The 72,089-nt window shown below is 39.7% G+C and overlaps 1 protein-coding gene across 2 annotated transcripts; it reads right to left on the bottom strand.

Moving 5' to 3' along the window:
- Positions 1-9,813: 9,813 nt before the first annotated feature.
- On the bottom strand, positions 9,814-38,901 carry ANXA5 (annexin A5). 2 transcript variants are annotated; one of them, XM_003816418.5, is made up of 13 exons: positions 38,700-38,901; positions 38,418-38,461; positions 28,107-28,191; positions 26,498-26,592; positions 25,185-25,298; positions 23,491-23,581; positions 20,222-20,301; positions 19,700-19,756; positions 14,355-14,448; positions 13,369-13,464; positions 11,770-11,828; positions 11,420-11,542; positions 9,814-10,345 (listed from the first exon to the last, which is right to left on the bottom strand). In XM_003816418.5, exons 2-13 carry the CDS (start codon positions 38,424-38,426, stop codon positions 10,286-10,288), a joined length of 963 nt encoding a protein of 320 aa, XP_003816466.1. In that variant the 5' UTR covers positions 38,427-38,461; positions 38,700-38,901; the 3' UTR covers positions 9,814-10,285. The 2 variants fall into 2 exon arrangements, with proteins under 2 accessions (XP_003816466.1, XP_063459959.1); XM_063603889.1 differs by having other exon boundaries at positions 9,814-11,542; positions 38,700-38,893.
- Positions 38,902-72,089: the final 33,188 nt, after the last annotated feature.

Here is a 72,089-nt window from a genome sequence, read left to right on the forward strand (position 1 = left end):
TTGCATGCATTTGACAACATTCAAGGCACTGTACACCTAAAAAAAGATGAATTTTACTGAATGTAAACTCAGCTTCAATATACCTAACTCTAAAAAAATTAAAAAGCAAGTAAGTTGAAACTGGACTTAACTTGAAACTGGGCTGGCCATTTGCTAACTTCAAGATTATCCTGAATTGGTAATACCTGAGCTTTGCAGAATTGCGCAATCTCAAATCAAGCAGAGATTGAGCTGAGCAATAGCCATCATGTTCCCCCACACTCATGTGGTTTATAAGGAAAGTGTTTTAGAAACTTTCATTATGTTCCTCTTCATGTTTTTCCATTATGAATTATCAAAGATTTTATGTATTTATTTTAGGGTAATGTTTTAAAATACATATTCACCTGATTCAACAATCAAAAGATTTAAAAGGTATACAGTGAATTAAAAGGTATACAGTGAAATATCTCCCTCTTTTCCCTGTCCCTCATCTACCCAGTTTTCTTCCACACACACAATCATTATTACTAGTTTCTCATGTATCCTTCAAAAGTATTCTATTCTTGCACAGCAAATGCATACATGAATTCTTATTTTTCCTTTTTTTACACAAAGGGTAACCATATTGTGACCATTATTCTACATCTCAATATCTTCATTTAACAATATTCCTTAATTCTCAGTATTTTTCCACATCAGAACAGAGGAAGCTTTCTTACTCTTTGTGGCTGTGCTGTATCCATTGTACAAATGTACCATCATTACTTTACCCAGCCCCCTATTAACAGGCTTTTAAAATGTTTCCATATTTTGTTATTAGAAGAAATGCTACAATGCATAGCCTTATGCCCATGTTACTGCACATCAGTGGTATCATAAGACAACTTCTAGAAATACAACTGTTGAATCAAAGAGTATATATATATTTATAAATGTGATCTATAATGCCAGATGCCCTCCAAAGAGGATAGAACAATTCACAATGGCACCATCCAGTTATAAGAGCAGCTGATTGAGAAGGCCTTTATCAACAATTATTTTTGTCTTGGCTAATCTGCTCATTGAAACATTGTACCTCACCAGAGTTTTATCTTGCATTATTTTTATTATGAATGAGATTAAACATCTTTCCAATCGTTGACTGATAACTTGTATTGCCTGCTCCGTAAATGACCTTTTCATGTCATTGGCCTTCATTTCTCATGAGTTATTTATCCTTTCCTTTCAATATGAAGGACCTCAATATGTATTAGGGAAACTACACCTATGAGTTGCAAATATTTTTCTGTAGGTGATTGTTTTTCTTTTAAACTTGCCTATTGTGCCTTTGACCATTCATAAATCTTTAACTTTCAATTCTAAAAGTTTAAGGTTTATTAGTTGAATTTAATCAGTCTTTTTGTCATTTATGGCTACTAGGTTTTATAACATATTAACACTTCTTCCAAAGTCAGATAATAGAGTTTATTTTAATATTTGTATGATTTCTTCTTTTTATATTTAAATCATTGATCATCCTGAGCTGGGAGTTATGGATCCAGTTTCAGTTTTTTGAGATGTCTATCCAAAAGAGTGGGTCCTGGCACTATTTATTTAATAGTTATATTTTCTCTCTTGACTTAAAATGATGTTTTATACTATGTTTCTATCTGTATTGAGGCCTATTTCTGTCATTTTTATTCTATTTAATTGGTCTGTCTGCTTACTGTATGAGTACTACACTTCATTTTAGAGCCACTACCAAAAATAGAAAAATCAGGAAGACATATTTGTCTGTGGGAAATATAATGAATGTACTTTGAATCATTTGCGTATGAGAAGATAATGGTAGCAATAAGTGGATTTACGTTTTTAAAACATTTGGGGGGCCTCTAAAAAATGTTACAACAGTTGTAATTTTTGTTTTAGTATCTGGTCATTCTAGCCCCTTATCACAGTCCAATTCTTTTTTTTAAATTTTTTATTTAATTATACTTTAAGTTCTAGGGTACATGTGCACAACGTGCAGGTTTGTTACATGGGTATACATGTGCCATGTTGGTTTGCTGCATCCATCAACTCGTCATTTACATTAGGTATTTCTCCTAATGCTATCCCTCCCCGCTTCCCCACCCCACGACAGGCCCTGGTGTGTGGTGTTCTCTGCCCTGTGTCCATGTGTTCTCATCGTTCAACTCCCACCTATGAGTAAGAACATGTGGTGTTTGGTTTTCTGTCCTTGGGATAGTTTGCTGAGAATGATGGTTTCCAGCTTCATCCATGTCCCTGCAAAGGACATGAACTCGTCCTTTTCTATGGCTGCATAGTATTCCATGGTGTATGTGTGCCACGTTTTCTTAATCCAGTCTACCATTGGTGAATATTTGGGTTGGTTCTAAGACTTTGCTATTGTGAATAGTGCCACAATAAACATACGTGTGCATGTGTCTTTATAGTAGCATGATTTATAATCCTTTGGGTATATACCCAGTAATGGGATCGCTGGGTCAAATGGTATTTCTAGTTCTAGATCCTTGAGGAAATGCCACACTGTCTTCCACAATGGTTGAACTAATTTACACTCCCACCAACAGTGTAAAAGCATTCCTATTTCTCCACATCCTCTCCAGCATGTGTCGTTTCCTGCGTCAGATGGTATCTCATTGTGGTTTTGACTTGCATTTCTCTGATGGCCAGTGATGATGAGCTTTTTTTCATAGGTCTGTTGGCTGCATAAATGTCTTCTTTTGAGAAGTGTTTGTTCATATCCTTTGCTCGCTTTTTGATGGGGTTGTTTTTTTCTTCTATATTTGTTTAAGTTCTTTCTAGATTCTGGATATTAGCCTTTTGTCAGATGGGTAGATTGCAAAAATTTTCTCCCATTCCATAGGCTGCCTGTTCACTCTGATGATAGTTTCTTTTGCTGTGCAGAAGCTCTTTAGTTTAATTAGATCCCATTTGTCTATTTTGGCTTTTGTTGCCATTGCTTTTGCTGTTTTAGTCATGAAGTCTTTGCCCATGCCTATGTCCTGAATGGTATTGCCTAGGTTTTCTTCTAGGGTTTTTATGGTTTCAGGTCTTACATTTAATCCATCTTGAGTTAATTTTTGCATAAGGTGTAAGGAAGGGATACAGTTTCAGCTTTCTACATATGGCTAGCCAGTTTTCCCAGCACCATTTATTAAATATTAAATAAAGAATCCTTCCCCATTGCTTGTTCTTGTCAGGCTTGTCAAAGATCAGATGATTTTAGATGTGTGGTGTTATTTCTGAGGCCTCTGTTCTGTTCCATTGGTCTATTGGTCTATATCTCTGTTTTGGTACCAGTACCATGCTGTTTTGGTTACTGTAGCCTTGTAGTATTGATGGAACGTATCTCAAAATAATAAGAGCTATTTATGACAAACCCACAGCCAATATCATACTGATGGGCAAAAACTGGAAGCATTCCCTTTGAAAACTGGCACAAGACCAAGATGCCCTCTTTCACCACTCCTGTTCAACATAGTGTTGGAAGTTCTGGCCAGGGCAATCAGGCAAGAGAAAGAAATAAAGGGTATTCAATTAAGAAAAGAGGAAGTCAACTTGTCTCTGTTTGCAGGTGACATGATTGTATATTTAGACAACCCCATTGTATCAGCCCCAAATCTCCTTAAGCTGATAAGCAACTTAAGCAAAGTCTCAGGATAAAAAATCAATGTGCAAAAATCACAAGCTTTCTTATACACCAATAACAGACAAACAGAGAGCCAAATCATGAGTGAACTCCCATTCACAATTGCTACAAAGAGAATAAAATGCCTAGGAATCCAACTGATCCAACTTACAAGGGATGTGAAGGACCTCTTCAAGGAGAACTACAAACCACTACTCAAGGAAATAAAAGAAATCACAAACAAATGGAACAACATTCCATGCTCATGGATGGGAAGAATCAATATCGTGAAAATGGCCATACTGTCCAAGGTAATTTATGGACTCAGTGCTATCCCTATCAAGCTACCACTGACTTTCTTCACAAAATTGGAAAAAACTGCTTTAAAGTTCATATGGAACCAAAAAAGAGCCCGCATAGCCAAGACAATCCTAAGCAAAAAGAACAAAGCTGGAGGCATCATGCTACCTGATCACAGTCCAATTCTTTAGAAAGAATTCTCCTGGCACTCTTACTTGTCTGTTTTTTCACATAAACTTCCAAAAATTTGCTCTGGGTATTTTAATGAGATCACATTAAATGTATAGTTGAATTTAAGGAGAATTGACAATGTCACAATAATAAACTTACGTGCACAGCATTTCATAAATGCAGGTGATGGGTAGAAAAATGCACAGAGCACTATTGCTGGGTCAGAACGTAAATACATTTATAGATTGGGTAAATATTGCCAAACTGCCCTCCAGAGGGGTTATACCACTTTTTATTCCTACTGACCATCTGTGAGAATTCCTAGTTCACTGTAGCTTGCCGTCACAACAATGATGTTCTCCAACTTTTGGATTTTTGACAATCTGATAGGTGGAAAAAGGAATCTCAATGTAATCTGAATTTGCACTTCCCTTATTATGAGTTAAATCAAGCATCTTTTCATGCTTAAGGGCTATATGTCTTATTCTACGAACTGCCTATTCATCTCTTTTGCCCTTTTTTTTCCTTACTGTAGTACTGCTTTGGGTTTTTTTTCCCTTTAAAAAATGTACATACCTTAATTTAAAACTACTTTATTGCTAAAAAATGCTAACAAACATCTAAGCCTTCAGCGAGCCATAGTCTTTTTGCTAGTGGAGGATCTTGCCTCGATGTTAATGGCTGCTGCTTGGGATACTGCAGCAATTTCTTAAAATAAGACAATAATGAAGTTTGCCGCATTGATTGACTCTTTTTTTAACAAAAGATTTCCCTGAAACAGACTTTTTTTTCTAAGAGACAAGCTCTCGCTCTGTCACCCAGGCTGGAGGGCAGCAGCATGATCATAGCTTACTGCAGCCTCAAACTCTTAGGCCTCAGCCTCCCATGTAGCTGGAACTACAGGCATGCACCACCACACCAAGCTCATTATTTTTTCATTTCTTTTTTGAGAGACAGGATCTCCCCATGTTGCCTGGGCTGGTCTTGAACTCCTGGCCTCAAGCAGTCCTCCTGCCTCAGCCTCCTGAGTAGCTAAGCATAAGCCACAGTGTCTAGTAGTAGAGCTTCCTTCAAAATTGGAGTCAATCTTCTCAAACCCTATGGCTGCTTTATCAACTAAGTTTATGGAACATTCTAAATTCTTTGTTGTTGTTTCAACAATGTTCACAGCATCTTCACCAGGAATAGTTTCCATCTTAAGAAACTAATTTCTTTGCTCATCTATAAGAGCAACTCTTTGTCCGCTCAAGTTTTATCATGACATTGCAGCAATTCAGTCACATCTTCAGGCTTCACTTCTACTTCTACTTCTGTTGCCATTTCCACCATGTCTGCAATTACTTCGTCCACTGAAGTCCTAGGCCCCTGAAAGTCATCCATGAGGTTTAGAATGAATTTCTTCCAAACTCCTGGTAATGCTGATATTTTTACCTCTGCCCATGAATCATGAATATTCTTAATGGCTGTATTAATCTGTTCCCACACTGCTATAAAGAAATGCCTAAGACTGGGTAATTTATGAAGAAAAGAAATTGAACTGACTCCACAGTTCTACAGGCTGTACATGAAGCATGGCTGGGAGGCCTCAGGAAACTTACAATCATGGCAGAAGGCAAAGGAGAAGCAAGTACATCTTACCATGGTGAAGCAGGAGGAAGAGAGAGTGACAGGAGAGGTGCTACACACTTGCAAACAACCAGATCTTGTGAGAACTCTATTATGAGACAACACTAGGGGATGATACTAAACCATTAGAAACCACCCCCGTGATCCAGTTACTTCACACCACTCAGCACTCGGAATCATAATTCAACATGAGATTTGGGTGGGAACACAAAGCCAAACCATATCAATGGCATCTACAATGGTGAATCTTTTCCAGAATGTTTTCTATTTACTTTGCCCAGATTCATCAAAAGAATCACTATCTATGGCAGCTATGCCCTTATAAAGTACATTTTTTAATAACACTTAAAGGTTGAAATTACTCCTTGATCTATGGAGTGCAGAATATATGTTGTGTTAGCAGGCATGAAAACAACATTCAGCTCCTCCTAAATCTCCATCAGAGCTCTTAAGTGACAAGGTGTATTGTCAATGTACAGTAATATTTTGAAAAGGATTTTTTTTCTGAGCAGGTCTCAAAAGTGGGCTTAAAATAACAGCAAACCATGCTATAAACAGATGTGCTATCATCCATTGTTGTACCATTTATAGAATGCAGGCAGAGTAGATTTAGCATGATTTTTAAGGGCCCTAGGATCCAGGGAATGGTAAATGAGCATTGGCTTCAGCTTAACATCACCAGCTGCATTGGCCCCTAAAGAGTCAGCCTGTTCTTTGAAGCTTTAGCCAGGCATTGATGTATCCTCTCTAGCTATAAATTGCATCTTCTAATAGAAGGCTGTTTGTTTACACTAAAAATCTGTGGTTTAGTGTAGCCTCCTTTATCAATTATCTTAGCTAGGTCATCTGGAGAACTAGCTGCAGCTTCTGCATCAGCACTTGCTGTTTCAATTTGCACTTTTCTATTACAGAGACGGCTTCTTTCCTTAAACCACATGAACCAAAACTGCTCACTTACTTTTCTTCTGCAGCTTCCTCACCTCTCAGCCTTCATGGAATTGAAAATTAGGATCTTGCTCTGGATTGGGCTTTGACTTAAAGGAATGTTGTGGCTGGTTTGATCTTCTAACCAGACTACTCAAACTTTCTCTATATCAGCAATATGGCTATTTCACTGTCTTAATCATTCGTGTGTTCAATGGAGTAGCACTTTTAATTTTCTTCAAGAAAGAAAATTAAAATTTACATTTATTCTCAATTTGGCTGTTTGGCACCAGTAGCTGAAAGCTTTCAGCCTGCCTTGGCTTTTGACATGCCTTACTCACTAAGCTGAATCACTTTGAACTTTTCATTTAAAATAAGAGATGTGTGAGTCTCTTCCTTTCATTTGAACACTCAGAGGCCATTGCAGGGTTATTAATTGGCCTAATTTCAATATTGTTTAGTCTCAGGGAATAGAAAGGATCAGAGAGAGAGAGAGAAAGAGAGAGAGAGATGAGGGAACAGCCAGTCGGTGGAGCAGTCAGAACTCACATATTTATCAATTAAGCCCACTGTCTTAAATGGGCATGGTTCATAGCACCTTAATTATGATAGTAACATTGAAGATCACTGATCACAGATCACCATAAGATACATAATAATGAAGACTTAAAATATTGCAAGGATTACCAAAATGTGACAAACAGATAAAGAGTGAGCACATGCTATTGGAAAAATGGTGCTGATACACTGACTCAATGCAGGGTTGCCACAAACTTATGATTTGTTTTAAAAAATTTTTTTTTAATTGTTTGCAAAGTGCAATAAAACAAGGTGTGTCAGCATGTACAAAGGAGATTAGATCTTTGTTGTATGAACTGTAAATGTTTTCCCGTTTGTCATTTAAATTGTCTTGGTGGTGATTTTCCCTCCCTCCCTCCCTTCCTCCCTTCCTCCCTTCCTCCCTTCCTCCCTTCCTTTCCTCCTTCCCTCCTTCAGGCTCTCTGCAGCCTTGTGCTCCTGTGCTCAAACAATTCTCTCACCTCAGCCTCCCAAGTAGCTGAGACCAGAGACGTGTGCCACCACATCCAGCTAATTTTTTGTTTGGTTTTTTAAAAAATAAAAATGGGGTTTTGCCATGTTGTCCATGCTGGTCTCAAACTCCTGTGCTCAAGCAATCCACCCACCTTGGCCTCCCAAAGTGCTGGAATTACAGGCATGAGCCACTGTGCCTGGCCTGCCTTCCGTGTAGTTTTTGATTTTTAGGAAATCAAAAATAATTATCTTTTCTCTTATGGCTTCTGGATTTTGGGTGATAGAAAGGTCTCACACTTCAAGATCATTATGGCAGACATGGAACTGCACCACTTAGATCCCCTTTCAAGAAAATACTCAGTTCCAAGCTGTGAAAATGTGGGTTGCTGACAGCCTTCCAACTCTTAATCTCCTTCAGGTTTTGCCTCAGCTTTCCAGCCAAGCCAAGCTCTTCTCCAGAAGACACTTAGCCAATAATTGAGTAAGGAAGGTGGTGGCACAGGGCCCAGGCACTTCTGTCTCACAAAAGGCTCTTTGCAGGAACTCTTTGCCTCAGAGTTCCACATGATACTGGCAAAGATTTGGTCAGGTCTGCAGTGCAATCTGATGACACCCCTTGCCCAATCCTGCCTTCTGCCTGTTCCATTCAATAAACCTGTTGCATCCCTAACTCCATCTCAGCATCTGCTTCCCAGAGAATCTAGAAGGTGCAGGTATGATGAAATCCCTCCATGCTTCTTTCTCATATGTTTATGATTTTAAGTTTAAATGTTTCATTTTGAGAGTTACCTGATATATGAGGTATAGAATCAGCCTTATATTTTCCTAGATGGCTCCTCAACTGTCTTCACACCATTTGTTAGAAAAAAATGCTATCTTTACCCAGCAAATTAAGACCTACCTTTAACATATACTAAATTTCCAAATGATTTGTTTCCATATCTGAACTTGCTGTTTTGTCTGTCTATTCATGCCACAGTATTATACTGTTTCAGCTATTCAGGATATATAGTCTAATCTGTGTAAAGAATAGTGCTCCCTCACTACTCTCAAGTTTTATTAACAATCCTTTTTTGCATGATGTTTACAATCAGCTTATCTAGTTCCACAAAAATTTGTCTCCCGATAAACTCACAGAGAGCTGGGAAGAAGGTCACTACGTAAATAAATATAGCAAATGTTTTTTGTGGATTTTTATTTTTTTAATTCTTTTATTAATAAATTTTCAGATCCAGACCTACAGAAAATATAGCAAATGTTAAAGCTCACAGGTGGATTTCTCTTAAAGTGTGACTAATAAATAATCCAGGGCTTATACTTAAAGCCAGTGGCCTATTTTCAATAACAGAACAGAATTCTTTGAAACATATCATCTTCTATATGAAAAGTATAACCAACTGATTCTCAACTTGCCTCTGCATTAAAATTGCCTATGAGGCCTCTCCAAAAAACAAAAATCCAGTATCATGTGTACACATACAGTTTTTAAGATTTCCCTGGTTATTCTGATGAGCATCAACGGTGGTGAAAAGAATATTATCACTATTTTAAAGTTTTCAAAGGAAGATTAGTTCATTTTATTTAAAAAAGCTTATTAATGGCAATTACTTGGCTTTAAAAAAAAATGCAACCAGAAGGGCATAAGTACAAAAAGAAAAATGACACCAACTGAAATGGCAGTTTGAAAACAGAAAACTGAAAGGCAAATATTAGAAGAGATCGATAAACTGCTTCTTTCTAGAAAAAATTATTGTCTTTTTTATTTATCTCAAAGAAAGTGACAGATGGTAAATGGGAGGGAAGTTCACAATAGGAAAGAGGAAAGAGAAAGGTAGTACTCTGAATTTTTGCATTAAGTTTTATAATTAGCTTTTCTACTAAGCAAGTAGCACCACAAGCATTGCTTTAATAGATGCCTAAATAAACATGGTGCAAATAAACCAGAGACCCCTTCGATCTTTCCTATATTTAGGAAAAATCATATACTATGAAGGAAATTCAGTCTATGGTTTGCATTTCTTACTGCCCAAAAGACCAACTGTAAATTCAGTTCTCAACTAACACCACTGTCAATTATTAGCTTAAAAAGAGAGATCATTGTTAAAAAAATTTAATAATAAATCTAAACACACATGTACACATGATTCAGGGGGACAGAAATGTTTATTTTTCATTAATCTTTTGAATACAATCATCATAATTTTACAGGTTTAGTTTAGTTGCGAACTTGACTAATAACATTTCCAAGAGTTCACAATTTCAAGGCTAAGCTTCTGATTAAAGTATCATGGTTACAAATGTAATATAAATGGAGTTTTTAAAAAAAGGCTAAAAGCACTCTAGCCTCTTAAAATATATATATAAATGGAAAATGGCCAGGCATTAAACTTAGTAACATTAAGTACACTTTAGTACTACAGCAGTCAAAGAGATCTCCACTAGAGATCAGAAAGAAGCACCACTATTTTCTTCTATGACGTGTATGTGTTGGTCGTGAGCATGCTAGTATGAATAAGGCAATGTGTTAAGCACTGGCATACAAATGCAGCTAAAGGTGCTGAAGGAAGGCAGTGGGGCGGTGCAGGCACACAGCAGGGAGCTCTTCCCCGTGACACGTTAGTCATCTTCTCCACAGAGCAGCAGAAGAGCTTTCTTATAGTCCCCAGATGTATCTCCCTGAAACCAAATGTATTCCATTAACCTCCATGACTCACAGAAGCCATAGAAAATTTTAAAACTAAATAACTGGCAACAAATTTTATTCATAAGACTCTTCTCCCAAGTGGGTAATCTCTGTGACTTTCACATCAGGAATGTTAGGTAGGGAGTTTCCTACCAATGTAACCTCAGACACTCAGTATTCCCTCTGGTAACACAAAGAACCGGGCAACTTTAACAACTATAGTCAAATCAAGCCTTCTAGACAGAATAGTTTCTATCACTTGGTATATATCAGCTAACACGGGCAGTGCTGGGGCTGCAGGGCTGTCATGGCTCTCCCTCCGAGACAGAAGGGCAGGACATGCTTTGCATCTGCTTGTCTCACATGCAGACATGCATGATAAATTAATGTTTCAAGCTAAAAGTGCATGGGTAAACTCTCTAGTGTCCTTTGGGCCAGCCAAACCACAAACATGCTAAACTAAAAGCTTCTGCTCAATTGAAATCTTGCTTTGCACATGGTCCACATTAACCTTTATTGGAAAAAAAAAAAAAAAGTCAAAAGACTTTAAGCTAAATGTAATTATAGGCCACAGAGCACCTTGTTTTAAAAAGAACAAAAATGATACTAATACCTAGGGGCTCTTTACTCCCAATATGACCTGGTTGGCTCTTTCCTGAATTAGAAACCAGCATCAGAGATCAGGTGATAACAGACGATAAAGAAAGGAAAAGCTGATATGAGATAAAAGAAGGACTAATAAAGACAGCTGGAACTGATAAAAGACAGAAAGAACACATTATTATCATAGGCAAGGGGTTTGGTTTGTTGAGTCATCTGTTACCACTACTAAATAATGCTTCTGAGTTCACCAAGAGCCTCAGCCACATCAATACCCATGCTTTCACTTGGGAGCCATCATCTCTACTTCAGGAAACATTATGCTAAGCTTTTTAACTCATTGCTCTAATCGTGTCACTAAAATTTTAAACTTAACACAAGAATCAGGTTCTCTTATCCTTGTCTTTCACGCAACATACCAGTCTGCTTTGGATTCCCAAACATAATTTAAAGAAAGGTTCTACTACCTTAATCATGGAATAAAGAGAGGTGGCAAAATTCTTCCTAAACTCCTTCCTGATGTTAAACAGATCAATCTCACTCCTGGAAACCATGACTCTGATGAGGGTATGATCATCTGTCCCAGCTCCCTTTAAAAAAAAAAAAAGAGAGAGGCAAAATGCTTAAAAACTTCAAACATAGGATCAAATGCTCCCGGGTGCGGGTGAATCAATAAGGTATAACAATTTAGTAGAACTGGGTTGAATGTTATAAGGGAAAAATTCCCAAGGTCTATCATCTGAAACATAAACAAAAATGAAGAATAATAATTAGAAAGAGAAATGTATTAGATAGAAGGTTCATGGTCTCCACTTACCTTCATAGCATAATAGAGGGTCTCTGCAAGGTAGGCAGGTATACTTCGAATAGATTTCACTAAGAAAATAAACAATACAATGGTCAAATGCTATTTTGATATGTAAAGGATTAAGTAATTAAAAATCAAGTGCTGCTTCCTGCTTATAGCTCTACTTCTATAAAAACACAAAAGTACCAGAGGCTAAAGAGCTGTAAGCTAATCTGATTTCCTCACTCACCAAGTATTTTATTAGACACTGGCTTGGGTTTTCCTTGGAGTTCTGAGGTCTGCATAGAAAGGCATGGAGAATAAGGGCAGAGGTTCTTCTATGCCCCTTGGTTCTGTGAAGACTTTTTGGATACTGCAGTTTGGGCAGCCTGGATTGTTATCATAATATTACAACATTCTTCATCACCAATAAATTATACAAATCCCTTGGAAGTTTTCATTCCAAGACATTCAAGCAAATAATACAAGATTACTATACTATCTAATTTTTTTAAACTCTTGGGTGATCTTCCCATACTCTCTACATATTCTTTAATATCAATGATTCACACAGAGCAGCATGAGATTTATCCATTTCAGTACAAAAACAGATAAATCAATATCAGAAAGGATCTCTTCTCTGAACATGTACATGTTGAATGTAGGTTGGGGCTGCTCAGACCTCAGTCTGCTTAGCTTCAGAAAATCTATCGTGAAAATTCCTTAATATACAAAAATAATCCTTGCATGTGGAGATTTCTTAATTCTCCCTTTTCTAAGTCTTAAGAAAAACAGCCACCAGTAACTGAAAATGTCTTAATTTGTATGCGTATTCTAATTATGAAGGACCTGTCTAAAAGCTTTCTGGTAAAAGTACATTAACTGTGTACTCAAGTGAAAGGCTACTTTTAGAGTTGGTTCATGCACATCTTTAGCTTAGTCTCCTGAAGACAGAGAGCACAAAAGTGTGAGCTCAAGGCCAAATACTTGGAAGAAACAGCAGACAGAGGCTCACTGCAGACCCATATGAACAAAAGGACCACAGGAGACTCACAAACTAGATTCTCCCTAGCTTTGGAGTACATAATACTGCAATCAACTGCACAGATTCAGTTCTCCAATTTTTCCAGATTATTCTGAATATTTAATTAAAATAAAACTAAATTATTTAATTTGAAAACAACCATCATCACATCTTCTATTACATCAAAGATATTCTTCTTTTCTAAACCAGATGACAATTTCTTAGTCTGCCTCAAAGCTGAGAGAACAGTATTCAAAAAAATTCTAAAATTCCACAGGTATCAGAAATAATGTTTACAAGCCTCTGAGATAATGTCCACGACATTTCAGGTTTATCAATAAATAATATTTTTAATGCAGCTTCAAAATGATTTTTAAACAATTATCTTAGTATTTCCATAGGATTTAGATGAACTAACCGGACAATCCTGTATTTCCAACATTAAAATAAATTTCTGAATTGGAAATTTGGGAGTTTGCTTCCCCTAAATATCATATCAAGCTCTTCCTTTCACACCTAGGTGGTTATTTTCAGATGCAGCCTCAATTGAATAAAATGCTTTAGCTCTTACCACCAAAAATATCAATACATTGTAAATCACCTACCAACAGCAAGGAGTAGTTGCTCTAAATTGCCAGAAGTCTCGCGGTCAATGGTTTCCTCAATTTGAAATCCTGATATAGTCATGTACTTGTCAAACACTAGAAAAAATAAAAATGATTCCCTAATCATATAAGGATCACTCTTTCCAGAAAGATGGTATTTACTTTGATTAAGTAGTGTCTTACTGAACACAAATCTCCCCTTCTTCCTTGCTGACAGAACCTTGTGCTCAAAGCCTCAATGTGCCAAGCCCTAAGCAATGGATTGTAAATATACTTTGTTCACTGATTGCCAGCCCCCTTACTAGGTATAGCCAATGAGACCTAAAGGTAAATCTACTGGAGGGGATGCTGAGAAATCTCCTCACTTACAAAAAGTGATACACAGATAGGACTAGTTTACCCTTTTCTTTCCTTCCTGCTGTGAAATGGTTAAGTTTGGAGCTAGAGCAGACATCTTATGATAATGAAGAAAGAAAACCAAAACACTAGGGATAATGGAGCAAAAAGAAAAACCAGAAAGATCTCAGGTCCTGCCAAATCAACTATGGAATCCCACCTCTGGAAAAAAAGCCCAATTTTTAAAGCCACTATTAGGGTTCTCTGTCACTTGCACTAAATTCATTCCCAACTGATACCACAAGTGCTGATGACTATCCAGAGATAAGGTCCTGGGTACCAACCTCTAGGAGGAAATACGTGTAGTGAGCCACTATTCAGTGATGTGTGACTATGAGAGGAACAATCTAGAGATCTGACCTCCCTTGCCATCCTCCAATAGTGAAGAGTGGACTCAGGATCTCTAGTTTGTAAAAGCTACAACAGCAGCAAAAACAATGTTGAGATTTCTCCAGGTCACCAAAAGGAAGAAATACAAAAACTGATTCATTCTCTAAGTCCCTGCTATGTAGCAGGTATTCTGTCACACTGGCTCATGCACTTTCCAAATTTACCAATGTATCTGCCCCATACAGATTTTTTTCACTCACCCTTTCTCAAATGAGATACACTTCGTGTTCCAAAGATGGTGATAAACTTTTCTTCATCTGTCCCCCATTTAAGTTCTCCAGCCTGAAATAAAGCCTGCAAAAATTTCAAACTCAATTAATAAACTGTTCCTCCATCTCATTTCCAGGTTCTTAAACACGCTTGTTTTTTACTCCCTGAATTTTAACTCACTTGATTCATCATCTTATATTAATAGTTTTCATTTCTAATGTGTCCTACTCTGAAATTCAGCTCACTGAGTTTGGAGCAACTTTGGAGCTTGCCACTGAACTGTGCCACAGAAGATTCATGGGTCCAAGCAACAAAGCACGGCAATGGTGCAAGGTTACATGTTCCCAAAATGTCTGCCATAACCTCCAATCTTTCAGAAGCAACAGTATGGGTCAGGAGAAAGTTATGACTACCTCACTGTTGATACATCCATGTATAGACTGGGAAAGGATTTAACTGGAAGCTAAGTTGTCTGCCTTTTCTGTTTTGCTTGTTCTATAGCTGTTCAATAGCACATGAGTAAGAGTACACTTCATATTTTCTCTTTACAACTGAGATTTAACCAAGGCTAGCTATAAAATGTTTTCATATTTCCAAAGATCACAATAAATTTTTAAAAGGTTGTGGGTATAGTACAGTGCCTGGCATATAGAAGCACTCAATAAGTAGTGGTTGAATAGTTTGAGTGCCCATACTTCCTTTTTGACATGGGGAAAAAATATGCTTTCTTGTGCACATATAACTGCCTAAAAAAATAAGCTTATATACAAACATCAATATTAACTCTGAATCCACTTATTGATGTGAGAATAATTTATTAAAACCCAAAGAATCAACCTTTACAATGACTGTACTATCCTTTTATTCATTTCAAACTAAGTCTACATATTAAAGCAAGATGAATGCAATTTGCTGAGGCTGCTACTTGCAGTTGGCCTTATACCCACAAGCAGCAATCCAAATAAAGACAGGAAGTGATAATAACAGGCTTGAATATAGAAGTTTTGATCACAGTATATTTAAAAATGTAGATTATGGTGGTAAATATCTACTTTTTATTATATTTCTGGAGAATAAGAAAAAAATGAGACTCATGTATCTTTATGCTCAATTTTAAAATTAATTATTTTAATGATAAAAATGAATAATATCAATTCTGGCCATGTGAACATGCTCTTAAAACCTGAAAAGACAGTAACTCTGAAAGTCATGCATGTATCTAAACTTTAGAACTATATCATGATGACACAGACCTTTCTTAAAATAACTTTTAAAATCTAATTACAAAAACAACGCAAGTTCATTGAGAAATTTTATAAAACTAAGAAAGAACAAAAATAAGAAAATAGAAGTTGCAGGCTAGGCATAGTGGCTCATGCCTGTAATCCCAGCATTTTGGGACGCTGAGGCAGGTGGATTGCTTGAGCCCAGGAGTTCAAGACCAGCCTGGGCAACCTGTCAAAACCTGTCTCTACTAAAAATACAAAACTTATCCAGGCACGGTGGCAGATGCCTGTAATCCCAGCTACCCGGGAGGCTGTGGCAAGAGAATTGTTTGAACTCAGGAGGCAGAGGTTGCAGTGAGCCTAGATCATGGCACTGCACTCCAGCCTGGGCACGAAGGAAAGGAAAGGGGAAGAGGGAGGGGAGGGGAGGGGAGGGAGAGGGGCGGAAAGGAGAAGGGAGGGGAGGGAGAGGGAACAGGAAGGAGAAGGGAGGGGAAGGAAAGGGGAGGGGAAGGAAATGGGAGGGGAAGGAAAGGGGAAGGAAAGAAAAGGAAAAAGGAGAAAGGGGAAAGAGAAAGGAAAGAAAAGAAAAGTTGCTATTAATATCAATTTCCTGAGGGTGCTAGTTACTACTTCTGGTATGTTTCTACATCTAGATAAAATATACAAATACATTAACACCTAAATGGGTAAGGGACTCATCTTGTACAATATCACAGACATTGATGCATACACTTCTTATCAACTGTTTTAAATGCCTAGAAATGTTCTCTAGTAGGTACAGGAGTTAAGCCTGCTATATGGGAATAATTGGTGAGATGTCAGTTATTTTTACCACAATGTTTTAATTTTCTTGGGAGAATTATGTTTGGGATCAATATCTACTGTAAAACTATTATTAAGTAATCATATGCAATAATAATGATGGCTTCTTCATGTAAAACAATGATATTTAACAGTTTTGTTTTAATCTAAGTATCCTTTCTCCTAAATGAGGATGCCCAATATTCATGGATCCATCTGGATGAGGGACCCTTACACCCCTTCCCTAAGCTTTACGGTTCAGCCTGAGTACAGTTTCATAAGCCCTGGTTCACTGCAAAGGATGAGTCTTTGGAGTCAAAACAGATGTGGTCTATCTGCAAGATCTCAGATGAACTACTTAATCTCCTCTTCAGTCTCAGTGTATATAGTCATTAACGGAGATCATATAACTAAGATAATGCACTGAACAGTGTCAGGTAATGAGTAGCAAGTGCCCAGTAAAAGTAAAAAGTGCCTGATTACTTCTCCTTCTCCCTCTTTCCTCTAAGAGTTCAACTCTCCCTCCAGAGAAAGAACAAAACAAGGATTTACTGGGGAAGAAGGTAAATCTGTTTTAATGCATTAAAAATATTAAATCAATTTAACACATTAAAAATGTTAAAAAGTGGATTATCTACAAAATGTTCAGTTCCCAAGTGAATGACTCACTATGGCTTATCAAACCTCTCAAATAATAGAAATCTTCTCAGTGCCAGGTATCAGTAGAGACAAAAATGCAAAAGCTTATAAAAGAGCCCTTTAGCTGTCTCAGCTTACTCTCAATTAAGAAATCACAAATTCTCACTAGTGATAACAGTCCAGCTGCCCTTGCTACAAGGTACAAGTTGGTGTGTTCCTTTTTATAATGCCAAAAGATTATTTGTTTTCAACAGGTTTATTAATTAATAATAATACATTTGAAAGAATCAAAAATAATAGCCAGTGTAACATGTTCTGTATTGCTCCTAGTCACTGGAAGGCTAAGAAAAGCTTGGATTCCATTCAAGGGATATTTTAAAGTAACTCCATAAAGCAGTTTTCACATGTACAGTCTCACATGTACTCTCAGGGTTCTGAATGGTTATATCCACTGCATGACACGTAAGTGTCACCTATACAGCCTCAGTAATCAAAGGACCAAGAATGCAGGCATTACCTGAGAGCATGTTCAAAATCCAGACTCCCAGCCCCTGCCCAGACCCATAGAATCAGAATCTGCAATTAAAGGTCCCCAGGTGCGCCACATGCCCATCAAAGTTTGAGCAGCAGTGCTATCCAGTAAGTGCTCCAAGGACAGAAATCAATGAAAACAAGGTTAAAATGTACTGTTTTCCCCTCAGGAGCCTCGTGCTGCAGCAATGCTCTCATTACATCACCAACTATGCTGGGAAATCTGCCCTCTGCCTGTGAATTCAGGCCTCACTGCAGACATCTGAGAGGACTAGAGTTGGTTTCTTACACTGTGACCCTGAAAAGCTCCCAGAACTCCTATCCTACTCTTGACAGTAGGAATGAGAGAATCAGCACTATCTCCTAGCAAAGCCATAACCAATGCTTGGAAAGCAGTAAGATCACCTCAGTACTGAACAAAGCCCCTAAAAGGAGTACAACTCTGTAGGGTTGCTCTAGCCCTCTTCCCAAAAGAAGGTGGAATTAAGCTAGATCTATGCTTGAGTTGATATTTAATAAGCCCTTTAATGATAGAGAAAATCAGAGAAGGCACTAATACTCAAGAACACTGAATATCTTACAGTGAAATATTCTTATAGTGAAATATTAATATTCAATAACACTGACTATCTTCTAGTGAAAGAGAAAAAGCTTTGGAGTCAGACAGGCCTCGTTAGGAATTCCAACTCCACTGCTATTCAGTGGAAGCCATGGGTTTGTTTCTTTATCCATAAAAGGGAAATTGCCCCTTTCTGGTAGAGTTATGTGCTCATTCATTCATCAGTTATTTACTGAGCACCTGCTCTATGCCAGAAGCTGAGGATACAATTGAACTGACAGCTCAGGGGGCCCAGGAAGGCAGTGAAGTAAATAGGTGGCTTCCAGAGAATGTGGCAAGAACTGTGACAGGAAGCCTAGGAGGGGCTATGGTTTTCCCTGTGAGGGGCACCTAACTCTAAAGTATCTAAGCTGAAGACTGACTCTTGAAGAGGACTCAGGTGAAGCGCAGTGGGAGGGGCAAGAGGGCAGAGAGAGCATGTGAGAGAGGCTGAAGGCATAAGTAAACAAGACACAGATAACAAAGGGGCTCGTAACCCATTCAGGAACCCGGACTTTATCCTGAGGGCAATGGAACCACCAGAGTCTGAAGGGGCTGGACACAATTGACTTGCATTTTCTAAGACAGAGTGAAGCAAGAGTCAAATACTGCACAGAGAGCCCTCGGTAAACATTCAGTTCTTTTTTTCTCTCCAGCTAGACAGAGATGACAGCATTCTGAAACCACTATAAAATCAACCTACCCAAAAGAATAACCGCTCTCCTCTTTCCTGTTAGCAAAGTGAGATCGCATATCCATGGGTTGTTCCAATGGAGGAACGAATATGGCTCTTCCTTTTTCAATGATACATGACAAACAACCAAGAATTGTATATTCTCTTAATTGAAACATGTGACCAGAAAGAGGTCTATGATTGGTGGTTCTAGGAACCCAAGTAATTCCTTTATTACCAATTTCCAGTTTTCAGCTCTCATGTTTCAAATTTCCTTTCCTATATTTTAACAACTGTTTTATTAACCAGACTGAGACTTTATAGGGGTTTAAAAGTCACTTAAGAGGAAATTTTCATTTGGAGTCACTAAAAAGCAGCTGACAGAAGACCAATCCTACTTAAAATTCTGTCGAAGGAAATGCAGAGAAATTTCCTAATACCAAAATAACTTGTCATCTCTTATGTAATTAAACACCACTTACTGTTAAATACTTTATTCTTTCTTCTTTATCTTCTCCTGCTAAGAGACCCACTGCATAATTGGCAGTGGAAGTAATAACACCTGTTTTTTGGTAAAATTCTCTGTTTTGTGAATGTTCAATAATCACAAAAAAAAAAAAAACATGTCTAGTTGGAACTCACTATATAATTTATTTTATTTCGTTTCAGCTTTAAGGTAAAATATTTTGCTGACCAGGTCAGAATAAGAAAAAGCTACTTATGTAGGTCTTATGCTATGTAAATAACCCATTAACAAGATTATCACTAGAAGCTATTACAACATACATTGTGATTTTTCATTACCATGAATTATTTCTTCATTTCTACAGCATAATAAAGTCATCGTATCCTGGTGTCACTCACCTGAGCATCTTGTTCAACTTGAGCTTCATCAATTCCAGCATCAGGGTCTCTGTTAGCCTATGAGAGGTAATATGTCACATTATTGAACTATAGAGCATTCTCATTCAAAAGGAAAAATGGTTCCACCTGATGGTTATTCAAAACACTCTTTCTCTAGGAATAAAATGCTTTTATTAAGATCAATCCTGCACTATTTCACATTATCATCACCCAGCACTGTCCAAAACCAATAATGACCCTACTGATTTTAAATTCTATGAAAGAACAAGATACTGCTATCATTCTATGAAAGGAACAAGATACTACTATCTAAAACAAATGTATGAGTTAGCTGTTAAGAATTTAGACCAGATATTCTGAAACACAAACAAGCACAGGCAACATACAGCCAGAATCATCGCAGTAAGAATCAGCAAGTACCACAAATTATTAAAAGAATTTTAAGTGACCTTACTTAACTAGATTCAGCCCAGTCCAACTTCAGGCTTTTTAATCAAACTGTAATTAATCTCCACGCAATACCTGAAGGAGAACCACCAACATCCGCTGGTAGTACCCTGAAGTGTCCCCCACCACGTCATCTTCCAGGCTTGAGCCATATTCTGCAACAAAATAATTTCATACTTATTTACATCTTCTTTCAACTAGAAAAGTAATCTTGCCCCATTAATCAAATGAAAGTGATGTAAAAGAAGAAATAATTATATTTGGTTAACATAAATTCCCTCTATTCCATCTCTGAATGCTCTAAGCAAATGCTTTCAGTGAGTGGTTGGACAAAAATGAATTAAAGTCTCCCAAAGGCACTCAATTCAAACTTAAATCAAGACTCAGCCATTTAGAAATTCTCTCGACCAATGTAGTCATTAATCTATAGATACATGATGGTACTGGAAAGTCTCCAAAACACAATCAATCATAAGCTTAAACTCTGTTTTGCTTTCTTTCAAATCTTTTATATGGTTAGCTTCCAAATGTCTTCTATCTCTAATATTCTGAGATTTATTTCTTTGGGCCTGGCCATCACTCCCCCTAATAAGGTATTTTTCCTCTGCAGAAATAAAGTTAACTCTTGAGAGACAGCAATGATATTTTAAAGTAGGCCCCCCTCCCACCTCTATTTCCAGCTGCTCAATGTAAGCCCATATAAAAGGGGAGAACTGGGATCTACAAGAGTCTACAAGTCTTTCTCACTACTCTCAAACAGTTGCTATTAAAGGAAAGGAGGCCTTACTCTAAGGTATTTAAATATTTAATTATTATGCGAAAGCAAACGAACTTTAAAAGCCTGAAAATTCTATTTTAAAAGGCCCAGAAGAGTTATGTGTTTATTTCAACAAGTTACCCAAATACAAAACCTTGTAGGAATCTTTAATTCTTTCTTCTACACCAACACCTGTAAATATTAACCATTAAATCCTATCACATGTTTCTCCTGTCCCTGATTTATCCTCCTCACACTCTCACTCACCTAGGTTGGGCCACAATTCCTAAATACCTAGCTTACCTCCCACACACATAACTATCCAATTAGCCTCTCAATTCCAATCTCCTTCCTCCCTCAATTGTTCCTTCAGCACTCCACTGCTCATTCAGGAATTTACAGTGCCTGTGAATTAAGTCCAAATTCCTAATCCAGTCACGCAAAACCATCTATATCTGAGCCTACCCTCGCTTGTTCCATTTACCTCCCACAATGGACATGCACACATCCTCCACAGCAGCCAGGCCCTCTCCGTCCCTCAATATACTCTCCACAGTCCAGTCTCCATGCCATTAAAGACAGGCAGTACCTCACCCAAAAATATCTTTTCTACCTACTCAAAATGCACCTAGTCTTTTTTTCCCAGTTTTATTGAGTTATGGTGGACAAATAAAAATTGTATATTTTTAAGGTATACACCATGATGTTTTCATATATGTGTACGTTGTGAAATGATTACCACAATCAAGCTAATCAGCATATCCATCACTTCATATAGTCTGTATTTTTGTGTGTGGTGAGGACATTTAAAATATACTCTATTCACAAATTTCAAGCATATAATAGTTATACTTTCACTATAGTCACCACGCGGTACATGAGATCCCCAGAACTTATTCATCCTGCCTAACTAAAATCGTGTATGCTTTGACCAATATTTCACCAGTCCCTTCTCCCATTCACCCCGCCCCTATACCCTAGCAAACAGTTTTACTATCTGTTTCTATGAGTTCAATTTTTTTAGATTCAACATAAGAAGTGAGATCATGCATAGCTTATGCCTTCTGCCTAGCTTATTTCACTTTGCATTATGTCCTCCACGTTTATCCATGATGTTGAAATGACAGGATTTCCCCTCTTTAAGACTGAATAGTACTCCTGTGTGTGTGTGTCTGTGTTTGTGTGTGTGTGTACATATTCTTTATCTATTCATCTGTCAATGGACACTTTGTAAACCCACCTAGTCTTGAAACTCTGCTGCATGTGTGATTTGTACCATGAAGCCTCCCTAACATCCAAAGCTATGATGACCTCTCTCTTCTGAATGCATTATTGCATTTAACATTATTGGTATTTTACTTTAGTTTGAATTTTATTATCCTTTAAATATTGCAGTCATTCTGTCATGTCACCCACTGAGGAGACTGCACACAAACTGCTTGAGGACAGGAGCTGTGTTATGCACACCTTTTGTCACTCATGACAGCCTGTTAACACACTGCCAGACACATAGCCAGTGCTCAATTACACGGCTGAGTAGGACAGACCACACAGTTATTACCCCCTTTGAGCACACCATTTGTAATCCAGTAGCACAAAGGCTCTCATCAACGTCAACATCCCCAGAAAGAGATCTTTGAATAGTACATCAAATAAAGTTCAAAGTTGAGATACATGTATCACTTCTGCCTTAGCGGTTGGGAACTTACTGCCTATAAAAAGAGAAGCAGGAAAGAGAGATTCAGCCCTTTAGAAAGGTAATTATACAGTTGCTCTAAATAATTTTTTGCTGTTTTGATTTGCTGTTTTGACTTGCTGGGTTAACAAAGCCATTTCTAAGATTAACAAACTAATGGCAAGATACAGCCCCTAGCAAAAGACACTAGGCTTGGAGTCTGTTGACTGAGCTGAGAAACTGGATAGTCTGACCCTCCTCAGTCAGGCAGGAGAAAGAGTTGGCTACAAGAAATCTGGTAAGAAAAGGACTCTCTACCTCTACTTTTTATTTCATTTTCTTGATTCTATTCATGAGACATATTTTAGGCTGAAATGCAGATTTCTGTTCATGAAAAAGACACACTAAAAAGCAAAATCAAAATGCAGAATATTTTATTCAAGCACTGCCATTAGCTAAGACAACATACATTTACTCGAATGTACTTTATCAACTCTGATGTGGGAAAGGGTTTAGGTTTCTCTTCCAAAGTTCCAAAAGTACTTTTTATATAACTCCTAAATTTTGCTAGCATAAAGCTAAATATTTTTAAAGGAGGAAAAACCATTTTTACCTTAATGTTAACATAAAGACAACCTGTATATCCCTACACTAATTGCAAATCCTATGCAAAAGTAAACTCCATCTTCAGCAGTAGCTTCTTATAAAATATGAAAATAGTAGAGGATAACAAGGCAGTCTTTTCCTTACTGAAGGAGAAAAATAGCTTGAACTGCAGGTCATTCATTCATTCATTCATTCAACCATCATTTACTGCGTGCCTCCCATACCTACAAAGGACTGCATTCAAATCACATAAATGAAGGAAGTGATAGTAGAGGTGAAGTCAAAATATAACTCACAAACGTTTACCTTCTTCATAAACTTGTTTGATGGCTCTCAGTTCTTCAGGTGTCCTTGAAGCAATAATTTCTGTCAGTACTTTTTCATTTGTTCCAGCTCCCTGTTTGGAGATTTTAATAGAGAAAACATGTCAATAAGATTAAAAAGAAAGTTATTAAAAGAAAGTTATAGATGTTACCCAAATTGCATAGTTATATAAATATTATCCAGTATAACATGGATTTCTTTGTATATGAGTTCTATTAGTTATAGAAATAACAAGTTTTAAATGATTTTCTCTCCAAAGACCATTTTATTCTTTTTGCCTAATGGAAAACAATGTTTATCATGTGTATGTGTGTATATATGTGTACGTATACATAACCAGTTACATAAATTTGTAACTTTTAATTTGATCAGTTAATTCTAGCTTAAAAGTAAAACATTTTCATGAAACATGAAGTAATTTTTTAAAAACCGAAAGAGTAAAAATGAAAACTTCACGTAAATGTACATGGAAGAGCACTGATACTTAATAAGCATCTCAAAAGATAGACCCCTGACCCCCAAGTTAAGTGCTGTGAAGTCACAGGAAAATTCTACATCAAAGGTAACAATAAATATAGCAATACTTAATTATTAGGAATTAGAACAGTATAAAGGAATTGGGACTTGCTTTCTGGACTTTTGAAAAATCATTTTAGTTGGCTTTCCTTTTTCTGCTTTTAAAAATCACATCTACTTGATTAAACTAAGAGATGCAACGATATAGCTGAACTTAATTTTTTTTAAAAGATAGTATATTGAAGCCTTATTTTCTTTATATTTCTATTTTTTGCCAAAAATCAAGCACTGAAAAACCTAGAGTTCATTCTCTGGCAGAATTTCAACTACTGCTGACATTTCAGAAGTACTTAGCAAAAAAAGTGCTTTTCTCAATAACCTCAGATTTTTGTTTATTCCAAAAGAATCACCATAGGAAAATGAAGAGACTGAGCACAAACCAGCTCCTATCAGGATGACCCTTCTCCTCTCTCCACTCCATCAGTAAGAATCCCTGAGAAACATTATTTCCTTGTTAAATCTCAATGTGCCCATTCAAAATCTAACAGCTAACAACTGAACTACTTCCTGTCCCATGAGCCTAAACAAATGTGTCAATGCCTTCATATTTATACAACATTCCAAACACCAGTCAAGGGAATCCATATTTAATTTTTGCTGCAACTGAAATTATAGCGAGTTTACCAGCTACTTCATTTTAGTGTTTAGAGGGGCAGGAAAGAAGGAAAGAGTATGAGAAAATATTTATATTGAAAATTCTCTCTGAAGCTTTACCTTTTAACCTAAAATGATGAGCAATATTATGGTTCCCTAATCAGGCAATTTTCTACTGAAAAAGATAAAATAGCTCATCTGTAATATTTTTTAAACATCCTCAAAATCAGAAGACAGGCATGAAAATAAAATACAAAAAGCTATAAAAATATGAAAATTTTAAATAGCCCAGTATTATTGAGTTTAAATCTACAAAAAGATGAAATGACACACGTGTAATTTTCTCCCTCCTTTACTGCTTATTGCCTCCCAGTTTTGTCTTCCAAGCAACTCTCACTGAAATAATCAGATAAAATTTTTAAAATATAACAAATAAGAGGAAGTAATTACCAAAACAAAATAATACTATTTATGACAAGAATGTTCCTTTCACTCATCCTTTTTACCTTCAAGGCATGTTTCAGTTCATAAGCATCATAAAGCCGAGAGGGTTTCATCAGAGCCACAATTAATTTTTCAAATTTTCCAGTTAGTTCTGATTTCAGGTCATCCAGAAGATCCTAACCCACAGAAAATACAAATTTGTTAACCAGCAGAAATTGTAATAAGATTCTTCTTAAATATGAATGACAGTCCTTTGCTCTAATGAATTCTTTATGTTGCTGTCTCCAAGTAGAAGGCCCATGAGCTAAACAAAACCCCATAACCTTGAATAACATACTTTTAACCTGTGACCAAAATCTTAAACTAAAGCAAACCCACTTATACGTCAAGATATTTGTTTCTAAAAGATGTTTTTCTTAACTTGAAAAAAAAGAATACCTTTAAAAGTAGTCTAAAAATATTTTATAAAAATACTATTCTGAGAAACATATCTTCTTTTTAATTTCAAAAAATAATCATATAATGAAGTTTACAAAGGACAACATTTAGTCTCTCATACCCAAACATAATAATTTTTTCTTTTCTCTCAATATGTAATAACATTCAAACACATAACAGATTATAGTCATTGTTATGACTCCTGACCACTGGGAGATATCTGTTCCTATGGGGAAATTGTGCATGTAATTATGAAAAAATTATGTAATTGTGAAAAAAAAAACACAGTATTTCCTACCTATAAGTTTCAGCATACCACACAACTAAAAATGGTGTTTAGAATACTTTCTTTTTTGCTTTGCATTTGTTTCCTTAGTTAAGTGACATAAGTTTTCAGAATAACAAGACTACATTTAAGTTTTCCATGCATGCACTAATTCATTTAAATTTAAATAATTCAAATAATTCATTTAAATAATTCAAATAAATTTTTTTGAATTATTAACCAAATAAAAGCATTTAAATCAACTAATTAAAAACCCATTAGTTAAAATCATGACAAAAGGAACCAAGACTGTGACTGTGTTAAAACAAAACATATTTTAATACAGGCTTACACCTAGAAAACGGATAGTAAGACATCCATGTGAACGTTGAGTGGGAAACACAGAGGAAAAGAAGAGAGACAGTTCTCACCACAGGATCTTTTGGCACCTCTACAGCATTAGGCAAGGAAAAACAATTACGTGAGGATAAGCTGGGTGAGCACTGTATCCTAAGAGCTGATAATTTAGAGGAGAGTGGAAAAGAAACAGAAGTGGGGAAGTCGGAATCACAAAATAAATGATGCTTACAAAAGAATATCAGTATATTCCAAACTAGTCTTATAACTGATAGCTGTTCTCCCATTCTCTCTTGGGATGAAGCGTGGTCTTACCCTGCCAAACAGAGTCTTAAAAGCTGCAGAGATTTCCTGGCGCTGAGCATTACTTCGGGATGTCAACAGAGTCAGGATGCTCTCCTCATCTGTGCCTGCAATTTATGGTTAACAATTACATTTTGGCTCCTACATGCGTACTCTCCCAACGATCTTGGCAACTCGCTTCCCAGTCACCTTATTTCCTTGCCTCTCCCTATGCGAATATAAAATATATTTTATGGCCGGCGCAGTGGCTCACATCTGTAATCCTAGCTCTTTGGGAGGCCAAGATGGGAGGATTGCTTGAGGCCAGGAGTTCAAGACCTGCCTGGTCAACATAGCGAGACCCCTATCTCTTAGAAAAAAAAAAAATAATATATATATATATATATATACACACACACACACATATATATACACACACACACACGCAAACACACACACATATATATAAATGTTTTATTAAACAGTTTATTAAAAATTTACAATACATAAAATGTTACGTTTCCAATATATTCTACCCCCCTATTCCCAACCTATTGTGAAGTAGATGGAAAAATACTCCTGCCTTTTAAAAAACTTAGTGCACCTAGTTTTTTAAAAACACACAAATAAGTATGAGCTAAGGCAAAATGTGACAAGTGCCTCAGGGGAGATCTAGGTGTTAAATGGGACTCAAAGAAGGGTCTCCTAGCTGATAGGAGGTGGAAGGGAGTCTTGGAGAATGATTCATGGAGAAGGTGACACCCACAAGTATTGAAGGATGGAAGGATTGTGAAAGGCAGTGACGAAAGGAAGGACAGCTTTTAGAATGAGAGAAAAGCTCAGCAGTGGGGAAATACAGGGCTTTCATAAACAGCAGATAAGCCAGGATGGTTGGGTCTGAGAACACATTAAACAGTAATGGGAGATGAGTCTGAAAAGGTGGGCTGGACACAGTGGAAGGACTTGTGGGGCCAGAAAGCACATGAACAGTAGTACAAAAGGAGCCTGAGCACAGGAGATCAGGGACACATGGAAATCCTTGAGATGAGAGGTTTTTAAATGACTAGAAAAGAGGCTGGGGAAAGAGAAGAGACTAGCAGAATGAGAATGGGATATCTGATTGGTAACAGAGCTGCACAGCTGCTCACCTGCAGGGATGGCTGCCTTATCGACTCGGGCCTCTACCACACAGGTGAGGGTGACGAGCTCAAAAGCACAGAGGCTGAATTTAACTGCCTGTTCAGTTCTAGAGACTGAATATTAGGGATGGTTTATAGCAAGCTTGTCCAACCCATGGCCTGCAAGCCACATGTGGCCCAGGACAGCTCTGAATGCAGCCTAACACAAACTCATAAACTTTCTGAAAACATTATGAAATTTTTTTGCTTTTTTTTTTTTTAGCTCATCAGCTATCATTATTGTTAGTGTATTTTATGTGTGGCCCAAGACAATTCTTCCAATGTGGCCCAGAAAAGCCAAAAGACTGGACACTCTGGTTTATAGTATTATTTTGTTATCTTAACATATCTCTTCTCCTACAGATTTCAGATCAAAATATTCTACAATTATTCTTACTGTAATTAATGACTTGTTTGGAAAAACAAATATCACATTTGCTTTAGAAAGAGGAAGCTACATTTACCCAAGCCTTTCATGGCCTTCCGAAGAGTTTCTGCATCAGCCCGCTCATCAAATCCAGGGAAGTCAGTCACAGTGCCTCTGAGAACCTAATTCAGGAAACACAGTGGTATTATTCATATCATGACTAATATGACAAAGTAAATAACACAAACAGGAAGCCGCTTGCTATATATCATATTCAGTCATTAAATAAATTTACCATTTGATAAGATTTGTGACCCCTTTTGAACTGGGAAGGGAACCATTTACAATGGGAATTGGCATGGCCAATTCAGCACAGAAGCTATCCTGATCACCTGTAATACCATCAGTGGGAAGGCTGGCTCCCTCTTCTCTGTGATGAAACCCCACCAACACCTCCTGGTTCACAGAGGGCACGTCTTTGCAGGTTCCCTTCCCATTAAGTCTCACACCATTTTGATCTACAAGCATACTGAGCCCGCATTAAATCTTAATACCCTATCCTGAGTACTCAATTCTAAGCAGTGCTCTTGTTACGTGCCTTTTGATCTAAGTCCTGTTTCTGTATACTTACTTAGGGACTTTACGATAATCCAGCAAAGCCTGAAATGATCGTTCATGTGCCAGAGGAATACAAATCTTTGAATTTAGAACTTTATAAAGGTGTATTGGAAGACATTCTTCATAAAGCTTCCTGTTACACATTACTTTATCATATATATACACTGCTTTTAATAACCAAAATATCTTCATATTTCAAAAAAAATTAGTGATATCGGCTGGGTGCAGTGGCTCACGCCTGTAATCCCAACACTTTGGGAGGCCGAGGCAGGCGGATCACAAGGTCAGGAGTTCGAGACCATCCTGGCTAACATGTTGAAACCCCATCTCTAATAAAAAAATTAGCCGGGCGTGGTGGCAAGCACCTGTAGTCCCAGCTGCTTGGGAGGCTGAGGCAGGAGAATGGCGTGAACCTGGGAGGCAGAGCTTGCAGTGAGCCAAGATCGCGCCACTGCACTCCAGCCGAGGTGACAGAGTGAGACTCTGTCTCACAAAAAAAAAAAAAAGTTAGTGATATCATTAGATCCTGAGAGTCATAAGGCTTTATTAATACTGAGACATAAATGTTTATCTTATGCTAAATGGAGGCTCCCAGAATTTACTTTACCAATAAATGTTTTTACATTCCCTCAAAACTCCTGCTTAGGTACCATCTAAACTGAGAAACAAACAGCTAAAAGGACTGTAAAGCTAGCCTGGTTTACAATCTTACATGTCTTATTATAAATGCACAAAAGCACAGTCACCAAAAAGGAGGAAAGTTTCTTTTCCATCTTAGCCTCCAATTGTTGCATATGCCAACAATAACATAATACTAATCAAATTTTAAAAGATGACAACAGAGAGAGATAGCCATGGTGAAGAACTTCCCCAGGGCATAGTGTCAAAGGTCAGTTCAGTGGCCTTCTCTCTTTTGTGGCACTAAATTAGGCTTCCTGAAAAAGTGGCACTCATGGATCCAGGAGATAGTGACAAAGACTCTCCCTTTGTCCACACTTTGAAGAGGCTCCCCTGAGCCCTCTTCTCAACTAGTCCTTGTCATTGGGCCTCCTTTGCCTGCCTAGCAAGAAGCTTGCTAAGTCAGTTTAAGGAGGATACCCCTACTTTTGGTATCTGATCACCCTCTGTTATGAACTGAATATCTGTGTCCCCTCAAAATTCATATGTTGAAACCCTACCCCACCACATGACGGTAAATAGGAGGTAGAGCCTTTGCGAGATAATTAGAATTAGATGAAGTCATGAAAGCAGGGCCCCCAAAATGAGATCAGCATCCTTGTAAGAATCCGGAGACAGCTTGCTTCTCTCTGCTCTGTCATGTTAGGCTACAATAATGTCTAGAAGAGAGCCCTCACCACACCCAACCATGCTGGCACCCTGAGACTTCCAGTCACCAAAACTTTGAGAAATGAATTTCTTTCTTTATAAGCCACCCAGTCTATAGTATTCTGTTACAGCAGCCCAATGAACTAAGGCACCCTCTATATCTGATCAATTTCTTCATCCCGTCCCCCAACATCTGATCATCCTGGCCTGCCTTCAGCAAGAATCCTATTAAGTCAGTTTAGCACGAGTCCCCCTAACTTGATGTTTCCTGTTAGTAACTTTCCATGCACTGACCTCACTCTGCTATAAATCCCCAATTGTCTTCACTGTATTCAGAGTTGAACCTAATCTCTCTCCCCTGTGGTAATAATCATGACTTACATTGTAGTATTCTTGACTGAGGTCTTCCTTACCACCAGAATAACTTTTTCTTCAACAGTAGTCTTTACCCTTGTTCAAGAAGAGAAGACACACTGTTCTTTCCTCTGAACAGGGTCAGCTATGAGAGAACTTATCAGAAAACCTGACCTCATGAAGCCCCACATGACCTTAACTCCTAAGTCAAGTGGTATGATCATGAGGCCAAAAGAATATAATTCAAGAGAAAAAGAGGTGTTTCCAGGTTGATGTCCCAGCCCCAGGTTGTTGAAAGCACCACTGGCAGCAGCTTTCACTCCCTCTGTGCCTCAGCTAAACAAGGGACTGTGGCCAACTAGGAAAAGGGGAAGGGGAGCCTCTCTCCCATCTGTCTCGTGGAGAGGTTATGAAACTAAGCCAGAGCTGTTCATTCCACCAAGAGGGAAATCCACCCACAGCCAGGCTAGTCTCCATTTCCACCCCATCTAAGGAGCACAGATACATAAAGACCAATAGATTCCCTGCCATTCATTCGATACCTTAATCCATATGAAACTGAATGGTTGAATACTGACAACTTCATAAAAGGAGTTATAGTTTACAAGAGAAATTGATAAGATTTGAGAAGATGATGCTCAAAATTAGCCTGTGTTAGGAAAGTTCTTTCTCTCAGATCAAGTTACAGCTTCTCTTTAATGAGACCACTTCAAATTGATCAGTATCATTGTAAAAATGAATAAACTCTTCAAGTTTTCTTAATGTGAGAACTTAGGACTTAGGACGTAGAACTTAGAACTTAGAACTTAGGGGCATTCGCCCCTTGCAGTTCATCTGTCTTTTTACTCATTGACTCACCATCTTTTGAATGTCTCCCCCGTCCAAAGTATTATACTAACTACTAGTTAAAAGTCAGGATCCCTCAAGTTAAGTATGAAATGACAGGCATATAACTAATCAAGTGCAGTAGAATATGTACACACAGAGGCTGGATTAGGGCAATGTGAGCACATTTGAGAGGACTATATTGGGAAGTGTGAAAAGAGAAAAAATTCGGAAAAAAATTCCAGTCTTGAAAGTTGCCTGTGAATTTGCCAGGCCAATCTTGGTACTTTGGCTAAAGAGTTAAGTATTTCAGCAGACTGGAACAAGCAGTAAGGTTGAAACAAAAACAAGGGAAAGGTCACAGTGAAGGGAGGGGAAGGGCATAAAAGCCATGCTAAAATGTGCAGACCTCATCCTGTAGGCAACAGGAAGCCACTGGAGGACACTCAGGCAGGGAAGAACAATGTCAACTCTGCACAGCAAGATGGAACCGACTGTGCAAGAGTGACAAGAAGACTGCTTAGAAACTAACAACACAAAGAAGGAAAGGAAGACCTAAACAAAGGCAGGGACAGAAACAGGCCCCAGGTAGACAGGAACTACTTAGGGTGATTCTGTTTTTTGGATGAGAAAGAGGATGGCTGACTTTGCATTTCTCCATAGTAGGCTTGTGAGTTGTCAGCATACGCCGGTAGTAGCTGGAGGGGGCCACCACGCAAGACAATATTAATGGGGTGGAAAGAGCCAGAGGAGAAGAAAAGGGAAGGTGACCTACAATCAGAGTGGCAGCTAGTATCTGCTGAGTGCAGCAATGCACCAGGCACTGTGCACAGAGCTTCATATAGATCATCTCAGGGAAATCCCATCTTACAGACAAAGAAACATACTGGCTCAGAAAGGTTTTAGCAAGTGAGTCACCCAAATGACCATCAAACAAGCAAGTAGCAGAGATGGGACTTGAAGCCACAGGACCTTGGCTCCTGGGCTCTTACCCATGAAGCTACACTGTACTCCTAAAGGCAAGAAGAAAATCCAAGGAGGGTGATGGCATGGAAGCTGAAGGAGGCAAATGTTCCAAGAGGAAAGAAAGAGGAGGCAGTGTCCAATACCACAGGAAGTCAAGGAAGAGCTAAGAGTGAAAGGGTCCACTGGATTTGGTAACTAGGAGATCTTTGGTGGTGTTTAACAGTCTGGCTATAGGACACTCAGGAATGAATTGAGGGAAAGATGGTCTCAATGAAACAACAGTTTGCAAAGCAGGCTTTTAAAAACACAGTTAAGAGAAAAAAAAAAAGGCTTGATAAGGTTTGTAGGCTATGAAGAAACTTCTGGAGAGACAGAGAGGTGAAAAACAGGGAGAGGTTAGAAACAGAAGAGACATGAGGAATTTGCCTAAAGAAAAAAGATATCTGACACCAGAGACTGAAGGAAATTAGGTGAAAGATGAATGGAAGAAAAGCATCTTAAAAATCTCACCTACTAAGCATGAAGAAACAACTGCTAGTCCTCTTTTTGAGAGCTTTCTAGAAATTGTGAAACACTTTTGCTACATTCCATACAGTCAGAGTCATCCACTAAGGATAGCAAAGCCACGTAGCGGTATTAAGAGACCAGATGTGAATCAGAGAAATGAGTAAGAAGGGCAGAACCCTTGTTTGGACATCCTGTGCAAACCCCATCACTGCCCACACAAAACTGTCTGCAAATGTGACTTTAAATGACTCATTCAAGAGGGCTTCCCCTGTTTCCTGGAGTCCCCACACTTTACCCAGATTAATGCCAACTCTTAAGTAGGTACTGTTCCCTCACCCATTCACCCATCCTCAGTTCATCCTCAATTCCCTTTATCTGCTACCACCAATGCCTTACGAAGAGAATTATAATATATTCTTAGATAATACTTGGCCAAAATATACAATTCACTCTTTTAATTCTCACCTTCAAAAATATCCATTCTTTAGGTCTATAATTTTGTTGGCTTTTTTTTTCTCTAAATGAAAAAGTTCTTTACCTGCAAGGACTAGGTATGCCAAAAAAAAATGAATAAGACCAACCAAACAACAAGGGAAGGGTAGCTTTTCTAGACACAGAACTTAGACATAAATAACAATTTCAAGTTTAAAGATGAGAAAGTATTCACCTGTCCGGAACATTTTAAATAAAGCCTTCCTGAAGACACAGAAAAGGACTAAACTCTCTTTGTTCTCCAGTTCCATATAATCAATATTTACTCAAATACCGCACCCCCCCACCACCTCCAGCATTCCACGTAATATTAACTAGAAGCTGGAAATCATGAAGCAAACCACAAGCTGAGCAACTGCTAAGCCGCTATGCAGTGATTTTTAAGGGTGGTTCTTCTGAGGCCCAGGTTTCCAAAGACCTTGGAGCCACTCCAAAAAACAGTAAGCTGGGAAGACAATTGCCTCCCCACTCCATGTACGTACACTAGGGCCCTACCTTATGTACGTATTAGAGGCCCGTTAATATTTCCTGCAATAATGGTTCCCGCTAATGAGAAAATAAATTATTTATCACTGTACTAAGAAAAAAATAAGAAGGGCATAAAAGAGGGAAATGTCAGCGTGACCTGATTATGCTTTGAGCTGTAAAGCAAAATAATTATCAGGGAAAAAATTAGGACCTCCAAGAAGACTGAGGAGTACAAACACATCAGAGGTCAGAGACATGCTCTCAACCCCCAATCCTAACCCTTGCTCTAATCCCAACTCAGAAAAAGTGAATGATATAGTTCAAAGCGTTAAACTCGAACTGGCCTATTGCTTACTTTTGTGTAATTTCCTTTCCTTTTCATGCTCCATCTTACTTGTTTTTGCTTCTTTCCATTTGTCTATCCATCCTACCACCTTTGACCTGTTTCTTAAAATCAAATGCAAGGGAAAAAAAACATCACTGGAGAACAGACTAAGTTGTTTGCATCGTGGTAGAAAAGAAGGTTTTGATAACAAAGTGAAGATTTGTAAAATGATTTAAATTTTTGTTGTGTATTTCTTTAATGCTCTGTTTAATGTTGTGTCTCTTTACCAGTGTAAGAATGACTTCCCTTGACAAACACCAATAAAATGGAAAGTTAAATTGTGTGCTCAAGTTGCCCAAGAATAACTCCAGTGATGTCTTGAGTGAGTTAAAGTGAGCAGGTGGCATTGGCCTCCCATGAGTTCACATTGAAGGTCAGAGGAGAGTATGCTCTTTTACCAAATTGTTCCATTGGGCATTCCATGAATAACACTTGAAAAGTTCTATCCCTTCCAAGACAAGGCTTGATTTCCCCACCTCACTGCAGTTTCACTCCATCATGCCAAACTCTTTTACACCCCTAAGTATTTATTTGCTGTTGTTGCCTCTCTGTATGATGGCTTCCCTCCTTTGTCCCATACAAAGAATGCCAGCTAAGTAACCTCAATTTCCCCTTCTGTGAAACAAAAATAGCAATACCTATTTCCAAAACTATGTTATGAGGACTAATAATGCACACAAAAGACTTGGCAATGCATCTATTATATCAATAAATCTTAGATCCATTTCCCATTGCGCTCATGTTTAACAATACTTGGCACATAGTGAAAATGCAAAAGCCTCATGCATTCATGAATGCATGCATGGATGAAAAAGAGAACAGTTAAGAACTAGTGTCCCACCAGGCGCAGTGGCTCATGCCTGTAATCCCAGCACTTTGGGAGGCCGAGGCACACGGATCACTTGAAATTAGGAGTTCGAGACTAGCCTGGCCAACATGGCGAAACTCCGTCTCTACTAAAAATACAAAAATTAGCCAGGCGTGGTGGCACATGCCTCTAATCCCAGCTACTCCGGAGGCTGAGGGAAGAGAATCAGTTGAACCCAGGAAGCAGAGGTTGCAGTGAGCTGAGATCGCGCCACGGCACTCCAGCCTGGACAACAAAGCGAGACTCCATCTCGGGGGAGAAAAAAAAAACCCAAAAAACTAGTGTCCAAAGAAATGAAGCCAGGAGTATAATTCCTTGCAATTAATCAATTGATGATATGTTTACATATTATGTAAATTAACTAAACTGAAAGACTGGGTCTAAGAAGCACTTAAAGCAAAGGTCTTAGGAGCCCTAATTTTTAAAAAGCAGATGCATTTGTGAAATTTTAGAATAGTATGAAGGTTATATGAATAAAATGTATTTCAGGAATGAATCTATGCTGTAAAAGCACTGTTATATTTTTACCATTTTGAACTTCTAAGTCATTAAAAGAAGAAAGCCGGACTGCCTGCCTGTAACTAGCTTGATCACCTATGTAGGCCTTCCAAGGAGAACTGGATATTAGATAAGGAAATCAGGGTTTGCTGAATGCCAATGAATTGCTCAGTGGCTTGCAAAGCAGCCAAGTAGTTTTTGATCTAGTTCTTTCTCAGTAGCCAAAATGAACTTAAGAGTTAAACAGATAAGGAACCAAGAGAAATCACCAGGAGCAGCATAGGCCACGGGTAAACAGGTAACCCTGATCTAAGATCCCAAAAGTGAACATTAGCTCCAGAGAGACTTGACTTTAAAAAATGAATGGCATGAAAAGATGCAATCAATATCCAGTCAGCTCCTCTGGAAGGAGTTTCATCTCAAATTTATGTATTTACATTTATCCTGCTTGCTCGGCACAGGGCTTTTTAAAATTATTATAATAATTTTAAACCAACCGAAAATATTTCTGATCAAACCTTGTAACTTAAACATATACCATAGAGATAATTCTGATGTTCATGAGAACACTTGGACACAGAAAGGGGAACATCACACACCCACACCGGGGCCTATTGTGGGCGGGGGGGAGGGGGGAGGGATAGCATTAGGAGATACAGCTAATGTAAATGATGAGTTAATGGGTGCAGCACACCAACATGGCACCATGTATACATATGTAACAAACCTGCACGTTGTGCACACATACCCTAGAACTTAAAGTATAATAAAAATATATATATAATAAAAAATAAATAAAAAATAAACAAAAAAAATTCTGATGTTCATGAAGCTTCTAATGAACAATTACGTAGCCTAGCTTTGCCTTCATGACATTCTTACTGCTCAGACGCCGCACCCAACTTTAATACTAAACTTTTTTTTTGAGACGTAGTCTCACTGTTGCCCAGGCTGGAGTGCAGCAGCGTGATCTCAGCTCACTGCAACCTCCGCCTCCCGGGTTCAAGTGATTCTCCTGCCTCAGCCTCCCGAGTAGCTGGGATTACAGTTGTGCACCACCATGCCCAGCTAATTTTTGTATTTTTAGAAGAGACGGGGTCTCACCATGTTGGTTAGGCTGGTCTCGAACTCCTGACCTTGTGATCCACGTGCCTCAGCCTCCCAAAGTGCTAGGATTACAGGCGTGAGCCACCATGCCTGGCCAATACTAAATATTTTAACAAAATGTTTTACTTTCATGATTTCCAAAAATAGTAACAAAACTAGAACAAAATTTAACACTCTGTATCTTTTTTAAAACATTACTTGTAACTTTTATGATTAGTAAAAACTGTAGTTTTGATAGAAAACAGTCTTGGTGTTATATTGTCATAGGGCTCAGGTACATAATTTTATATGCAAACCACCATTCTCCTAGGTTTTCTATACACATGGCCTTTATGATACTAATCATTCCTTGAAATTATTAAAATTAATGTCCACAACTGGAAAATATGTTCACTTATACTATTTGGGTAAACAGTCTACATAATGAAAAGGAATTGATGGACCCTCAGACATCATTGGGGAACTTACAAGAGATTCAAGAAACTGCTAAATGAGCAAAGATAGAGGGAATTATTATTCGATGCTTGTTAAATCTTCATGTACATCACCACACCAGCATATCAAGATAGGAAAAATATTACTCAGGAAAGTTAATTCCACATAAAAGTATCCTTTCTATGGAGAAGAACTTAAACCAAACTTTCCACTTGAAGTAATATGAGAATTGGTTTACTGTAACATTTAAGTGCAAAAGAGGAGGTAAGAATGGGATCACTGTGTAAGTTTCATAAAGTAATCAACTAATCTTAATCCTCCCATTTTCACTTGGAAAGGACCAAGAAACCTTTTTCAATTTTGATAAGTCAATCTGATAAAAAGTGAACTATAAATAAGAGCATTGTTTTAGCAGTTAAAACACTTGTTTAAAAAAAACTATCTGGACTCGGACAAGCCAGTTAGATTGACAAGATCTGTGAAATCAGTTTTGGAGTTTTTAAGCCCTGGTATCTTATTCACTAAAGACTGTATAACATGGTCAATATTTAAAGACCTTAAACTATCTTCTCTTTCCTACATTTTTGATAAACATTAATAACAGTAAAGAAGCCAGGCGCAGTGGGATTACAGTCCTGAGGCCGAGGCGGGAGGATCACTTGAGGCAAGGAGTTTGAGACCAGCCTGGCCAACATGGTGAAACCCCGCCTCTACTAAAAATACAAAATTAGCTGGGCATGGTGGGGCGCCTGTAATCCCAGCTACTCGGAAAGCTGAGACACGAGAATTGCTTGAACCCGGGAGGCAGAGGTTGTAGTGAGCGAGATCACTACGTCACTGGACTCCAGCCTGGGCGATAGAGTGAGACTCCGTCTCAAAAAAAAAGGAAAAAAAAAAAAACAGTAAAGAAAGCCTGTAGTAGATTATCAATTTCTGAAACAGTCCCAAGGCAAATTCAATTGAGAACTCGTTCCACGAGTTCATTGCTTAAGAAAAACAGCGCTTGTGTTTAATGTTTTGGATTAAAAAAAAAATCAGAGCCTACGACCTACAGTTTTAGTAAAACTGGGCTGGGCAACTGGAAAAAGCCAATGCTCAATCACAGTATTAAAATACAGAAAACTTTGCGGAAAAAAAATAAAGGAAGTCGGGGGGCGGGGTGGGGGGGGGGAAATGCGTTCGCCTCACATGACCACGATGAGCTGTTCTTGCTCCGGTTCTAATTTGAGCTACTCTCTGGATTTTGGGGAAGGCCCACTTTTACACATTCACTCATGAAAAGGGAGCGCACACAAATCCGGCCACGTCACCAGCTGCTGCGCGCGAAGGCAGCTTGGCGGCGTCGGTGCTGGTTCCGGAGGGCGCTCAGCGGGAAGAACCAGGACACAGAAAAGGGGGCAGGGAAGCAAAGGGGGAACAAGAAAGGTGGAAGCGATGTCCCCAAAGCAGGTTCCGTTTCCTCCTAAACTTTTTGGCTTTCAGACAAATCCTAAAAGTCCCTCGTCGCAGCATACAAAGTTGTGGGTAAATCCAGCGCAGTGCGGGGCGCACGGCCTTACCTGTGCCATGGCGACTACTCAGGTCAGGGGAAGGTGAAGCAGGACTGCAAAAGAGAAGAAACCTCGGGCTTAGCGCGCCATTTGCAACTCGTGCCCTCCCCAAGCGCAGGTCCGCGGGGACCCGGCGGCGCTCAGACAGCCCGGAGGGCCCCGCCACGGGGCCGACCCGCCCTCTCGCAGCTACCGGGACAGCTCTCGGCCGAGCGTCCGCGCGAATCCAGTGCCCCGCGACCACGCTCTCCTCTCCAGAAGGAGCCCCCTCCCCGGGCTGCGACCACTCACCCAGACTGTGGGACCCAAGTGCCCCGAACCCCCGGGAGAGCGGCGGAGAGCCGGGCGACGGTACGCGGGGCGACGCCGAGATGCAGACGCTGAAGGACCGGGCAGCTGCACCTAGACTGATCCAAGCAACGGAAACGCCAGCGGCCCCGCCCCGGCCCTGCCCGGCTTGGCCCGGCCCACCCCCGCCAGGGCCCCAACCGCAGGCCGGCCGCGCCAGCCGGGCCCGCCCCTGCCCCGGCCTCAGCGCGCCTGCGTGGGTCGCGGCTCGTCCCAGTTGGTCTCCCGCGGCGCGGACTGTCCAGCTGGTCTCGCGGGCCTGGGTGGGGAGCGGCCGCAGAGCTGCTGGAACCAGGAGGAGGCGCCGCTCCCCCGAGGGCCCCGGAGACCTCTTGTCCTCGCGCCGCGGGAAGGGCCTGGGGAGCTGTCCAGGGCTCGGGGTTTTGGAGGTGCTTGAGCCTCCCTGCCCTCTGTGACGGCAGGAACCGTAGCCTCACTTGGATGCTCAACATAGCACTGCGTGGGCGTCTTTTTGGAGGCGAGACAAAATCATCGCAGCTGAGGACAGCGCGCCTTTGTCGATGGGATAGAAAAAACGTGAAAGGAGGGCTGTTTCCCAAGTTGTTTTTGTTTCTGTTTTGTTTTGTTGGTTTTGTTGTTTTGTTGTTGTTTTAATGCCTATTATTGCTTCCTAGATGGCCCTCTCTTAAATGTACAGCCTTCTAGTAGCGTATGTGGGCTATTTGAAAACCTCTGCTTCCAATCAGTTTCTGTTTTCAAAACTAGCCTAGAACTTTAATATGACTTAAATTTGAGCAATGCCTCATATTGGTTCAACATAAAATATATGAGTATATGAGAGAGAGGGGGAGGGAGGGAGAATCTACAGCGTATTGTACTAGCATGGTGCTGTGTTCTGTGAAAGGGCTTTATATGCAAAGCAGCCCCCAAACGCGAAGGAGTCAAGAAACCAAAGAACGAGACAGACAAATCCAGTCTGTAGGTAATAGGGGTGCTATTGGAGGATGTGGTAGACAGAAGCGTGGCCTTGGGCGGCGGCAAGCAGATAAATTTCTGCACTGTTACTCCCCAGACCCTGGCCTTATATACCGTAAGGAAAGAGTATACTGCTCTGTGCAAGACAATTAAAGGCAGCCATCCGGAACAGGTGAGAATGCTGTATGCTTCATAGCCTACAATGTGGGCAATAGCATCAAGGTTGACATGTTCTTATGCTAAGGACAGTTTAAAAAAAAAATCCTAGGAATCAGGAGGTATTCATGGGACTGGGGTTATTAAAGGTCAACATGGCGGATTAGCATCCGGGATATAATCACTTTTGTCTCCATATGCTGGAAAAGGAAAAGTAGAAGACACAGGGACCTTCTCAGACTTACTGGTGTGGGGAGGGAAGGTGCCAGGGCAGAGGGGGCAAGAGGACAAGTTTGCGACACTAGATGCAGTGTTCTAGACATATGCTAGAATGGGAAGGGCAAAGTGCTTCTCAACGTGGAGATTAAGGGTAAGAGATGAGGATCTAGTCTTCTTTGAGAATGAGGAAGAATAAATTAAATGGACAGCAAATGTGGTTCTTTGTATAGAACTTCTCATTCGTGTGAACCACATGCCTATTCCAGCCCTGACAAAGTCACAACAGAGTGGTTGTTCTCTGGGAAAGGAGGCAAAATTGCAAAATTTGTGGAGCTTGCCAACCCCATCACCCCCACCCCACTGGCGGGTTGCCTTTCCTCTGGGAGCCTCCTCTCCACCAGCCCAGCTGTCTACTCAGCCTCAGGCTCTCCCCAAGTCAGCACCTCCCCCGGGTTTTCTTTACAGGTATTAATATATCTGAAGGCAGCCCTTTTCTGAGCATCTGTCTCCGTTGCTCCAGCTTTTCTACTTTCTCTCTGCCCTGCACCAAAAGCAGGACCTGTAATCTTGCCTAGAGCATTCTTTTTTCTCACCCATATCCACTTGAACTCAGTTTGCTTCTCTCACTTTCTACTCTCACATTAATGGAGTTAAACAGGACCTCAGAGATCCTGTATTTAACAATCATTGATTTTACAGGGACATGAGACTCATCATGGGTTAGTGACTTGCTCTATGTCCTGCAGCTAAATACTGACAAAATCGATGAGTTATTGGACTCAGAGTCTTGAAATACTCCAGGTAGCATTTCTTTCACTTCCAGTAATATCAGTTTATTCAACTCCTACTCTGGACCAGGCACAGATCTAGGTGCTGGGGTAAACACGTTAAGTGAAACAAAGGCCTTGCCCTCATAGGTCATACATTCTGGTGGAGGAAACAAACAATAAACAGTATCTAATATGTCCTGTGTGATGTGTGGTATAAAGAAAATAAAGGCTAGGGAATGGAAATGAAGGGAACACTTATTTTGCAAAGGTGATATGAAGCCATTTCTGAGAAGCCTTGAACAGAAACCTAAATTGATACAATTTAATTGTATTTGACAACTATACACTGAGCACCTGTGGAAAGGCCATACCTAAGAGTTTGCACCTTAATATTATAGATAAAGCATGTATACGAACACTACAATGAGAGACTATAAATCAGGAAAGAAATGCCTAGAATGCAATCAAAATGCAATTAGTTTCAGAGGAAGGAGCTAATATTTTGTCAAATGGTTGACATAGCATTTGGATTAGGCTTTTGAGAGAGGATATTTTATCAAACTATGAAGGGGAGAAAGGGTGGTCTGGTTAAGTGAACTGCAAAACCAAGAGAAGGAAAGTATCTCTTTGTGTCTGTGTGATTTGAACTGTCTAAAATGGCTGGAGTGGAAGGTACAATATTAGAGTTGAGAGATGTAGAAACTAAAACACAAAGAAGCTCAGCGACTTATTTAGAATAAAGAGAGATTGCCACATAAAGATTCTGCTTTGAATTGTGTATTTAATTGATGGATTTTGAACAACTGATGTTCTTAACTACTGAGTGATATAAATGATAGGCACTCAGGAAATCTCTTTCACTACCTCTTGTCAGCCTAATAACAAACAGAGAGGGAGACTTTCTAAAAGAAAATGATATTTATTTGGGAATGGGCATTGCAATGGGAATATGTGTGCCATATTAAACTATTTTGCGTATTCAGGGAGGTAAAGGCAGGCAAAGGTTTTTCAAGGAAGAAGGAAGATTACATCATTGTTTTTGAGATAATTATCCTTGGCTACAGTAATCAATAACTAGAGTGGCACCAGTCTAATGTTGTACAGGCAGTTGCTGGGCAGATGTCTCCGCAGAAGTTCTCATTTTCTCTCTCTCTCTCTCTGTGTGTGTGTGTGTGTGTGTGCGCGTGTGTGTGTGTGTGTGGTTGCAATGGCCTTTGTCCAAAGTTGTGGTTTTTGCAGTATTTTTCAATAGTTCTTGTTATCAGGCATTTATGTATTAGAACCCTCCCTTCATGGCCTTCCCCAGCCATTTGTCAGGGATTTGTCTCGTTTTTTAACACAATTGACTCCATTTTGATAAGGACATCTTTCACACTCTTAAAAACAAGTGTCCGTCATTCATCCCCCAATGGCCTTTATCAGTGTCCAAATGTCATCTTTAGAATCTCTGCCAGATTCGCCAGTTAACTCTTTCATCTTTCTAATTAAACTTTCTCTTCTTACACATTTAAAAATTAAAGTCCTTCTTTCTCAGTGTATTCTCTTTGTGTTGTGTTCATTATAAGTACTACATAATAATTTTGGGGAGTTTTTAATACTATTCTTAGATATAAATAATGAGTTTCAGCTGTTTTCTATGAGACACTCAGGTCACATCAATTTTCTTTTTATTAGAGAAATATACCAAATGCCAGAGAACTAATTTACAAACACACTCTTGAAACTGTATTTATTTGTTAACTCAGGAGTTTCCCTATTTCTCTCAATTATTTGGATCATTCAGGAACTAGCCAATTTATTCTAAATAAGTCGCTGAGCTTCTTTGTGTTTCAGTTTCTACATCTCTCAACTCTAATATTTTGATCATATATTCATGGCCCTACTGTTTCCCTTGATTATAATGACATATAAAGAAAAGAAAATGAGTTACAGGCTTTTTATAAATAAGTACAAAACAACTCTTCTTTAGTTTTAGAGGAATTGGAATCTTGTTTTTTAGAAAATTATAACATTTTCAACCAGTCTACTTTAAAAATTGATTTTGTTTAATAAATATATCTGTTGCAAATTATGGCAAGTTAAAGAAGAAGAAAAGATGGCAGGAGAATGAATTGCATGAAGCAGAAGAAACGAGAGAGTGGCTGAGGAGTAAAGTAGGGGCCAGATACAAAGGGAAAGGAGGAACATCATGTCTTCCAGGCAAGATCTGGAAAAAGCACACTCTCTGAAGACAGAGACAGTTGAGTTCAAATCCCTACTCTGCCTGCACACCAGGGATGTGACTTGGACAAATTATGTGATTTCTCTGATCCTTGGCTTCCTTATCTAGAGTGGAGGCTAGTTTCAAATAAGTTAATTTGTGAAACTGCCTAACAAATTGTGAAAAAGGGTTGATTCCATTCCTCCATGGCTCTTTTTTCTTTCAGAAACCCTCACCATCATTCTCAGTTCCTGTTCTGATGATTAAGGACCCACCTTCATATTAAAAGCAAAAATAACCTCCTCTGGACCCACTGCTCCACTGCAGCAGGACCTATTGCCAGCCAGTCTCTCAGAGACAGCAGGTCCAACTCTTGGGGGCCAACCTGATGCTTCCTGGTCCATTCCCCCTTCTTCCCGCCTATTCTGCCTCATCCAGAGTCTATCAATGATGGCCCCTATCAACATACAACTAGCCTAGACCCCCACCCTCTACCCTTCTCTCCACATGCGGGCCCTCTGATCCCTATCTGCTGGTGCCAACAACGGTAAAACCGTCACCTGGAATTTAATTCAAGTCACCTATCTGGCCTCAACTCATTCATGTCTTAAAGTCCCAGGGTGAGATTAGAGGTGGGGCTGCCTTCCTCGGTGGGCTCTGTCAAGTCTGTTTCCACCATCATCTCTACATCCCAGCAGTGATACTGGAATGTAGCTTTATTCTAGTGGCTCCCCATTCTTGCTCTTTAGGTTTAAAGTGGTTGTAGTGTCTCTGGAGAAAATAGGTCTTTCAGTGTGTTCAGGCTGCCATAACAAAATTGCATGAAGTGAGTAGCTTATAAACAACAGAAATGTGTTTATCACAGTCTGAAGCCTGGAAAGTCCAAGATCAAGGTTCCACAGATTTGGGGTCAGGTGAGGGCTTGCTTCCTCATAGACAGCCATCTTTACTGTAACCTCACATGGCAGAAGAGACTAGCTAGCTCTCTGGGGTCTCTTTTTTAATGGCACTCTTAGTCCCTTTTCTGCTGCAATAAAAATACCACACATTGGGTAATTTATAAAGAACAGAAGTTTATTTGGCTCACAGTTCTGGAGACTGGGAAGTCCAAGAGCATGGCATCAGCATTTGGTGAGGGCCTTCATGCTATATCATCCTGCAGAGGAAGGCAGAAGGTAGAAGGGAAACCAAGCACTTGAGACCAAGAGAAAGGTGACCAAATTCATCCTTTTTATCAGGAACTGACTCCCGAGATAACTAACTCACTCCCGTTCAAGAGGGCAGAACCCTCATGACCTACTCACCTCTTAAAGGCCCACCTCTCAACACTGTTGCATTGAGGATTAAGTTTCTAACACATGGACTTTGGAGGGCATGTTCAAACCATAGCAGGCACTAATCTTAATCATGAAGTGGAGTTCCCATGACCTAATCATCTCCCAAAGGCCCTACCCCTAATGCCATCACCTTAGAGGTGAAGATTTCAACATATCCATTTGAGAGGGACACATTCAGACATAGCAACAGGTCCAGGTATCTTTCAGAAACTCATCCTGAGCTAACAGTGCTAACTATCCCCTTATTGAGATCCATGTGCTCACCAAGAAATTAAAAGCAGAGACTCCTCAGGAGATTTTCAGTTTTAGATATCTTTCCATTATTTTTATCCAAAACATTTGTATTTATCCAGTAAAATGTAAATCAACTTTCCTAGCAGGACACTGGAATGTAGATCTTGGGTAAATAATTAGAATATCTCATAGGAATCTTTCATGCAGAATTTTTAGGTGTGATTGAGATTCTCAACACTATTAGTAAAACAAGCAGTAAAGGCTGGGCACGGTGGCTCACATCTGTAATCCCAGCAATTTAGGAGGCCAAGGCAGGTGGATCACTTGAGCCCAGCAATTCGAGACCATCCTGGGCAACATGGCAAAACCCCATCCCTACAAAAAAATACAAAAATGAGGGGGGTGTAGTGGCACACACCTGAAGTCCCAGCTAGCTACTTGAGAGGCTGAGGTAGGAGGATCATTTGAACCCAGGAGGTCAAGGCTACAGTGAGCTGAGTTCACACCACTGCATTCAAGCATGGGAGATAGAGTGAGACCCTGTCTCAAAAAATAAAATAAAATAAAAGAGAAAGAGAGAAGCAGCAGCAATAAAAATACTAAGCATGCATATAAAAGGACAAGCATCCTGCATCTCTTGTTTATTGCTGAATCCCCAACACCTAGCACAGTGCACATATTAATACATTAACTCATCCATTCAAAACATTTCATGAGCACCAGGCCGGGCATGGTGGCTCACACCTGTAATCCCAGCACTTTGGGAGGCTGAGGCAGGCAGATCATCTGAGGTCAGGAGTTCGAGACCAGCCTGGCCAACATGATAAAACCCCGTCTCTACTAAAAATACAAAGATTAGCCAGGTATGGTGGTGCACGCCTGTAATCCCAGCTACTCGGGGGCTGAGGCAGGAGAATCACTTGAATCTAGGAGGCGGAGGTTGTAGTGAGCCGAGATTGTGCCACCACTGCACTCCAGCCTGGGAGATAGAGCAAGACTCCATCTCAAAAACAAAACAAAACAAGACAAAAAAACTCATGAGCACTAAGTAACTGCTCATGAAATGTTTTGAATGGATGAATGAATGTATGTTTGAATGCATTGAATGCATTATAGTATAGGGGTATTGGTTTTCTTAAACGAAGGTTGCTATTAACTGCAAACTACTTATATTAAGAAGGCTATGAAATGAGATATGAAAAAGAGTTAAAAGGCAATTTTATAAGGGAGAACTTTGCCAGGGGAATAAATGTATTCTAGACAGCATTCTGAATTCCAAAAAGAACTCATCCATGGTTAGGTTAAGTTTTATTTTATGATTTTAACTAGTGTATGACCTTGGACAATGATTTGATTTTTCCTTATTTGGAATGTTGGTAAAGATTAAATGTGTTGACTTGTTTAATGCGTAAAAATAACAAGAAGATGAGTTTAAATTTCTCACCCCTTTTTTTCTTCCAGAAGCTCTCACCACTAAATCCCACCTTCATTTTCCATGCTGATGATTCAGTCCCCATCCATCCCACTCAAAATCTAAAATTAGCCAGGATCAGTGGCTTGTGCCTGTAATCCCAGAAACTCGGGAGGCTGAGGCTAGGAGGGTCACTTGAGCCCAAGAAGTTGAGGCCAGCCTGGGCAACATAGGGAGACCCTGTTCATAAAAAATAAAATAAAAATTTTTAAAATCAGGCAGGCGTGGTGGTAGATGCCTGTAGCCCTAGCTATCTCGGAGGCTGAGGCAGGAAGATCACCTGAGCCCAAGCGTTCAAGGCTGCAGTGAGCTGTGATTGCCACTGCACTTCAGCCTAGGTGACAGAGCAAGATCCCACCTCAAAAAAAAAAAAAAAAAAAATTATGGGCTGGGCGCAGTGGCTCATGCCCACCCTCAGCACTCCTGTTTCTCAGGCCTTCAGACTTGAACAGGAATCCACACATCATCAGCTCTCAGGCTCTCAGGGCTCAGGACTCAGAATTTTACCATCAGCTCCCTGGGTCTTCAGCTCACAGATGGTAGATAGTGGGAATTCTTAGTCTCTATAATCATGAGAGCAATTCCTTATAATATACCTAATTATGTATGTATCTCCATATCCTATTGCTTCTGTTATTCTGGAGAACCCCGACTTTAGTATTCTAGAGAAAAAAAAACTTTTTTCTACTCATGCAACACTTATGACACCAAATGTATGGAGTTTATCCTCACATTTAGCAATTCTCCAACTCTCCAGACACAAACTGGATGACCTACAAGTAAACTATGACACTAACTACCCAGAGTTAATGCATACCCCACAAGACTGCTGCCCCACCTTCAGATGCCTGTCACAAGTACCAAGTTGTCACCTGTAGTATAAATTGGGACTTCCCACAAGCTACTCTTCAGGTTTGATGATTCGCTATAATGGCTCACAAGACTCTGGAAAACATTTACTTACTTTTACTGGTTTATTATAAAGGATGTTGCCAATGATGCAGATGAAAATGTACATAGGGCAAGGCATGGGGGTGGGGCACAGGGCTTCCAGGCCCTCTCCAGGCATGGCATCCTTGCAGCAACTCCATTTGTTCAGCAACCCAGGAGCTCTTCACAGCCTGTTGTTTATGATTGTTATGGAGGCTTCATTATATAGGCATGATTGATTGAATCATGGGCAATTGGTTATTGAACTCAATCTCTAGCCCCTCTCTCCTCCTTATAGGAGGAGTGAGGGGCTCAAAGTTCCAAACCTTTAATCACATAGTTGGTTCCTATGGCAACCATCCCCCATCCTCTAAGAGCTACCTCCTTAGCATAAACTCAGGTATGGTTGGAAGGGGCTTATGAATAACAAAAGATGCTCCTCTCACCCCTACCTATCACCCAGAAAATCCCAAAGGTTTTAGGAGGTCTGTGCCAGGACCCAGGAACAAAAACCAAATATACATTTCTTATTCTATCACAATATCACAAATATGCTGATGTAGATATTAGAAGCCACAAACACAAGTATAAAAGAAAGGCCTGAACAGATGGGTACATATGTGTGGGGTTGTGTGAGTGTCCATCCTAGAAGTCGGCGTCACAGGCATCAATGCATGTGATGGGAAGAACTTAGCCTTGAGAGTCAGGAAGTCTGCATTCTAGTCTCGGAACTGCCAAGAATTTGCACTGTGAGCTTGGATACAACACAGTAACCTCTCCTGACTTGTTTTCATATTCATAGCTGAAGAGGTTCAACTATGACCCCAAGATTTTTTCAATTCTAAAGTGTCACAGATTCTGGGATAGCCTAGCATCACCATTCATATATATATATATATATATATATATATATATATATATATATTTTTTTTTTTTTTTTTTTTTTTTTTTTTTTTTGAGACAGAGTCTCACTCTGTCACCCAGGCTGGAATGCAGTGGTGCGATCTCAGCTCACGGCAACCTCTGCCTCCTGGGTTCATGCCATCCTTGTGCCTCAGCCTCCCAAGTAGCTGGAACTACAGGCACCCGCCACCACGCCTGGCTAATTTTTTTGTATTTTTAGTAGAGATGGGGTTTCACCATGTTAGCCAGGATGGTCTTGATCTCCTGACCTCGTGATCTGCCCACCTCGGCCTCCCAAAGTGCTGGGATTGCAGGCGTGAGCCACCGCGCCCAGCCACCATTCATATATATTTTCTCTGCATTAACATTAACCACAGTGCAAGTTTTTCCCCTTCATGCAAACTTATTTGAGTGAGGTGAAATGCGGGCTCAGGGAAGAGGGAAACAGAGAGGAGCCATCTTGTCTGAGAAAGGAGATGAAGACTCCACTTCTAAAGGATGGTGAAGGGAATTGGGTAATAGTCACTCTCTCGCACCCTGGACACTGCCATTCCCACTTTGATTCCTCCTGTCCTCCATGTTTTCTCACTATCCAACCACATCAGCAATAATTACTCCTTGACGTCATCTAAACCAGCAGCCCCTCTTTTTCCACCCAGCCTACCACTCTTTCTCCTGCTTTCAGTTTCTTCTCTATCCAACGTATGGCTTCAACACTGAATGCTTTAATTTACCATCTTGTCATTGTCCTCACCCTCCTCACTCCAGTCAGCTCTCTTCACACCCCTGCTGACTCATACCCCATCATCACCCGCCCATAAGTGCCGGCTACTGAGTGCAACCACATCATACCACAGACTGGCCTTATGACAGATTTGAGGTCATGATCAAGAAAACCAGAGCCAGGCAGAAGTTAAAGTGATGAAAACAAATTTTATTCAGGACTGTTGCAATAGGGAAAGCGGGACCTCAGTGTAGAACTGGGCTCCATTCTGAATGCATCAGTGATAAGTGCGGATGTATAGTCAGGCAGCAGGGCATTGGTGGATAGAAAATTGCTATGAGGAGACATCAAGGCTGGGGGAATTCTGGCTGAACCAATCTAACAGGATTCCTGCTGAAGGCAGGCCGAGGTGATTAGAGACCAACAATGGTGAGGGAAGAGTTTTGATTAGATATCAAGGATGATTAAGTATTGAGGGTGGGGGATTCTTACTAAACTGCTTTGGCAGTGTTACTTACTAAAACTGGACTTTACAAAGAAGTGCACACGTGGGCCTAGGAGAACGTTCGAAAGCCTAACTAAAGTTTGGCCAAGCAAAGAATCTTTGTCAGTCATCAGCATTTCTTATCCAGTCTTTATTCAATATGTCCCTGCTCAGCTCTTTCCCCATGCCTCATGACATTAGTTTTAACCTTTCACTGTTATCCTTCAGATCCCAGCCCTCACCTTTTCCCCCAGCAGGTGGCCTTAACTCTGACTCAACATACTTGCCCTGGTTTTTCATCTTACACCTACAAACTCATCTTTGCCCACACTCATTCTTACCTCCTTCTTTCTTGCTCAAAGGGTGAGAGGCCCCTCTTCCTGCCTAAGGTTTAAGGTTTATCCTCCAAGGTTATGATTTTTGTTTTTCTTTTGAGACAGGCTGGAGTGCAGTGGCACCATTTCGGCTCACTGCAACCTCCACCTCCCAGGTTCAAGTGAGCCTCCCTTCTCAGTCTCCCGAGTAGCTGAGACTACAAGCGTGTACCACTACACCTGGCTGATTTTTTTGTATTTTTTGTAGAAACAGTTTTGCCACATTGCCCAGGCTGGTCTTGAGCTCCTGAACTAAAGCAATCCACCCACCTCAGCCTCCCAAAGTGCTCAGATTACAGGTGTGAGCCACCATGCCTAGCCCAGGATTATGATCTTGATCTCACATGTATTTAAAACTTTTCTGTCCACTAGCTTCTTCCTTTCAGCCCAAATTAGCAAACCTGTTTAAGCCAGGACCCTTTTAGCCACAAGTGAAAGAAACCCAAATCAAGCTAGCTTAGGTATAAAGTGTGTCTAGCAAGATCCTTAACGATAAGCAGCAGAACCCATTCTAACTATTTCAGCAAAAAAATTATTAAAGGACTATAGGTAGCTCATACAATTTCTGAAAGGATCAGAAAATCTGGCTTGGTGGCCATGTAGGCTGGACAATGCCCAAATCACACTGCCAACCTCTCCAGTGAAGAGGCCACCATGACTGGCACCACTGATGGGGCATCCCCACATTAAGTTCACAGAAATTTTGAAAACCAACAACAGAAATAAAGAAAAATTGTGAAGGGAATTGTGATGACCTGCTCAGAGCTCTCTGTCTCATGTTCCTTTCTCATAGGCCAGTGACCAGCTTTCTGCTTGTGGCAAGAATACAGCCATAGTTAGCTCAGTCTTTCATTCCACTAGCTCCACAAAAGCCATCTTTCCAAAGCTCAACTTCAAAAAATCAGATTGAAGCAGCAAGGTCACAGACCCCAGTGGCAGCCCCCACCCACATGATCTAGTGGAACATCTCCTGGAAAAATTTTTCATCAGCAATCTGGATCTGCTAAAAATCTGTTAACTTGAAGTATGAAGTAAAATGAAGCATTTCCTGCCTCTGTAAATCAGGGTTTCTCAACCATGGCACTATTGACATATTGACCTGGATAATTCTTTGTTGGGGAATGGGGATAGGGTAAGGGTAGCTTTCCTGTCCATTGCAGGATGTTTAGCAGCATCTTCAGCCTCTACTCACTATTCACCATTAGTACCCTCCCTCTCCAGTTGTGACAAACAAAAGTGTCTCCCAACATTGCCCAATGTACTCTGCTAAGCAAAATCACCTGCATCTGAGAACCATGTCACCCAGCCTGCAGTGGCCTGACCATAACAAACCACACTTCCAAACCCGCATCTCCAGCTCAGACCTCTCTCCTGAGCTCTAGGCTGATATATCTACCTGCTTGCTACTCATGTCTCAACCAAGATATCCCATAGCTAACTCAAACATGCCCAAATCTAACTCATCATTTTTCCTCCAAGACTAGCTTTTTCCCCACAGTTCCTGTCCTGGTTAAAGATAACACTGTTGATCAGTCATCCATACCAGAATCTTGGCAGTATTCTGGACCCTTCATCTTTCTTCACCTCTCCCTCTCCCATCACCACATCTAAAGAAGTAGATTCTAACAACACCTTTCTTAGCTTGTATTAGCCTCCTCCTACCCAATTGTAAGTTTCCTGCAAGTTTTCTGCTGGGCTCTTAATTTCTCCTCTCTCTCTAATTTACTTTCCAAATTGCTTTAAGATTTACTTTTTTCTAAATGCAAATATGAACATGTCGTTCCATACTTCAAATTAACAGATTTTTAGCAGATCCAGATTGATTGTGAAAAATAGTCGAGACTCTTTAGCAAGGTATACAATGACCTTCCTGAACTTTTCCATGTCCCTCTCTCCAAACTTACTTCACCTCTGCTTTCTTGCTGAGAAACTACATAAAAATCCGTGGTTTTGGCCGGGCACAGTGGCTCATGCCTGTAATCCCAGCACTTTGGGAGGCCGAGGTGAGTGGATTACGAGGTCAGGAGTTCGAGACCAGCCTGGCCAACATGATGAAACCCCGTCTCTATTAAAGATACAAAAAATTAGCTGGCCGTGGTGGCGCATGCCTATAATCCCACCTACTTGACAGACTGGGTCAGGAGAATCACTTGAACCCAGGAGGCAGAGGTTTCAGTGAGCCGAGATCACGCCATTACACTCCAGCCTGGGCAACAGGGCAACACTCTGTCTTAAAAAAAAAAAAAAAAAAAAAAATTCCTGGTGTTGCATTTGCTATCTCTCCTGCCTGCTCCAACACCCTCTCCCCCCCTCCTACATTCTCTTAGTTCACCTGGTGAACTCCTACTCCTGCTTCAAAACCTACTGCAACCATCTTCTCTTAATTTTTTTCTTTCTCATAAGGCTCCTCCTTGACCAAGTGTCCCAATATCTTAACTGCAAGCTGAAAAACCAGGACCACAGCCACCTGCTAGTTTGCTCTTGAATTCCTGTCCCACAGAAATTGTGAGATTAAAAAAAAAAAAAAGTTTACTGTTTTAAAACCACCAAATTTGAGATGATTTGTTACAGAACAATAGATGACTAATCCAAAGTTTGCTTACAGAGGTCAACATGACTGATATTCTAGACCCAAGTTTCAAGTTTAGGGTGCTCAGTGTTCCTAACTCAAGCTTCACCTGGGTTTTGAATAAAACCCATGACCTATTTTTATTTCTGTTTCATTTTGAAACACAGTAAAAATAATTACAGTAAGGAATGTTTTGAGTGGATTATCTAATCAATATTCGCAAAGTAATATGCAAAGGAAGAGTTCTGAAGAAAATATTTTTACTTATTATTTAAAGTCTCAGGATAGGGATTGAAAGAGCATTAAAACATAGACTCCTTTGACCTTCAGACTTTTATCTTGAGTCTATAGGATATAAACAGAGAATCTAACTCCAATTTTTTAGATAATCTGCTAGGAATGTAATTTTGATTTCAGGAAGAAAACTCTCCACTATGTAAAAAACTTCTAAACTTTTCTATACAGTTTACTCATTTTAAAAATTTGTTTGTAGAAACAACTGAAATGTCCATCGAAGAAGAATAAATACATTGTGGTTTATTTATATAATGAAATGATGTCCAGGAGCAAAAAAGAACACAACAGCATGGAATAATCTCAAAAACATGTTCAGCAAAAGAAGCAGGACAGAAGAAAAACCATTCTGTCTGATTCCATCTACATGAATTTCAGGAACAGGAAAACTAAGCTATGATAATAGAAATCAGAGTTAGCTGTTTTGGGGGGATGGAAGGCTTTGGGGAGTCTTGAGGGTGAGGTTGACTAAAAGGGGGAGCAACAAAACTTCCTGAGATAATGGAAAGGTTCTATATCTTGATATGGATGATGGTTACGTGAGTGTATGTATTTGTCAAATTTCATCAATTACAGTTTGTTATAATTTATGTTTATTAATTAAATTAAACATTAATTCATACTTATTAATTAAATTAAACCTATTGATTAAATTATGTTTATTATTTATGTTTATTATTTATTATTTATAAACAATAAATTTATGCATGTATAATATAAATAAATTTATGTATGTATAATATAAATAAATTTATGTATGTATAATATAAATAAATTTATGTATGTATAATATAAATAAATTTATGTATGTATAAGTAAAATATATTATTTCAATAAATATTTATTATAAATACTTATGTTTATTTTACCTCATGGAAATTTTACCTTAATCTAAAAAAGACAACATGAAAAAATAGTATGTAATACTAAAATCAAATCATGTTTCCCTATTGAAAGGCAATCACTCTTTGAGAAGACATAAACAGGGCATTCAGAACATCAAATAGAAAGAGCTTCCACCATCACACAAGTGAAACAAAATCAGTATTTCCAAATATTTTTCAGAAACTACCTTTGGGAAGAGTAAACCTCAGCTGTTGGAGCCATGATAAATACCCACTGATTCTGAGCACAAGCCCTGTCCTCTCTCCAGCTGGATTTGGTAGGAAAATCACGATCCAGCTTGCCTCACTCCTGAGCCTTTGCTCTGAACGGAGCGCACTCACAGTGCGGGGTCTGGGCCTCCCCGCTGCGAGGCGGCCGGCAAGGCAGAGCCCAGGAGATGAGTAAGTGGCAGTGGGCGGGAGTCACAGCGGTCCGCGGGTGACTCAGCGTCCAGGAATCCCAGGGGGCCAGAAAGAAGATTTTGGCAAAGAAAGGAGGCCAGAGGAAAAAAAACCACATTGACAAGGCCTCACAGCTGCCGGAGGGACAGATGTAAGCTGCTGCTGGGACAGAAGGGGAGCGACTGGCAGCCTTAGCCAAGACTGGGGAAGGCCAGGGGCCTCTGCATGACAATACAGGACAGCAACTGGGAACGAAGGAATCGCGATTTGGCCCGATGTGGGGAGAACAGAAAAAGTGAAAACGGTGGGGCCACTGAGGCAGAAGGCATCATGTGGGGAGGAAATCATTTTGTAAAGAATTTGAGCATCTACCAGTGAAATACAGACACCAGATTCCTCACCTGGTCTCTAGGATCGCTCTTGCCCTGCAGCTCAACAATCCTTATGACTCACCTTGTTCTCAGGATGAAGTCCATCATCAGGATCATGGTTTATGACTCCTTTATCATTTCTCCTACATCACAGAGAGAGTCTCTTCAGAGATACTGAGTTTGTTTGGAAATGCGCAGGGGATTTGCAAATCTGGGATATGCGAGCTGTGGGGCCCAAAAGTACATCCAAAGACAATGAGGGAAAGCTTATAAAACCAAAAGAGAAAAGTAGAGGTAATTTGTTTTGAGGCAAAGAGAACACTGCTTACAGGGGCTTGTGGCAGGAGTTGATGCCAGTTCATTAGTGGAGACAGTGTCCAGCAAGTGTTCTTGTGCATCTGGCTAGCTAGTTTGAGAAGTCCTTGGCAAATAAAAAAGAATGAGATCATGTCCTTTTCAGGAACACGGATGGAAATGGAGGCCATTATCCTTAGCAAACTAACGCAGGAACAGAAAACCAAATACTGCATGTTCTCGCTTATAAGTTTGGGAGCTAAATGATGAGAACTCAGACACAAAGAAGGGAACAGACACTGGAGCCTACTTGAGGATAAAGGGCGGGAGGAAGAAGAGGATCAGAAAAAATAACTATTGGGTATTAGGCTTACTACCTGGGTGACGAGATAATCTGTATAACAAACCCCCATGAATGAGTTTGCCTATATGACAAACCTTCACATGCACTCCTGAACTTAAAAAAAAAAAGTTTAAAAAAAGTCCTTGTTATAGGAATACGTGCATAAGGCCCCCTTCAGAAAGTCTTTGTAATCGTTCTTATCATAAGCATGTGTGCCTGAGAACCTTCCCTTCTCAGCCTCTTGGCCATATTTGTTAGAGTTTGGCACAAGTGACTCCATTTTGATTCTGACGACTTTAACACATCAACTCCCCTTACCTTCTTAGAGAATTTCATCTCCACCACATCCTGGCCCACCCCTAGTCCCAGTATGTTTCTTTCAGGTTGTAGCTTATAGGTCATTGCCTTGTTCAGAAGCCTTTCCTTACCAGCCCCCCTAATTTGGATTAGGTACTTTTCTATGGATTATCTAGCACCACGTACCTTCTTCTATGGTACCTTCCTCTAAGCTTTGCCATAGGGTATTATGGTTGCCTATTAATTTTTTAACTATGAAATATTTAAAACTATAGAAATGTGAAGGTATTTTGCTACCAATTAAACCTTGTTACAATTAAATACCTTGTTAATGAAACCAATTTTAAAAATAGAGGAATAAAATATTAAAGACACAGAATGTTAACATTGGTATTCCTGTACATATATTTGTTACTTATATATCTAATCATATACAAATATAGTATTGCTTGATTGATTTCAAATTTAATACAATTAGACATGGCATGCACTATACATGCTCTTTAGCTATTTTTGTCACTCTACATTGTGTTTTGACACATTAATGAAGAAATTTAGACCACAAAAACAAATTGTAAAAGTAAAAGAAAAACTAATAAATTTGACTACACTAAAATGTAAAACTCTGAACATCAATATGTTACATAAATGAAGTTAAGAGTTGCAGAATGTAATTACTTCTTTTTAAAATATATTACTCTATTAAAGATATTCATTTCATAATTTTAAAAGTCAAAATTTTTTTTACCATGTTAGCAATAAAAAAAAAGTCTCTTGTCTTACTCCCACTAACTTCCATTCTCCAGAAGCAAAAATTTTTTAATTCTTTTAACCATTTTTTCTGGACTTGACCTCTATGTTTTTAAATAACATGATTATTTTGACTTTTTTAGAATAGTATCTATCGACTCCATACCATTAAAGATAATGATTTAGCTTTCCTCTGTCTGTCTCTTTCTCTCCCTCCATCATTTCAATAGTTATAGTTTCTGGTTGGAGCAATATTCAGTGCTTACATCACCATGATTACATAAATATAATTCACAGAAGATCCATGTTAATGTCCTCTGATTTCACTCTCTTTCATCTATAACCTTTTTCCTTATTATTTCCACTACTCTCATTGGTTTCATGTCCTGGAGGCCTACAACTTATTTACATCTAAATACAACCTTAAAAGAAGAATTTCTTTAATGGCTTCAAATTCAACAGGCAATACACACACATACGTGCGCGCACACATAGGTATGTGTATGCATTTTCCTCTAGAGACATCCCTTCTAAAGCACTGTCTGGCCTGGTGCAGTGTCTCACACCTGTTATCCCAGCACTTTGGGAAGCAGAGTGGGGAGAATTGCTTGAGCCCAGGAGTTTAAGACCAGCCTTGGCAACATAGCAAGACCCCGTCTCTATAAAAAAAATTTTAAAATGATCTGGGTGTGGTGGCATGCACTGACAGTCCCAGCTACTCAAGAGGCTGATGTGGGAAGATCACTTGAGCCTGGTAGGTTGAGGTTTCAGTGAGCCGTGATCATGGCACTTCTGCCTGGGCAACAAAACAAGACCCTATCTAAAGAAAAATAAAAAATAAATTTAAAAAAAAGCACTCTCTTAACCTCTCTGGTCGAGTTGTTCTATTATTGGCCACCAGCTTTCCAGTTGGGACTTCCCATCATTGTTATTGTGGACATAGGATGACAAAGCTATTCCCATTTGCCAGGAACTGTGCCAATTTCATAACCCAGATCCGGCAATCCCTAAGGCTAAGGCAAACTGGAACAATCGGTCAATGTATCTGGACAGTTCCCTGTTTCCTAGATCCTATGTTGTATTCTTACTGGTTCGTTGCCTCAGTTTGTGGAATCCATGCTCTAATATTTTCCTGAAAAATAATAAAAAGGACATAATTTTTTAAAAAAACATGCATGTCAGAAATATTTTTAATATGCCTTCATATGTGTTAGAAAATTTGGCAAGGAATAGGAATCAAGATTTGAAGTCATTTTCCATCTGAATTTCAAAGATATGGCTGCACTGGCTTCTAGCTTTCCCGTGTGGCAGGTGAGAAGTCTGGTATCTTTCCACTTCTGGGTCTTTTGAATATCTGGGTACTTGTAGGCTCTTTTCTTTATCTCCAAGGTTCTGAAATTTCTCATGGCATGCCTTTGTGTGTTTTTGTTTTTTATGCATTATGCAGGGCACAAAGTGAGCTCTCTCCATCTATAAACTCATGACTTCTGTTCAGGAAAAATGTTTTTGCTTATTTCTGTGAAAATATCCTACCCTATCTTTTTATAATCTCTCTTTCTGGAACTCCTGCTTATTTAGGTGTTGAGCTTCTTGAACTCTACTATTTTCCTTTTCTCTTCTATTTTTCATTTCTCTATTTTTGATTGACTTTCTGGATTTTTCCCAATTTCCCTTCCAGACTTTCTTCTGAAATTTTGGTTCATTTGTTAACTTGTTTGTTTTTATGTTTTCTTCTGGTCCACACGTAGCTGCTATTTTCTTGAAGATTCAGTTCTGTTATGACATAGGCCTTCCTTAATTGTCTGGTGATCCTTGGCTGTCTGCTTATATTTAAAACAAGGCAATAAAAAAGTGACAGGAACAGACTGACACTTATTCTTGTAAGGTGATTTGGCAAGTTGTTTTATTGTTTGTTGTTTGTTTATTTGTTTTAGTTTTTGTTTTCAGCTAGCTTCCCATAGAGAACTCAACTACGACTCCCACCTGAGAAGTAAGTTTGGCTGCCAATTCATTTCTTTTACTGACTTGCAACTAATCTTCCCATTTTCAGGACTACCTGTACCCCTTATGTTAATATTTCTAAGTAGTTCTGAGATTCCATAGTTCAAAGCAGCCTTCACCTCAGCTTTCTCTGGTGTGTTAAGTCAGTTTTGCCACTACTCCATTTGCTTTCTAGTTTCCAAAATTCTACTGCTTCTATCTTGTCTACATAGAGGTATTTTGTGTAAGTATTTCAGTTTTGTCTTTATAGCTTTGTGTACTTCATTGTTCCTTTTCTGTAATTCTGGGAAGGAGGGTCAGTGGACATATGTTCACTCAGCCATGTTTAGCCAGAAGTCGTGAAATCGCCTCTTTTTTTGTCAGTATGTATTTCTTGTTAGATTTGAAGCTAACTGAGGTGAGGTGAAGACCATAACTAGATCATTATTGCAGTCTAGCATCCAGCATAATGCCTGGCATATGTTAGGACCTCAATAAGTAAGGTTTTATTGAATGAATACACATATAGCACAATGATTTTTTTTAATATTAACCAGTGTCTGGCTTTGTTTTTCTCTCCAGCATTTTATTTTCCCCTTTTCAGCTAATCTATTATCGTTGTCTCAGAGAACACATAGAACAATAAAAAGCAAATTATTCTTCTATCCTGAGTTTCAAAAGCTTAAGTCTTTAGGAAAATTGAAAGGATTCATGGCATAGAGGAAATACTGAGGCAAAGCATTATGATAACATTGTGAAGCATACCTGTACCATGCTCCTAGAACTAGAAGACTGACCTGAAATAGAATCAGAGCTTAGCTCCAGGGGAGCAGCAAAGTCCTGCTGAAAAAATGGTTAGTGTGCCTAGGCGATTGAGACCAGTTTCTCCCTCTAGAATGGCACAGGTGCAGCAGAAAGTTTCCTTCGAATTTAAGAATAAAAACAAGGTAAACAGAGAATTCCAGAGGATCTAAAGGAGCCTCCTAGATAGGAATTAATGTCAAGAAATGCCCGAATGGACTGCTCAATGAGGAAACATTGCATTGCCCATGTCAATGGATGCAACACTATCCTAGTCCATTTAGTGCTACTTCAACAGGATACCTGAGACTGGGTAATTCATGAACAGAAACTTATTTATTGGCTCACAACTGAAGGCTGGGAAGTCCAAGATTAAGGAGCCACATCTGGTGAGAGCCTTCTTGCTGCAGAAGACATCATGGTGGTGAGAGAGAGATCAAGAGAAGGCCAAGCTCACTTTTACAACTAACCCACTACTGCAATAATGACACTAATCCACACATGAGGGCAGAGCCCTCATGACCTACTCACTTTTTAATGGTTCCGCCTCTCATCACTGTTGCATTGGGGATTACATTTCCAGCACATAAACTTTGGGGGACACATTCAAATTATAGCAAACATGACAGGTGACACTGAGCATAAGATCCTTCCCCAGTCTGATGCCTTGGCACTATGTAAGCCCCTTGGTTCTTAAATGAAATCCTTGGGAAATCCCAAAATTGACTGAGATTTATTTTCTGTCACCCAAGTAAAATGAAAGCTCAATATTGAAATAAAATATAGTTATTAAAATATTAATATAAAATTATATTTCCCCAACATTTCTATTGGTTAGTTGAAATTTGTATACACTATACAATATGGTAATTCTGACTCCCAGAGACTTATTTTAAAATTCATTTAAAAAAACTTATACAACAAGTATTTACACAACAAATGACCAAATATTTTTTATATAGGAACATGCCATATTAAAGTAGAGATTTATACTTGTGAATGACATACCAAAAAACACCAAAGACATGGTTAGTAGAACAAGTAGATTTGGGGGATTTTTAAAATAATATTTGTAATCTTAACAAAGTAATAAGGAAATACAGAAACATCTGTCAGGAATGTATATTGGGACCTCCCCTTTCAGCTGAGATGAAGGTCATTGCTCTCACTGAGACAACTAGAAAAGCTGGGTAATATACACAAAATAGCATCTATTTGAAGTCATTGAAGAAGCGATGAGGAAACTCAGACTTGGGCAACAAGTCCTGGAGAATGAGAAAACTTAGAGAGGAATGTCGACATTTTATAACTGATTTTTCCTTTGGGGCATTTGCTAGTTCAGAGTACTTGGCAAGAGGGAAAGAATCCAGGCAACAGACTTGGGCAGAAGGCCTCTAAGAGGCAGTAAAGACAGCAGAATTTTTGGTTCCAGTTTTGGGGACTGGAAAAATCCAAATCTCATGAGGCTGGAAACCCAATGAGAAAGGTTAATGGAAAACTGAGTCTGACACTTGACCTGTTTTCCTATCAAAACATTTGCCAAATTCTGAGGCTGCATGGAGCAGGACATTAAGCAACTAAGCAAAAAGTGTCTAAATACAGCAGAGGTTTTGCAATCTTAAAAGGCTCGCCAAGAGGAAAGGGCCTCAGTGAACACCCCAGGTTCTCAGGGGGAACTCTAGGAGAGCTACTCTCTAGGAACAGGGATGAATCTGAGATGGAAAAGAGACTCTCAAAAACAGTAATGTACAGTATGACATTCTGGAAAAGGCAAAACTATGGAGACAGTAAAAAGATCAGTAGCTGCCAGGGGCTTGAGGTAGGGAGGGATGAGTAGGAGGAGCACAGAAAATTTTTAGGGCAGTGAAAATACTCTTTATGATACTATGATGGTGGACACATATCTCTTTTCATTTGTCAAAACCCATAAAATGCACAGTACCAATAGTGAACCCTACTGTAAACTATGAACTTCGGATGATAATCGTGTGTTGATGTAGATTGATCAATTGTAAAAAATACACTTCCCTGGGGTGGGATACTGATAGTAAGGGAGGTTGCGGGGGGTTGACAGGGAATATATGGGAACTCTATAAGTTCTACCCAATTTTGCTGTGAATCTAAAACTGCTCTAAAAAAAAAAGTCTAGTTTTAAAAAATCTATATCGCAGTCTGGAATTGGTTCTGTCTCACTGGGTTCAGGTGATCAGCTCCCTAGCAGAAGATGAGGTAGGGCATCTCTGGAGGAATCTATTACCCCAAAGCTTTTATAATTTAAATAATACAATGTCTGGCACTGAATCAAAATTAGCAGGCATTCCAGGAGTTAGAAACAATTTCTAAAAACCAAGAGGAAATATCTAAAAACCAAGGGGATGATCTGATTCAGATATTTCAGTTATCAAAAAAACTTTAAGTATGATTAATATATTCAGAAAAAATAGATAAAATGAGTGTCTATCATTACTTAAAACTAAATATAGGCATGAATTGTGGAGCATAACATATATCAAAAAGGTAATAATAACAATATTTCACATTTATTGAAGGCTCATTTTATGCCAGACATTGCTCTAAGTGACTCTGATTTCCCACAACAGTCCTGTAAAATAAACACTATTGTGGTGCCCACTTTACAAATGAGGAAACCGAGGTACAAGATGGTTAAATAAATGCTTATAGTTAAATGACTAATAGATGGCAGAGCTAGAATTTGAACTCGGACAGTCCAATCCCAGAGTTCTCACTGTTAATCATGATATTATATGGTGCATGTATCTTACACAACTACAAGAGCCATAGGTCGATAATGTTTTGATTAAAGAGATGTAAAAAGTTTGACAGTTAAAATTGTTATTATTATTATTTTTGAGACAGGATTTCACTCTGCCACCCAGGCTGGAGTGCAATGGCATGATCACGGCTCACAGCAGCCTCAACCTCCCCGGCTCAAGCAATCCTCCCGCCTGAGACCTCCCAAGTAGCTGGGAATACAGGTACACACCACCATGCCCGACTCATTTTTCTATTTTTTTGTAGAGACAGGATCTCACTATATTGCCTCGGCTAGTAGAACTCCTAGGCTCAAGCGATCCTCCCAACTTGGCCTCCAAAATGCGGGATTATAGGCATGAACTGTGCCCAGCCTTAAAATTATTTTGGTCACTAACTTTTGTTCTGTTTTTCTCATGGCCCCAAACTATGTGAATGTGAAATAGTTCCAATTTAGCCTAAATTGTGTAGAAATATATTTTTATGTAATTTAGGCTATTAATTGCCCAATAATGTTTGCTTGTGTATACGAAAGATTGAGAAGAAATGTATCTAATTTTAAGTAGGCTAAAAATAGAAAATAAAAACATGCATGTAAAATTTGACCAAAAACAGTGTTCAATATTAACCACCACCTAAGTTGCTTTTATAAACTTCTGCCTGGACAGTCTCTAATTATTATAATTGCCACCTGTGGATTTGTAGCTGCAGCACCACACAGTTAATTCATTTATCTATCCTGTGGGTAGGGAACTTTGACAGAGAATTCCACCCCACTGTAGATCTCTACTCTTCTCAGCAGGACTCCCTGAATAAAGAAAGTCTTCCTTCTCTGACACACATGGTTCTTGTTGACAGACACACATACCTGGTTCACCACTTTACCAGATAAACATTTAAGGAATGTATTTGAAATGACAGTGGACTCAAAGGCAGGAATCGCCTTCCTGCCCCGACTCCCTTCCCCATCATCTTTTTGCTGCCAGAAAAATCTACCATTAAATTTGATTTCCCCAAGTCTCTTCTATACAGATAAATCAAACATTTGTCATCATACTTACCTTAGCACGAATTAATGAATTGACTCAATCTCGTAGGCAACTAGCTGTGGTCAGGGACATGATGAAGTTTGAGTTTGGGATGCAGTAAGCACAGCCATGAATTTTTGAACATAAACTACTTAGTTGCGATGTTATGAAGATAAGAATGTAACCTCCCTCTTAGGATTGTTGTGAGGATTGCATGAGAATAATGAGCATAAAAATGCTTAAGATAGTTTTAGGCACCCAGTAGGTGCTCAATAAAGTATAACTTTTTTTGACATAGGGTTTGTCTCTGTCATCCAGACTGGAGTACAGTGGCGCAATCATGGCTCACTGCAGCCTCGACCTCCTGGGCTCAAGAAATCCTCCCATCTCAACCTCCCAAGTAGCTGGGACTGCAGGTGCACTTCACCACACCCAGCTAGTTTTTGTATGTTTTAGTAGAGACGGGGTTTTGCCACATTTTTCAGGCTGGTCTCAAACTCCTGGCTGCAAGTGATCCACCCACCTTGGCCTCCCAAAGTGCTGGGATTACAGGGGTGAGCCACCTCGCCTGGCCAATGATAACTTTCATAATTAATTATAATGACTTTGAAAATGATTTAAAAATTTTTAAGGAACCAAATATACTTTAAAAGAACTGGCAACGTGATTGTGGTAGTAGTTCTGAATACAATGTAATGAAAGAAAAAATTAGTCCAACTCACAGAGTTAGTTTTTGTTTTCAAACATCACTTTTTGCTGCTTTGAATGATGTGCAAAAGACTTAGAAACATCTTGTGATCAAATTGTTTAGCACACATATCTTGCGGAATCAGAATATCAGGTTTATAGTTAAGATTGTCTCTCTCTCCATTTATTAAATGATTTGTAATCTCTTCATATCTCTGTTTATTAAATAATCTTATTGCTATGGTTTGAATGTTTGTGTTCACTCTAGAATTCATGTTGAAATTTAATCCTCAGTGCAACAGTATTAAGAGGTGGGGCCTTTAGGAAGTGATTAAATCATGAGGGCAGAGCCTCATAAATGGGATTAGCAAGCTTATAAAAGGGCTGTAGGGAGATAGCAAGGCCTTTTTTGCTCTTCTGCCATGCAAGGACACAGCATTTGTCCCCTCTGGAAGACAGAGCAATGAAGCCCCATCTTGGAAGCAGAGAGAAGGCCTCTACTAGACACTGAACCTGCCAGCACCCTGATCTTGGTCTTTTCAGGCTCCAGAACTGTGAGAAATAAATGTCTGTTGTCTATAAATTATCCAGTCTGAGGTATTTTGTTAGAGCAGCAGGAATTATCACCTAACATAATGCCCACTCACACAGGGTTAGGTACACTATTGCTTTTCTGATATGAAAATTATCTTGTTGACTCAGTATCAGCAGGATATGTCCATTGAGCTATTTTCCCAATAACAACGTGGAGTGTACATATAACTAGCATTTTCTCACTGAGTTCCCTTTGTGACCAGGAGTAAACCTTTGCCAGCTTGTTAAAAAGTTTTATAGCTGCAGTTTGGCTACCAATAAAAAATAAGCTAATTGTCTCATGGGATGAAAGAACTTGGGAGTTTGCCTCATTAGCACTGTGTTTCAGCCAACCTAGCTTCTCAAAATGATTCCCCTGGGCTAGTTTTCCAGTTAGCCTCGTGTATGATATCAACTTTTACTGTTACCTGAGAAGTATGTTATCTATGGATTAGTGTGCTTGGAGAGAGAACTGAAAAGGCAGAAGCCTATTTGAACCAGGATGCCACGTGGGGTGGAGGACTGGCTGGAGTCGTCCATGAGCTTCTGATTGCTGGTTAGTGGCCCTGTCACTTACCAGCTGTGTAACCTTGAGCAAGTCATTCACTAGCATCTCAGCTTTTCTCACAGGATAAACAATATTGTTAAAGTGAGGGGTCTTTAAATTCCCCTTCTCACCCTAATACTGTTTTACTCTTACCTCTGAAAGATGAAAATGAATTTGAAGATCTTTTGTTTGTTATTAAGAGGCACCATTTTCAAAGGCTAAGATGATAACTACATATTTAGAGGAAAAAATTTTAATAAATTTAGATTACACAGACTAGTGGAAACAAAATTAAAATCAACTAATTTCTCAAGAGTCACACTGAAGTGTACCTTTAAGCTGAAATGAACAGGCCGGGCGTGGTGCCTCATGCCTGTAATCACAGCATTTTGGGAGGCTGAGGTGGGTGGATTACTTGAGGTCAGGAGTTCAAGACCAGCCTGGCCAACATGGTGAAACCCTGTCTCTACTAAAAATACAAAAATTAGCCGAGTGTGGTGGCACACACCTGTAATCCCAGCTACTCGGGAGGCTGAGGCAGGAGAATCACTTGAACCCAGCAGTCAGCCAAGATCACGCCATTGCACTCCAGCCTGGGTACAGAGCGAGACTCTGTCTCAAAAAAAACAAAACAAAACAAAACAAAAAGAAGTGAAATGGAATGACCCTACAAATAAATATAGCCAACTGATTTTTGACAAAAGCAAAAGTACAAGAGCAATTCAATGGAGAAAGGATATTCTTTTCAACAAATAGTGCTACAATGATTGTAATGTGCATAAAGAAATGAAACTAGACATAAACTGTATTCATTTCACAAAAATTAATTGAAAATTGATCATAGGAAGTGAAACAGAACTTGCCACTCCTTAAGTGTGGGCTACACATAGTGACACACAGTACAGTATGGAAAGGCAGGAAAAATGGGTCACCTCATGGTAGAAAAACCTGACAAGTACTACCTCAGCCAGGTAATCAAGATCATCACAACAGTGATGTTGTGTTGATATGATACACACCTGATACAATTTGATGCAGATTGTGCTTTACCTCTGTGGTCTTCCTCTATAGAACCCCAGAATCCAGTCTAATCAGGAGGAAAAAAATCAAACCAGTCACAACTGAGACACATTCTACAAAATACCTGACCAATGTTTCTCAAAATTTTCAAGGTTATCAAAAACAAAGGAAGTCTAAGAAACTGTCGTAGCCAAAAGGAACCTAAGGAAACACAATGACAACATAAAATGTTATATCCTGAATAAAGTCCTGGAAAGAAAAAGGACATTTGATAAAAACTAAGGAAATGTGAACAAAAAAGGACTTTGGTTAATAGTGTGTCAATATTAGTTCATTAATTGTGTCATATATACCATAATAATGTAAAATGTTAAGGATGGGGGAACTGGGTGTGAGGTACACAGAACTCTCTGTACTATCACTGCAATGTTTCTGTAAAGCTGAAATTCTTCTAAAAATAAAGTTTATTTTTTAAATATCAGAATTTTTATGTATGTCCAGGTAAAATGTTCACACCAATACCTTTGTTTTGAATTTTTTTCTTTCCTTTTTCATAGTTAATGATATAGCTGTTGCTATGTGATATAATCCCACCCTTTATTTGGTTCTCCAAGGATCCTTTGATTTTGAAAATAAGTCACCTCCATAAAATTACATATTTAAAGGTAAAATACCACCAACCGACACTAACGAATAAAGCAGCTCACTTTTTGTGTGCGAGTATTTCATCCAAAAAACAGTAAGAGGCCATGCGCGGTGGCTCACGCCTGTAATCTCAACACTTTGGGAGGCCGAGGCGGGCAGATCACTTGAGGTCAGGAGTTTGAGACCAGCCTGGCCAACATGGTGAAACCCTGTCTCTACTGAAAATACAAAAAAATTAGCCAGGTGTAGTGGCGGACACCTGTAATCCCAGCTACTGTGGAGGCTGAGGCAGGAGAATCGCTTGAACCCGGGAGGTAGAGGTTGCAGTGAGCTGAGATTGTGCCACTGCACTCCAGTCTGGGTGACAGAGTGAGACTCCATCTCAAAAAACAAAAACAAACCAACAAACGGAAACAACAACAAAAAAAACCCAACAAACCACCGTCTTAATAATAAGAAACAGACACACTTAGAAGCCTCCCTGGTTTGGAGATTATCTTACTCTATAAAATTAAATTATATACAGTGTGTTGAAATAGACAAAAGGCCCTAGCAGGCTGGAGCCTTTATTGAATTGTTCGTTTCTGCTAGGTTACACCTGAACTTACCGCCTATTGAAATTCTCTCCGGGAATGTGACCTGGTACATATTCTGCTACATGTGGTGTTTAGAAACTTGCATTCTGGTCCTAATTGACCCACCAACAAATATCAACAAATACGTAACAATGAGTCTCCACTTTTTTTGTGAACAAATATGGAATTGGATTGAGCTGACTTCTAAGGCTTCTTCCTGTTTTGTGATTGCAGACATGAGGGTAACATTACCACCAGCTGATATAATATGAATTTGTTTTTCAGATTAGCTGGTCTCACCTGGCACAAAGTACAGTCCTGAGGTGAGAGGGTGTAGGATGGGTAGGAAGAGAAGGGCTGAAGTTTAATCAAGGAAAGAGAAGTCTTAGAAGAGGCCTGACTCCAAGTATTTGGAGGATGGTCATATGGGAAGAGTTAACAGACATGTTCTGGGACATTCCAGAGAACAAGCTTAGGGCCAACCCATAGGTAGGAATGACCCACATATGAACCAGCATAACTCATCTTTCAGGGACAGGGACATAACTCAGTCAAAGACACCTTACAGGAGAATGGTTCACTGGATTGTGGTGACTTTTCATAGCAGGGGAAGCAGACTCCCACTCACCTGTTTTTTCTGTTTTTAAAATGCGTAAGTTCTTCCTTCTTTCATCTCTTTCCTTCAGCTCTTCCCTTCTTCCAGTAACCCCCATTCACTCCGAGTTTCTGATACCCAGCCCTGCAGGTGTTTTTAGTACAAATATTTTGTCTCTCAGGTGTTTGGGGCAGAGGAAAAAAGATAAGAAGCACTAATCTAGTTCACTTAAAAGCCCTGTGCAATGCTAAGAGTGACTGCAACAGAAAGCGTCAGCTCTGTGTAACCCCATCCTTCACAGTCCTCATGTCCCCTGACAGCCTCTCTTTGCGGTCTCATCTTCATATCCCTGTGTAATATCTCCTTTCAGAGCACAAGCTATGGAGCTGGGTGTGGTGGATCATGCCTGTAATCCCAGCTACTCAGGAAGCTTATGCAGGAGGATTGCTTGGGCCCAGGAGTTTAAGATGGGCCTGGGCAACATAGCAAGACCACATCTCAAAAACAACAACAGCAACAGCAAAAACCAAACAAAACATTGCTTCATAACAAAGGTAGTTTCACCAGGCTTGGAATAAGCCCTTCTTGGTTTCTGGGACAACTCTTTTAAATGCTTAAGACTCTTCCTACACATTTTAACCCAGGTACATAGGAGATCTATGTAAGAAGTCTCCCTTAAATCTACAACATTTTTCGGTGGGGGAAGGCATGCTTTGCCACAGTGCAATATTGGAATCTAGAGGAGCTCATTTCTTCCTTCAGTGGGAAAGCCACAGGCACTAAGCAGATACACCAACGTTCCATCCCTTAAGTGATGTCTTCGTTGAAAGCCACAATGCATTACTGACAGACATTCCTGGAACAATGGCTTTTTCTCTGAGACCATAGTTCTCTTCCAGACCATCAGAGGAAATGAAAAAAGCGTAGACACATGCCTGGTGAGCAGGCTGCCTGAGAAGCCCTGCCATTTCCCATTTTTCCTAATAACTCAGAAAATTAGCAGTCAGCCAGGCCCGGTGGCTCACACCTGTAATCCTAGCACTTTGGGAAGCCGAGGCGGGAGGATCACTTGAAGTCCAGAGTTTGCGACCAGCCTGGCTAACACGGTGAAACCCCTTCTCTACTAAAAATACAAAAAATTAGCCGGGCGTGGTAGCGGGCGCCTGTAGTCCCAGCTACTCGGGAGGCTGAGGCAGGAGAATGGCGTGAACCCGGGAGGCGGAGCTTGCAGTGAGCCGAGATCGCGCCACGGCACTCCAGCCTGGGCGACAGAGCGAGACTCCGTCTCAAAAAAAAAAATAAATAAAATAAATACAGAAAAATTAGCTGAGCATAGTGGTGGCACCTATAATCCCAGCTACTCTGGAGGCTGAGGCAGGAGAATCGCTTGAACCCAGGAGGTAGAGGTTGCAATGAGCCGAGATCACACCACTGCACTCCAGCCTGGGCAACAGAATGAGACTCCATCTCATAAAAAAAAAAAAAAGCAGTCAACATAGAAAGTGGCTTCAAGAAGGAAGGACATATCTAAAACTTTTTTTTTTCTTACTTCCCCCTGCTCAGAACAAACTTTGAGATCACCATCTCGCAGTCTAACACTGACGAAAACACAGTCTTGTAGAACGTGAACGTCAAAACCACAGCACTTTTTTGTTTTTATAGGACAAGTTGAGTATCTGTTTCGTAGTTTATCAGTTTTATTGATCATGAGAACACATATAGCAACTGCCTGGCTTCTAAGTCACATAGTATTTTATTATCTTTCTTTTCTCAGACAAAGAAGATAACTCAAGTAGTAAAATATTGGGCTGAATGACTACCTAAATGATCTCTAAGTAGGTTTCACACTAGATTGATCAGCAGTTACCTGCATCTGACCAGCCACAGCAGCTGCTGGGTACTCATTTCTGTAGCAGGGCCATTCACCTGTTCACTGTTTAGTTCATTCAAGGGGCCCCTTTATCTGTCAGGAGGAAATTAGCCATAGAATCAAGTCCTGCAACATTAGTGCTTCCACTGTACCTAATACTGACCTCTGCTGTTGTTTTAACCACATTACATGGAAGCCATTTATTTACCTATCTGTCTTGACTACTAAGTTGTGAACTCTTTGAGAATTGAAAGTGTGTCTTATTCATCCACTGAGTTTCAATGATTGGTATAAATAACTGCTCAATATGCATTTACTGGATGAGTGAACAAACCAACACGCAGCCTAGTGGTTAAGAAGATGTGCTCTGATGGCAAACATCTGTTTTAAAATCCTGGTTCCCCAGTTTCCAACTGTGTGAGTGACACTGAACAATTTCTTAATCCGTTTGCACCTCAGTTAGCCTGTTAAGGGGGGTTAATATTAGACCTTTTTTCACAGTGTTGTTGAGTTAGTATATACGAAGCATGTAGAAAAATGCACTAATGTTTAGTATATGTTCACTGTGGTTGCTATTGTTATGAATATGATCATTATTACTAGGCAAAAATAATACCCCTATTAAGAACACTAGAAGAATTTAATACATGAGTTCACGGCTCTTTGCACCAGAGCCTCTGATAGTGAAAAGGCAAGCCAGATACTACCACACAGTGGAGAAAGATGTTTAAAATGTGCTTTGTCCTGGCTATGTAGTGGCTTACGCCCGTAATCCTAACACTTTGGGAGCTTTGCACCAGAGCCTCTGATAGTGAAAAGGCAAGCCAGATACTACCACACAGTGGAGAAAGATGTTTAAAATGTGCTTTGTCCTGGCTATGTAGTGGCTTACGCCCGTAATCCTAACACTTTGGGAGGCTAAGGCAGGCGGATCACTTGAGGCCAGGCGTTCAAGACCAGCCTGGCCAACATGGCGAAACCCCATCTCTACTAAAAATACAAAAAGGTAGCCGGGTGTGGTCGTGGGCGCCTGTAATCCCAGCTACTCTGGAGGCTGAACCACAAGAATCACTTGAACCAACAGAGATCGCACCACTGCACTCCAGCATGGGCAACAAAGTGAGACTCTGTCTCAAAAAGACAAACAAACAAACGAAAGTGCTTTGTCCTCCATGAATAAAATTCAGCTAATACTGGGCAAGTATTCACTATGGGCCCCACGTCTGTTAGATCTTTTATTCATATGACCTTATTTCAGTTTCAAAGCAAGTATGGGAGAAAGAACTTTTGTTATTTTTCCCTTTTTGAGTTTTACTCTGCTGCCCAGGCTAGAGTACAATGGTGCGATCTTGGCTCACTGAAGCCTCTACCCACCGGGTACAAGTGATTCTCCTGCTTCAGCCTCCTGAGTAGCTGGGACTACAAGTGTGGGAATGTCCCAGCTAATTTTTGTATTTTTAGTAGAGAAGGGGTTTCGCCATGTTGGCCAGGCTGGTCTTGAACTCCTGACCTCAGATGATTCAACTGCCTGTGCCTCCCAAAGTGCTGAGATTACAGGCATGAGCCACCGCGCCTGGCCATTTTTCTCATTTTTTAAAAGATGAGGAAAATGAGGCTCAGAAATGTTAAACAATTTCCTGAACATGATACACAGGTAGGTGAATCATCTGGCCCCAGAGCCCATCATCTTTCTGTTCCAAGTTGCCTCCAATGCAACAAACAGAGAGCAGAAGCATCACGGGAATGTTGTTAAATGTTCCCTGTGGCATTGCCCAATGAATGAGGATGAAGCCAGGCGTCCTCAGCCTTTGGTCCCAAGTATAGTAATCCCCAAAGAATGCTGGTTCTGAGGTCTCCCTCCAGCCCTGAATAAAGTCCCCTGGATGCATTTCTGGGAATTGAAGGATATAATTTCTTTAAAAAATATTTTAAGGCAAGTAGTTATTAAATATTACAGTCATAATTAAATAATTCATAATACCTCAAATTTCCCCTCGGGAGACCTCTGTCAAAGCCATGCTATGCCCAGCTACAAAATTCTAATGATAAATTTCATATATTCTAACCCAGCTCATTTCCCAAAGAGGCACTAATATCTCTGAGGGGTTTTAAATCATGGCACTGCTGTCAAGTTGTAAGTATTATCATCTTCATTTTGTGGATGAGGAAACTGAATTTTTAAGGATTTAAAAGACTTGGCTAAGGTCATACAGCTAATGAGGAGCAGAGAAGGATTAGAATCCAGATTTTCAGCTTCTACACTGCCACTCTGGCAATCAAACCCTGAGCCATTTACTGTGGAAAAGCTTTGTGACAAGCACTGCACTAAGGGCCAGAAATGGAAAAGTAAGACATAGTTCCCAATCTTGTGGGGAGATACACTCATAACTAACACAATAAAATGTAAACATGGTGATAGACCATATCTATAAAATGCCACTGGGGCACATGAAATTCTTTAAAAAGCATGTGACAATTGAACTGGGTGTTGGAGAGTGAGTAAGAGTTTGCCCAGGAGGGGAAGTGCAGTCTAAGCAGAAGGCGATTCTTGTGCATGGAGTATGCAGGAAACATGCGGGAGTGGCCCCTTGATTCTTACTGCATTTTGAAAGGCGAGACCTTTTAAATAGTCTGATTTATGATACAACAGTAATAAACCAGACAAGAGTACCTTTTTTTTTTTTTAACTTTGAGTTCCAGGATACATGTACAGAACGTACAGGTTTGTTACATAGGTATACATGTGCTGTGGTTGTTACTTGTACCTATCAACTCGTCATCTAGATTTTAAGTCACACATGCATTAGGCATTTGCCCTAATGCTCTCCCTCCCCTTGGCCCCCACTCCCTGACAGGCCCTGGCATGGGTTGTTCCTCTCCCTATGTCCATGTATTCTCTTTTTTTTTTTTTTTTTTTTTGAGACAGAGTCTCACTCTGTCGCCCAGGCCGGAGTGCAGTGGTGCGATCTCGGCTCACTGCAAGCTCCACCTCCCGGGTTCACGCCATTCTCCTGCTTCAGCCTCACGAGTAGCTGGAACTACAGGTGCCCACCACCACGCCCAGCTAATTTTTTGCATTTTTTTTTTTTTTATTTTTAGTAGAGACAGGGTTTCGCTGTGTTAGCCAGGATGGTCTCGATCTGACCTTGTGATCTGCCCGACTTGGCCTCCCAAAGTGCTGAGATTACAGGCATGAGCCACCACGGCCGACCTGTGTCCATGTATTCTCATTGTTCAGCTCCCACTTACCAGTGAGAACATGCAGTGTTTGGTTTTCAGTTCCTGTGTTAGTTTGCTG

This window comes from Pan paniscus, chromosome 3 (genome assembly GCF_029289425.2).
Source record: "Pan paniscus chromosome 3, NHGRI_mPanPan1-v2.0_pri, whole genome shotgun sequence".
Taxonomy (NCBI): domain Eukaryota; kingdom Metazoa; phylum Chordata; class Mammalia; order Primates; family Hominidae; genus Pan; species Pan paniscus.

What these genes read in the sequence shown, in the direction of transcription:
- ANXA5 (XM_063603889.1), bottom strand. An exon ending in TGTTGGTGGTTCTCCTTCAG is followed by an intron (nt 19,757 to 20,221) that starts GTATTGCGTGGA and finishes TACCTCTCATAG; the next exon opens with GCTAACAGAGACCCTGATGC. An exon ending in GCAACTACTCCTTGCTGTTG is followed by an intron (nt 11,829 to 13,368) that starts GTAGGTGATTTA and finishes TTATTTTCTTAG; the next exon opens with TGAAATCTATTCGAAGTATA.